The 71,278-nt window shown below is 40.5% G+C and overlaps 4 protein-coding genes across 7 annotated transcripts in view; 2 read left to right on the forward strand and 2 right to left on the reverse strand.

Moving 5' to 3' along the window:
• The window catches only part of LOC128624209 (radial spoke head protein 4 homolog A-like), a 6,530-nt gene extending 2,770 nt beyond the window's left edge, over positions 1-3,760 (forward strand). Inside the window, exons 2-6 of one of the 2 annotated variants that reach the window (XM_053651671.1) lie at positions 500-722; positions 1,408-2,127; positions 2,340-2,484; positions 2,555-2,672; positions 2,852-3,760. In XM_053651671.1, the coding sequence (XP_053507646.1) occupies positions 500-722; positions 1,408-2,127; positions 2,340-2,484; positions 2,555-2,672; positions 2,852-3,089 (1,444 nt within the window). In that variant the 3' untranslated portion in view covers positions 3,090-3,760. The remainder of the gene's footprint in view (positions 1-499; positions 723-1,407; positions 2,128-2,339; positions 2,485-2,554; positions 2,673-2,851) is intronic. The other variant, XM_053651672.1, reaches the window with a different exon arrangement.
• Positions 3,761-11,330: 7,570 nt separating this feature from the next.
• Positions 11,331-14,605, reverse strand: LOC128624471 (radial spoke head protein 4 homolog A-like). Of its 2 annotated transcripts, none has more exons than XM_053652153.1 (6): positions 14,246-14,605; positions 13,904-13,991; positions 12,366-13,085; positions 12,009-12,153; positions 11,812-11,929; positions 11,331-11,636 (listed from the first exon to the last, which is right to left on the reverse strand). In XM_053652153.1, the coding sequence occupies exons 1-6, from the start codon at positions 14,344-14,346 to the stop codon at positions 11,420-11,422; spliced, it is 1,389 nt and encodes a 462-aa protein (XP_053508128.1). In that variant the 5' UTR covers positions 14,347-14,605; the 3' UTR covers positions 11,331-11,419. The 2 variants fall into 2 exon arrangements, with proteins under 2 accessions (XP_053508128.1, XP_053508127.1); XM_053652152.1 differs by having other exon boundaries at positions 13,775-13,991.
• A 4,103-nt stretch (positions 14,606-18,708) lies between these two features.
• Positions 18,709-47,637, forward strand: eps15l1b (epidermal growth factor receptor pathway substrate 15-like 1b). 2 transcript variants are annotated; one of them, XM_053651518.1, is made up of 24 exons: positions 18,709-19,278; positions 21,206-21,247; positions 21,848-21,937; positions 22,638-22,685; positions 22,909-23,010; positions 23,173-23,235; positions 23,629-23,754; positions 24,292-24,351; positions 24,634-24,906; positions 26,110-26,270; positions 26,901-27,057; positions 27,489-27,554; positions 27,765-27,850; positions 28,004-28,076; positions 28,417-28,578; positions 28,827-29,024; positions 29,124-29,276; positions 29,971-30,085; positions 31,360-31,460; positions 33,171-33,234; positions 36,971-37,047; positions 37,366-37,459; positions 40,694-40,848; positions 44,835-47,637. In XM_053651518.1, the coding sequence occupies exons 1-24, from the start codon at positions 19,171-19,173 to the stop codon at positions 44,976-44,978; spliced, it is 2,718 nt and encodes a 905-aa protein (XP_053507493.1). In that variant the 5' UTR covers positions 18,709-19,170; the 3' UTR covers positions 44,979-47,637. The 2 variants fall into 2 exon arrangements, with proteins under 2 accessions (XP_053507493.1, XP_053507495.1); XM_053651520.1 differs by lacking the exon at positions 40,694-40,848 and having other exon boundaries at positions 44,835-44,921.
• Positions 47,638-52,460: 4,823 nt separating this feature from the next.
• On the reverse strand, positions 52,461-55,413 carry klf2b (Kruppel-like factor 2b). The gene is made up of 3 exons (XM_053652119.1): positions 54,965-55,413; positions 53,884-54,823; positions 52,461-53,646 (listed from the first exon to the last, which is right to left on the reverse strand). The coding sequence occupies exons 1-3, from the start codon at positions 55,034-55,036 to the stop codon at positions 53,471-53,473; spliced, it is 1,188 nt and encodes a 395-aa protein (XP_053508094.1). The 5' UTR covers positions 55,037-55,413; the 3' UTR covers positions 52,461-53,470.
• Positions 55,414-71,278: the final 15,865 nt, after the last annotated feature.

Consider the following 71,278-nt stretch of genomic DNA (forward strand, 5'->3'; position numbering starts at 1 on the left):
CGGTGCTGGGCCTAGATTTGGTTGACTCGATGAATTTATATTTACGCAAATTTGCCGCCGTCTTCATGCAAATATACGCACATACTTAAGAAAATATGTTCAAAACAGGGTTTGCTAGCATTTAACTAAGAAAAACACTTATTGACTCCATTGCCCGCTCGACAGCGCCCCTTATTTATGAAATTCTGAAGTAACTTACAGCTGCATTACATTCTGAAACTTTAAGTTCAGTAACCATCATGATTAATTACCCTAACTAACCATAACCATCTAGCACAACAACCTAACCATCATGATTACCTACCCTAACTAACCATCTAGCACAACAACCTAACAATCATGATTACTTACCCTAATTAACTATCTAGCCTACCAACCTAACCATCACGAATACCTACCCTAACTAAGCATAACCATGTAGCCTAACAACCTAACCATCATGATTACCTACCCTAACTAACAGGATGTTGCTAAGCGATGCATTTACTGTCATTTTCAGCTATGACCATCTGGTTCGCGTGCTCACCAAAGTGATGGACAAGCGTCCCGAGAACGCCATGGATGTGATTGAAGATCTGAGCCACGAGGTAAAGCTCAGCATGGTGCTGGATAAGCAGAGCATGCTGAGGGATGCTCCGTCCACAACCTCCTCTGAGCTGCTGGCTGAGAAACAGAGTGCGCTGTTTAAACAAGAGGACGAGGGAGAACCCAACGAGGCGCAAGTCAGAACAGTTTCCTTTCTTGCATGATTGCAGTGGCATTTAGCTCTTGTAACGCTTTATAAATGTGCATTTAACCATCAATAGATGTGTCAGCCCATCTCAGGCAACAATCTCATTTTCTCATAGGCTTCTTTGCTTAAAAAATGGCTGCATTTTGCTTTTAAATAGGCAACTGGGTTGAGTTTTTAAACATAGAATGAAACATACAAATGTGGTTGAGTAGAACCCATGAGACACATAAAGCTAGCATCTTTTCGAACTGCTGCTCAGACGAAAACGCTTTCCTAGCCTTCCTAACACAGGAAAATCCTGAGGATGGAGGGCTTTGAGGTTTCACAGTAACATGACAAGCCTTTATTAACCTCAAAAGACATTTTATAGATTGGTGAGGGAATGAATGTTTATAGCTGCTATAACGTGAGCGACGACAGGAACTAACAGGAACTTAACTGGATAAAATGTACAACGTGTCATTCTTTAATTAATGAAAAATGTTAACCATTGGCAAATTGCTGTGGTGTAATAGGAATAAAACATTCAGTCATGCTGTTACTGGAAAATAATCATATAAATAATAGTTTTCTACAATTGGTAGGCATCCGTGATCAAATTACAGCTAAGAAGCCATTGCAATGGAATATTAAGAGTGGAGATTTCACATACAACTTATTTGTCTTCCTTCTAGATGGAGGGACCCCTGCCCAATATCACTGAGCTGGCATACTTCTTGCAGCAGATTGGGGTTGGTCTGGGTTGGGTGGAGATGCAGAGGATTCTTCTGGCCCTGAAGCAGCTGGTGGATGTGCAGCCCCTGTATAGGTGTCGATTCTGGGGCAAAATCCTTGGTATCGAAGGGAACTACCTGGTGGCTGAAACATACTACATGGGCGATGAGGAAGAAGAGGAAGTGGAGGAAACGCATGAGGATAAGGGAGAGGCTGGAGAAGAGGATGAGGTAATCAAAGTCCCCAAGTCAAGCTACAAGCCACCCACCCCAGTCCCTAAGGAGCCTCGTCACTCCGGCACCAACAAGTTCACCTACTTTGTGTGCCGAGAGCCGGGCCTGCCCTGGGTCCGTCTTCCTGACGTCACCCCTGCTCAGATCATAGTCGCGCGACAAATTCGCAAGCTCTTCACCGGGCGCCTGGACGCTCCCATCGTGTGCTACCCACCCTTCCCTGGCAACGAGGCCAACTACCTGCGTGCCCAGATCGCCCGCATCTCGGCGAACACCCAGGTCAGTCCACTGGGGTTCTATTTGTTCCGGGAAGAGGAGGCTGAAGACGAGGAGAATGCAGCGCGAGACAGCATCGAGGAGAACCCTGACTTTGAAGGTGTCAGCATGCAGGAGATGGTAGAGTCGCTGTCGACATGGGTCCACCACATTCCACACATTCTCAATCAGGTGAGAAGGAAAAAAGAATGAGAATTTTTCCCACATTTCTCTCCAATGTTAGTCAATTTTCACCCATGAACTCCCATAGCAAACAATTCCTGCCAACCTGTGAGGGTGGAGGCTAACATTAGAGTGGGTCACAAATAAGATTTCTGATTTGGAAAACATATGGCCACGCCACCGAAACCAAGGATTTCTGATTATCTTTGTGTGTGCACCAGGGTCGTTGTGTGTGGGCCAATCTGGCTGAAAAAACAGAGAATCTTCTTGAAGAAGATGCAGAGGAAGAGGAGAAGGAGGAAGATCCCGATGAGCCTGAGCCTGAGGTTGGACCACCGCTTCTCACACCACTGTCTGCGGACACAGGTGAGTCTTTGACTTTATGTGGGTGTCACTTTTTTTCTTTCTTTCTTATGAATATGTTCTTATATTTCAGAGGTTAATAACACCCCTGCTTGGAGTACCAGGATCTCCTCAGACCTAATCTCCCAGTATGCCATTGCTTTTGTGCGCTCCAACCTGTGGCCTGGTGCCTATGCATATGCGTCTGGCAAGTAAGATCTCTTTTACTCTCAGCTCCTAATAGCCAGAATTATAATGATAGCAAATAACATACATCCTCATGTGCTGCAAACTGCTTTTCTAGTCAACTTTGTTATGATACAGCTGATTACATGACCTCTCCTTGGAGTACAAGGATCTCCTCAGCTGATTACATGACTCAATTTTTCAGCAAGAAGTTTGAGAACATATACATCGGCTGGGGTCTGCAGTTCTTGGGCGAGGACTTTACCCCGGCCCTCCCCCCTCCCCCAGAGTCCGAGTACCCCAGTGGGCCTGAGCTCACAGAGGTACTGGACCCCAGTGTCCAGGAGGAGGAGGCTCTGAAAGAAGCACAAGAGGCGAGACAGGCCGCGCTGGAACAGAATGATGCATTGGACGCCGAGGAAGAGGAGGAAGAGGAATACTAAACGACAGTACTACACAGTAGACTGAAATATTTTAACATATGTGACAATAATAAATTAGCTTTCTCATTTCTTTGTTATTATACAGCTCTGTTGAATGCTCGATTCTGATTGGCCAGAAGGTTGATCACATTTCTGTGTGTATATTAATGCGCTCATTCTAATACATTATTATTCCTACAATAACAGATAATTTACAGGGATGTGTATAAACAAATTGATTTAAAAAGCATGTAATTATTAATAAATAAATGTTGAAATAAATTTTAACAATCCAGCAAAATGTTAGATTAAATGTTAGTTTAAAAGCAACAAGTCTGATCGATTTGTCCTTTCCAGTTCTTGGCCATCTTGAACTTATTCACAGCTCTCCTGTACATGTCACAGGCTTCCTCTGCCTTGGAAGAGCTCCTAAAGAATGGAATTCAAATACTAGTTATAAAGCACTGCGGTACTGCGGTGCCTTGTGAAAGTGTTGAGTCATGATCATACTTTATTAACTTTGGTCGTAACACGTTTATAACTCTATTTTGGAGTCACAATCCAACTCCTGAAGAACTTGCTGGATATTTCCACCACCTATAGCAAATCCATGACTATAAGTAGTGGGCGAGTCCATAATCACGCTACTTTTTGGCAATTGTGTCTAAGAAATTAAACTTTTCAACATTGAATATTAGTTTTTTTCTGCAATTTTGCTCTTAAGACTAATGGTTTTGGCCTAGAATTAGCAACTTGATAAGCTAGTATCCATTCTAATTGTATGAGGATGTTAAAGACATTCTCCCAGCTAGAACATTTTCGCTCTAGTAATGTTTAAAATGTTCTAGTAATGTTTTCAGCGGGAAGTTTTCTTTTTGTTCCCAGAATGTTCTCCTAAATCGTAGGGATAACATTCTCTAAAATCCATTCTAAAAATGTTTAGTGATAACATTGTTCGAACATTATGCCCAGTCATCCTTAAAAAGTTTTTTGCCAGATTTTTATGTTCCCAGACATTTATTATTTTGGACTCATGAGAAGTCTGAGTGACCTTCACAGCTGCCTAGAAAGACTAGCAACCACCTTGTACTCTTACTAGTGCTCATTCAAATCAAGCAAGCCATGGTATGGCTAGACTCCACTGGAACCATCAAGACTCAGGCATTACCACTGGACTCATGAAAATGGTACTGTGTTGGTACGATGTTCACACTCTTTAACATGATTTAAAAACATACAAATGTTTTGTGGTAACATTCCTAAACTGTTTTTAACTTTATTAGAACGTACACCACTTTCTTTCTTCCACTGTTGAAGCTCTTTACATATTCAATGCAAAACGTGTGACAGGTGTTATAATTATTTGGAATGAAATAAAAAAATTTTTTTTTAAAAACACATTCGCCGAAAAGCGAACAAATGATTAACACCAAGTCCCTCTGTGAGGAGCATATCTCAGTGTATCTGCAATACAAAAAGGGGGGAAAGAATGAGAAAAGTATTTTAAGCAGTACTTTAAGTAGCTGAATCAGTCATTGAAGAAGTAATTGTAGCCTTGTAGTTTTAATATTTCAAGATCAACCCTTTTTATTTCTTAATGTCATATCATAAGCAATGAATTTCAGAAAAAGTACAAATGTAGTAGTAGTATTAGTAAGATAGTACTAGAATGTACTAGTAAGAGTACAAGATGGTTGCTAGTCTTTCTAGGCAGCTGTAAAGGTCACTCAGACTTCTCTTAAAATAAAGTCTGTCTTTGCTCCGGGAAATGCTTCAGCATTTGTTTACAAGATGCACCATAGTCAATATAAATCCAGTGGGGCTTTGGTATGGCTAGACTCCACTGGAGCCATCAAGTCTCAGACATTACCATTGGACTCATGAAAATGGTACTGCATTGGTACGATGCTCACACTCTAATGCGAAGGATAAGAGGATAACTAATTGGTTAATTCAATCCCAACTCCTAACACACCCACTGATAATATTTTCACCTCAATCTCACCTCGTTTCCAGATGCACCAGGTGCATCTCATTACTAAAACACAAACAGCTTGCCGTCATGTCCCAATGTGTCAAAGCACATGAAAATTGGGCCTTGTGTGTTTTGGCCTGTGCACATGAAAATGTTTTGTCTATTTAGGTGAGGGATCTGAGACGGTGTCAAGCAGTTTGGATAATTATTTACAAATAGTCAATTTCTATACTGATGGTTTTGTTCGTTTGTGTCAGTCCGTCATATGTAGAGCCATCCAAATTACAAAGACTGGAGGGATCAATTATATTAATAGGATTAACAGTGAAAAGGTCTTTGTTGGGTCACAAAAGATTGCTGTGAACATTCAAAAACAAACTTACTGATTATGACTGGATATATAGCCAGGTCCTGGAAATGATTTTTGCCCTTGTGACCCTTTAAACTGTAGCCAGTCTAAACGGCATTAATTACAATTTAGTGCATCAGTCCTCCCAGGAGAGACAGATAATCGACCTGTAAAGAAAATTAAAGATCTAATAGAATAAAGCTCGTATTATGTAGTGATTTTCTGTTCCCTCAGTGTTCCTTTCATTAGCTCTGACTATTCAACTAATGAAAGGTCAGATTCATCTGTAATTTTTTCTAAAAAAAAATTAACAGCGAACGTAATGAGCTTGTTAACCAAAAAAAAAACACAACACTCCCATTATAATCAATGAGGTTGTCTGAACAGGTTGCAAGTAACGCAACATCTTTCCCCATCTTACCCATATTTTCGATGTGTCGTGGCGCCTGTTCCCTATTTTGCCATTGCCAAGGTTATATAAATCACGGTTTGTTTTGACTTGACATCTGCAGTGAGAGCAGCTGAATTCCATGCTGCCAGGACACATGGACAAGGTGTAACTGAAGAATTAGGCCAATAGTTGTACATGCAGTCCAGTAACACACAACGCAAAGTTTAGTACACTGACACTTATGGATAAGATCATACAGTAACTTGAAAATGAGGTCAGTAGAGCACAGCCCTCCACCAAGGAGGCATATTACATTCATAGTAGGGATGTCACGATACCAAAAATCTAGTAGCCTGTACCGATACCACCAAAAGTACAAGATACTCGATACCAAGGTGTGGTTTTTCCCGTGTGCTTGCAGGCGTTCTTCTTCTTCTTCTTTACCACTTGTGGACCGACTATAACACTTACGCGTATTTGCTTCCCCCTTCAGTTCCAGAAGAATAGCAACATCTGTAACTTCATTACCAACGGTACCTACGCTACTGCAGAAAAACAAGTACATTTACATTTACATTTATTCACTTAGCAGACACTTTTATCCAAAGCGACTTACAAATGAGAAAAATACAAGTAAAGTGATATATCAAGCAGAGAACAATACAAGTAGTGCTACCATACAAGATCCATTAATTGAGTTCCAGAAGAAGCAAAGTGCACAGAGTAGAGGTGTAAGTGCAATTTTCTTTTCTTTTTTTTTTTTTTTCATGAGTTGGTTAGGTGTTCACGGAAGAGGTGGGTCTTTAGCTGTTTTTTGAAGATGGTGAGAGATTCTGCGGTCCGGATTGAGATTGGAAGTTCATTCCACCACTGAGGAACAGTTAGCATGAAGGTTCTGGAAAGGGACCTTGCGCCACGCTGAGTGGGAACTACTAAACGTCGGTCGCTAATCGATCACAGATTGCGAGAGGGAACGTAGGCCTTCAAGAGAGAGTTGAGGTAGGAGGGTGCTGTTCCTGACAAGATTTTGTAGGTGAGCATCAAGGCCTTGAATTTGATGCGGCAGCTACAGGAAGCCAGTGAAACTCAATCCGTCACATTTTAAGAATGTTTGTACCGACTTGGTACCGAAGTATCGGTTCTCATGACATCCCTAATTCATAATTGTGTTTCTATTTGTTCTTGTTGGATATTTTGGGTCACTGACATGAAAAGTTACTCTTTCTTGGCAGATGTTTCTACAAAGGTTCATGTGAATTTGTTCAGAACTTTTTGAGATATCTTTGTGACACACAGCAAAGACATACCCACTACATCACACCCCTTTTTGGCAGACTGGCGTGTAAAGTTAATCAGGCCTTTTTGGTGCATGACCAATTGTCCAGCAAACGTTTGTGTAAATCTTTCACAGCATCTAACACATTGCTTGGTGCAGATGAAGGCAGGAAACTTCATCACTAACACTGGAGTTTTCACTTTAATAAAGAAGTGATCAGCCTTCTTGTGTAATCAACAAGTGCCAAAAATGTTTACACTGCATTCACACACACACACACACACACACACACACACACACACACACACAATAATAATACAGCAACATCCTCTTTTCACAAACCACTTTCCTTCTGTCAGCTGTGACCTTTAGCTTTTCAGAGGCTTATTCAGTTTGTGCTGGAGTCATTCGTGGCCTGGTGAGCTCTTCAATCTCAGGGTCATCAGACCTCTTGTCTTTGCTTAAAATGGACTGAATGGTCTCCAGAGAATGTTCGATCTTGTCCAGCCTCATAAAGATAACCCTCGAGGGTTATACGCGAGTATGCTGGTGTGGAGGAATCATCTAAAATATAACAGTACATTTGAGCAATTGTCCTATTTTAAAGGTGTCACAAGAAGAACATGCAGTATACTGTTGTATACTGATGCAGTACACAGTAGGCTGTGTCCGAAATCACATAATCAGTACATTTGATGCAATAACTACTGAATGGCCGTTGAAACAGTACGTAATCAGAATGTGTGTGTATTATGACTGCAATCCCAGACATACAACATCCGCCATGTTGGCATTGTCAGGTGACCTTTGATGTCATCATACCCGCACATCAGGAAAGTGAACGGAATTAATAATGTAATGTGGGCGGGGTTAACGTTCTGAGGTAAACTAGTTACCGTTAGCATTACCGGCTAAGGCATGATGGAGATAACAAAAAAGGTCTTGATTTAACCTTCAGCAAGTTAACAATTTATTCGAGTATTGTTAAACAAGTCCTGTTTAACCAAGGTTTAAAGCTGTCTTCCAGCATTTTTCTTTTCCTGAGCTCGCCTGCACCAGTCCCGTTGCATTATGGGACATCTGACTCACGACGTATGCATCGCTGCAAAATCTCTCCGTAAGCAGCACAACATCCGGGTATTTCTCGCCTGCAGCACTGCTTTTCCCCTACGGTGTAGAAGTGTAGTACACCATTTCGGACGCAACCTTTATTCTGGCGCTCTGTCTGCCTTGTCCGCCATTTTCAATATGCAACCTTAATATTCTTTCTGCTGCACTGCATTCGTCTGTATTCACAATAAATCACTATTAAACATTTTTTTAAAATCAGATAGCTGTCTGATTCATACGTTTCATCAACTTTTCATCTTCAAATTTTCAACTTTTTTAAGACTCGCATAACCGGTGGATGGTAACTTTTTCCTTTTTTTTTGCGCCCTGTCAGCGTCCACTTCGTCCGCCATTTTGAATTCGCAGCTGCTGTACTTGCTATTGGTTGTTATGGAAACCTAATAGCCTCTCAAGTGTATGATCACAAGCGTGTGTAGTGCATTTGAGGTATCTTTTATAATTCATTAGGCCTATAGAAAATAAAAGTGTTCATGGAGATTGTTTTATTTTAATTAAATATGTGTTTATTTGTTTGTTTGTTTGTTTGTTTGGTGTGGAGGAAGACTAGACAGGAAGAATTTTAACTTAGCTCTAGGCTCGTGTTTATTCAAACTCAACAACAACAAAACACAAGGACGGGAAACGGATCTGTCCCGGACTGGCACCTTGCGTGCGTGCGCGTGTATGTGTGGTACTGTAAAAATTTGTAGTACATTTTAATGAACACTAGAACACAATGTAGTATCCCATAGTATTCTATAGTCACTCTAATATTTAAAACACTGTTTATCAATTCAATATAGTCATTTCTACAGTATGCTTTAGTATACATTAACAAAGTGTAGTAAATACTATAATATCCTACAGTGTACCACAATTTACTACAGTTTACCATAGTACATACTAAAGTAGGCCTATACTACAGTTATTTTCATGTGGGCATGCTCAAACCTCAAACTGTAGCAGGCAAAATATTCTGCCTTTGTTAACACAAATACTTTGTTAAACGTATTACAGCAAAGTTTTGTAATAAAAAAAAAAGTTCTGTCATCTCAGGCCTCAATAACATCCTCAAAACATTTGACGAATGTTTCTGTGAGAATGCTCTACCTTTGTTGTCATGTAACATAATCTGTGGCCTTGACAAAATCCTCAAAACATACTCTGAATGTTGGCGTTAAAACGTTATATCTTAGTTATCATTTAACCTTATTGGAACATTATTTGAAATGAGACAACATCCTTAAAACATTCTTTAACATGAGATTAAAATGTTTTGTTTGAAACATTAATAGAACTTGTAGGTAATGTTTTTGATAAATAATTGGCATTTTATAGTTTGGATAACAGGGATGTACTTTTAAAGTGATCTCATCAGTCAGTGTCACAATATAAATGGAAATGAAGAAACGTGATCTTTGGATAATACAACTTCCTTTTTAACACGTGACTTGTGTGTGAATGTGTTTAAGTAACATCGCTCAGTGAATGTTGTGGGACACTGAAATATATATTTTTTAAAAATCCAGTCATTTATCTTCAGTAAGCACTTTATCCCGGTCAGGGTTGTGGTGGATCCGGAGCTTATCCAGGGTGATTAGTATGGTTAATTGCTTCTTCAGGGCAGCACTGTGTTACTTCTGTGTCGATACATTGAACGCCAAGGTGATTAGTATCGTCATTAGCAGGTTCTAGCATTTTCAGAGTCTTATCTAGATTTTTTTCTATGATCTACCTCGATTTGTCTTTATTGCATGGGGTTTGTTTTTTTTAAACAGAAACTTCTTGATACACACGAGGCGTAAGACGTCAACACATATACAAACGCTGTAAGTTTCAGAATGGACAATTCAGCAGCGCGCTGGTGTAAATATTAAGCTAGAATATAATCTTAAAAACTGAGACAGATTTTGCTCTATGAGTAATCCTTGTATGGAAATGATTTGTGACTGTGTATAATTCAAATAGTCAGATCGGATTCATGGACACACAAATGTATGGAAGAGACGATCAGTAATGCAGAAGTGCACCATCGTCTGTTCTCACTCTTAGGTGAAGGAGTTTGACTCGATCACAAGGCTGGATCAGTGGTACACCTCCATGTTACTGAGAATCAAGAAGACCATTCAGGAGGATGAGGGCGATCTCCACAAATACTGTGAAAATAATGTTCTGGCTCATGATGTCTTATGCACATCAACTTGTATACTCTTCCTGACTCATTCATCAGCTGAAAGTCACAATGGATCACTTCCTCACTTCCTCGTTACCTTCACGCAGAACAGCACTGAGCGATATTTATTGAACTGCTGACCTTTTGCTGAATTCTGTGCTTAACATTCACAAATCGCTTTTCAATTCCTCGTGATTGTCTTCACAAACGATTGCATAAATATTTACCATAAATGAATGGTAAAATATGTCAATGAAATTTGTAAAATAATTTATTTTCTTCCCAGAAGACAAATGGGCACAGTTTTCCAGTTTATCGCTGTAATTTCTATAATCACTGTAATCGCCAGTTAATTCTAGTTAGTGGTTATCTGTTACTTCAGTAACAGTATTATGATCAGTAACTATTAATGGCTAAGTATTTATTGACATACATTTTCACAATTTAATATCTTATTCAGCACCTTGTTTAGCTGGAGTTAATGAATTACTCCACAGCAATTTGCCAATGGTTAAAATTTTCATTAATTAAAGAATGACACGTTGTACATTTTATCCAGTTAAGTTCCTGTTAGTTCCTGTAATCGCTCACGTTATAGCAGCTATAAACATTCATGCCCTCACCAATCTATATTTTTTTCTCTCTTTTGAGGTTAATAAAAGCTTGTTGTGTTACTAAGAAACCTCAAAGGCCTCCATCCTGATGATTTTCCCGTGTTAGGAAAGCTACAAAGTGCTGACACTGGAGACTCCTTCAGAAACTGTTAAATAAACATCTCCTGACAGAATATTTCACATGATATTAACAATTACATGCTTTTTTTAATCAATTTGTTTATACACATCCCTGTAAATTATCTGTTATTGTAGGAATAATAATGTATTAGAATGAGCGCATTAATATACACACAGAAATGTGATCAACCTTCTGGCCAATCAGAATTGAGCGTTCAACAGAGCTGTATAATAACAAAGAAATGAGAAAGCAATGTCTGTCCATAACACTTTATTATAGTCACATATGTTAAAATTCAAGATGCTTTCAACGGTGTACTGGCCCTTTAACTGTTAAAATACTTCAGTCCTCTTCCTCCTCTTCCTCGGCGTCGTTGTTTTCCAGTTTCGCCTCTTGTGCTTCCTTCAGAGCCTCCTCCTCCTGGACACTGGGGTCCAGTTCCTCTGTGATCTCAGGCCCATTGGGGTACTCGGACTCTGGGGGAGGGGGGAGGGCCGGGGTAAAGTCCTCGCCCAAGAACTGCAGACCCCAGCCGATGTATATGTTCTCAAACTTCTTGCTGAAAAATTGAGTCATGTAATCAGCTGAGGAGATCCTTGTACTCCAAGGAGGGGTCATGTAATCATCTGTATCATAACAAAGTTGACTAGAAAAGCAGTTTCCAGCACATGAGGATGTATGTTATTTGCTATCATAATAATTCTATTAGGAGCTGAGTGTAAAAGAGATCTTACTTGCCACACGCGTACGCATAGGCACCAGGCCACACGTTGGAGCGCACAAAAGCAATGGCATACTGGGAGATTAGGTCTGAGGAGATCCCGGTACTCCAAGCAGGGGTGTTATTAACCTCTGAAATATAAGAACATATTCGTAAGATATGTTTGCTCAGAAAGAAAAAAGTGACACCCACATAAAGTCAAAGACTCACCTGTGTCCGCAGACAGTGGTGTGAGAAGCGGTGGTCCAACCTCACGCTCAGGCTCGTCGGGATCTTCCTCCTTCTCCTCTTCCTCTGCATCTTCTTCAAGAAGATTCTCTGTTTTTTCAGCCAGATTGGCCCACACACAACGACCCTGGTGCACACACAAAGATAATCAGAAATCCTTGGTTTCGGTGGCGTGGCCATATGTTTTCCAAATCAGAAATCTTATTTGTGACCCACTCTAATGTTAGCCTCCACCCTCACAGTTTAGCAGGAATTGTTTGCTATGGGAGTTCATGGGTGAAAATTGACTAACACTAGAGAGAAATGTGGGGAAAATTCTCATTCTATTTTCTTTCTCACCTGATTGAGAATGTGCGGAATGTGGTGGACCCATACCGACAGCGACTCTGCCATCTCCTGCACGTTGACACCTTCAAAGTCAGGGTTCTCCTCGATGCTGTCTCGCGCTGCATTCTCCTCGTCTTCAGCCTCCTCTTCCCGTAACAAATAGAACCCCAGTGGACTGACCTGGGTCTCCGCCGAGATGCGGGCGATCTGGGCACGCAGGTAGTTGGCCTCGTTGCCAGGGAAGGGTGGGTAGCACACGATGGGAGCGTCCAGGCGCCCGGTGAAGAACTTGCGAATTTGTCGCGCGACTGTGATCTGAGCAGGGGTGATGTCAGGAAGACGGACCCAGGGCAGGCCCGGCTCTTGGCACACAAAGTAGGTGAACTTGTTGGTGCCGGAGTGACGAGGCTCCTTAGGGACTGGGGTGGGTGGCTTGTAGCTTGACTTGGGGACTTTGATTACCTCATCCTCTTTTCCAGCCTCTCCCTTATCCTCATGTGTTTCCTCCACTTCCTCTTCTTCCTCATCGCCCATGTAGTATGTTTCAGCCACCAGGTAGTTCCCTTCGATACCAAGGATTTTGCCCCAGAATCGGCAGCTATGCAGGGGCTGCACATCCACCAGCTGCTTCAGGGCCAGAAGAATCCTCTGCATCTCCACCCAACCCAGACCAACCCCAATCTGCTCCATGAAGAATGCCATCTCAGTGACATCAGGCAGGGGTCCCTCCATCTAGAAGGAAGACAAATAAGTTGTATGTGAAATCTCCACTCTTAATGTTCCATTGCAATGGCTTCTTAGCAGTAATTTGATCACGGATGCCTACCAATTGTAGAAAACTATTATTTATATGATTATTTTCCAGTAACAGCATGACTGAATGTTTTATTCCTATTACACCACAGCAATTTGCCAATGGTTAACATTTTTCATTAATTAAAGAATGACACGTTGTACATTTTATCCAGTTAAGTTCCTGTTAGTTCCTGTCATCGCTCACGTTATAGCAGCTATAAACATTCATTCCCTCACCAATCTATAAAATGTCTTTTGAGGTTAATAAAGGCTTGTCATTTTACTGTGAAACCTCAAAGCCCTCCATCCTCAGGATTTTCCTGTGTTAGGAAGGCTAGGAAAGCGTTTTCGTCTGAGCAGCAGTTCGAAAAGATGCTAGCTTTATGTGTCTCATGGGTTCTACTCAACCACATTTGTATGTTTCATTCTGTTTAAAAACTCAACCCAGTTGCCTATTTAAAAGCAAAATGCAGCCATTTTTTAAGCAAAGAAGCCTATGAGAAAATGAGATTGTTGCCTGAGATGGGCTGACACATCTATTGATGGTTAAATGCACATTTATAAAGCGTTACAAGAGCTAAATGCCACTGCAATCATGCAAGAAAGGAAACTGTTCTGACTTGCACCTCGTTGGGTTCTCCCTCGTCCTCTTGTTTAAACAGCGCACCCTGTTTCTCAGCCAGCAGCTCAGAGGAGGTTGTGGACGGAGCATCCCTCATCATGCTCTGCTTATCCAGCACCGTGCTGCACTTTACCTTGTGGCTCAGATCTTCAATCACATCCACGGCGTTCTCTGGACGCTCGTCCATCACTTTGGTGAGCAGGCGAAACAGATGGTCATAGCTGAAAATGACAGTAAATGCATCACTTAGCAACATCCTATTAGTTAGGGTAGGTAATCATGATGGTTAGGTTGTTGTGCTAGATGGTTATGGTTAGCTAGGGTAGGTAATCATGATGGTTACTGAACTTAAAGTTTCAGAATGTAATGCAGCTGTAAATTACTTCATATTTCGTAAATAATATATTTTTAAAAAACGATGAAAAGTAAAAGAAAACAGTCCTACTGGTTGTTGTGTTAAATAAAAGTTACTCACAGGTTGAAGGTTGTTTCTGGTCTGTTTTTCAGCAGGAAAGCTTTAAATCTCTCCACAGCCTGCTGCCTTTGGTCAGCACGCGCTTCAGCAGAAGTCTCCATGTGTCTGTCGTTCAGTTTAAATAAAAGGAAAATTGTTAAGTTGATCTCTGGGTCTCAGTTCTGAACGTCTCTAGTCTGTGTCACGATGTTTCTGTATCAGATCAGATACATTTGTTTTTGTTCTTGTAATGTGTTGTTTTGTGAGCGTCTAATCAATTCTCGTCCTTATTCTCTCTCGAATATCGTTTTATTATCTGCTCGAACAGACAGACGGCTCTTACAGTCTCCCTCCAGCCTACAGCACGTAATAGAGTAGAATTTTGGTGATTACGTCATAGTTATAGATGTACTAGATGCATGTTCTGTTTCTATTCGTGACGTGTTCCTAGGGTCGTCGCCTGGGCGTTTGGGGGTTGGGTGGTGACGGTTTGGTTAAGCAGCCGCTCTTCCTGAAAGCGCAGTTAATCCAGCCGCACAGAAATAATTTAGGAGCGCAGTTTATTACATACTTAGCGGTAACAGCACCGAAAACGGAAAACGAGCGTCCGCGAGTTCATACACAACAACAACAAATGAACAATAATCATTTTAAATAAATAAGTAACAAAAACAAACATTGATAGTATTTTTGAGTTTACAGGCTGAATTTTTTTTTTAAATTATTATTATTATAATTCTTTACATTATAAAATGGCAAAGTCGATCAAGTTTAAATATTAAAACATGAAGCTGTATAAAAATACATTTACTAACACATCTTTAAGGAAACTATATGGTTGTTGTTGTTGTTGTTATAAATCTAACCGTAAATACATTTTTAAAACGTGTAGATGGTTCATTTCACAGAGGAAGTCTGACATCAAAATATTCATAATTTACTTCATCTTAAAGCTGAAGTAAAATGGACATTTCAAACTGGTAGACAATCAAACCCTGTCAAATCACTCCATAGAGACCTGCTCTGTGCTCAGAATCAAGATCGATGAATTTTAAACTCATTGGATCTGTCAATATAATTGTCCTAGGAGGCACTTTTTAATCCATTATAAAATGGATATTGCAAATTGGTAGACAATCAAACCAGCTCAGATCAGTTCACAGGAACGTCCTCTATGCTCACAGTAACGGTCAATCAAGGCGGTGGCAGCTGGTTCATTTTGGGTTGTGGGCAATGTAGAGAGAGGCTCGTATTTCATATTACTTTTGCCAACAACAACAACAACAACAACAACAACAACAATAATAATAATAATAATAATAATAATAATAATAATAATGCCACTTCAGTACACCTATTTTTAAACTAAGATTAAGCGTGGCACACTATAAAAACCATCATGACATAAAGCACTAATGTAAATAATAGCGACCAGCAAAAAGATAAAGAGAGGCTCACATTTCATATTACTTTTGCCAATAATAATAATAATAATAATAATAATAATAATAATAATAATAATAATAATAATAATACCACGTAACTAAGACTATTTTTAAGCTAAGATTAAGCGTGGCACTTTTAAAAACCATCATGTCACCGCTAAAGAGCAAGGCTACGCATAAAGCACTCACATAATATATAATTAATATATATCAATCTTAATGTTAATTAATGTTCATATTTCTATTATGGTGTACTGTTCTATTATGGTGTAAAAAAATGTATTTTGATGCTTTGGGTACACTGTTTCTTGAAACTTTCGTGTCAATAAAGCCCCTGCTGTCGGAAAGTAAAGAGACTACACAAATGTAACAAATATTCTTCTCGAATACAGTCAGATTAAGTCAATGCTGTGATGTCAGCCCGGAGGTACGCGCCCAAAACAAGAAGAGCGCTCCTCGTGTAACTGCCGCTGGGGTGCTGAAAGGACAGTTCCCTTTCAGCACCTCTGGTGTTTTCTACAGGATCAGCGGGTGGCTGGAAGGCGGGGCGCCCCGGTCCAGACTACACACGCTGGGTCGTTTGTGAACTACCCCGCTCCCCCCGGATACAATAAATGGCTTGACGATATTTCTAACAAAAGCCCTGGTTGAATATTTACTGTGAGTTTGTCTGTTATGATGAAAAATGTGAATATTGTCATAGTACCACCAAATGAAGGAAGTTGTTGAATGGTGCTGGTTATGGCAGGGTGCTTACCCCTGCACAAAGACGGATGCTTCATAAAGTCCAGTTTACATAGCAGCATTGACTGACAGTGGATACAGTGGTAATGCCACTGTGGTCGGCAATCTAATCCACATCTGTGAATGGTATACCCTAAAACAGTGGTTTTCAAAGTGGGGGCCGCCAGGGGGCGCCCGGGGAGCCTCAACAATTTGGTGTGAAAACTAAATAAATGCATGATTTTTTCAAGTATATCAACAATATACTCAATTTTTTCAAGTATAGTTTTTCAAGACATCTTGCAAAAGGGGGGCTTTGGTCAAATGATAATGCCATTTTGGGGGCCTTGCCCGGGAAAGGTTTGGGAACCCCTGCCCTAAAACATAAGAACATTGGACTGTAGTATTATTAAGATGATCATCAGTGTAAATTATGAATACCCAAAATCTGAATAAAGAATCTGGTTACCACAAACAAAACATAAAGTCAGTGGTTTGGATTCATTGCTCAAATTGAATTAATCATAACATTCAGTCTGCTTTTCATGCATAGACATATCATAACTCAGTTTACCTTTCCCAAGAGAATGTTTGCAAACTTTACCTTCGTGGAGAACTGCACGGTTGAAATGGTTCTCTAAATGGGTTTTGATTTTGCTAAACTTTGTTGAGTGAAACAAAGCTGAACTGCAGAACAGGCAGCGGAAGTCCTTGCAGCATGTGGTGCATTTCTTCAGTTCGGGCAAGGATCTCCATCAGGGGCGGAGCAAAGGTTTTGTCTTTGGGGGGCCCCTTATTATTAATATCTTGTTGTAGCCTATAATATAAAAAAAATATTGGTTCAGGGCCCTTTATTATTAATATCTTGTTGTAGCCTAGAATTTAAAAAATGTTGGTTCAGGGCCCTTTATTATTAATATCTTGTTGTAGCCTAGAATTTAAAAAATGTTGGTTCAGGGCCCTTTATTATTAATATCTTGGTGGAAAAGGGAATTGCATGTCCAACATTATCTTTCTTTTTGTAATAGCTCTTTCCACCAGGGAAACATGTCTCCAACAGAGACATGAGACCAGTGTCATTCAATATAGGAAGACAGTGGATATATTTCACAACCTCTCTTTTTACCCATACTGGTGGAAAAGGGAATTGCATGTCCAAAATTAACTTTCTTTTTTTAAATAGCTTTGTTCATCTGGAGATAGAGACATGAAACCAGTGTCATTCAGTAGAGAGGGACAGTACAATTCTCTTAGTGACTGGGTGCCACCATGATAACTCTCACCCTGTCTGTGTGAAGTCTCAGAGACCATCCCCCACGCTGGTGCAAGAACTTGAACTCTTTGTCATGTTCCTCAAACCATTCCTGAACAATTATTGATGTGTGGCAGGGCGCATTATCCTGCTGAAAGAGACCACTGCTATTAGGGAATACTGTTGCCATGAAGGGGTGTACTTGGTCTGCAACAATGCGGTACGGGTAGGTGGTACGTGTCAAATTAAACATCCACTTTCACTTGCCCATTTTTCCTACTTCCAACAAATCAACTTCTAGAACTGGCTGTTCATTTGCTGCCTAATACAGCCTATTCCACTCCTTCACAGGTGCCATTGAAATGAGATGACCAATGTTATTCACGTCACCTATCAATGGTTTTAATGTTATGGCTAAGCAGCTGTATTGCATTCTGGAGCGTTGAGTCCAGTGTCTGCAATAACACTTACATCTCATAAATAGGACATGCCCACTGTCCCTGGAAAAGCTCTTGCGCGTTTGTTTTTCGGAGCTAAACCCGACAGTTACGCTTTATTTTTGAGATTGTTGAAATTTTTCTTCTATTAAACGCTATTGTAACTGCTCTGGAAAGTTACAAGTGACATCAGCGGGGCACACAACCATTAACTTCTCACAAGAATAATGAAAATACAGCATTAACCATGAAATTAACACCAGAATCACTGAACACATCACAAACATTTCAATATAAACATATTTAATTTGTTTCACGGTGCATTTTTCCTTTAAAGCTCCAGGCTACCCTTAAGGATGTGAGAAGTCAGGGGTTGATCTAAGCTGCTGGCTTTTCTCTCACCGGGATTTCAGGAAAGCTGCTTCACTAGGGACTGTGCTTAAAAGATGGCTAAAGGAAGTGAAAGAGAAACAGCAGAATGCAAATGTTTATAGTAAAGAATTTGCAATCATGACAAAAAAACTAATAAATGGGGATGTCTCGTGTGGAGGATTCTTTTCTAAAAGAGACAAAGGTTTTCCTTTGTTACTAAGTTAAGGTAGGTAGATGGGTCTAGCATTGGGTGCATTAATAATAATGTCAATGGAAGGTACAATCCAGATGGAAGAAAATTAGATGATTCTCTTACTGTGTAATAGCTTTCAATACCAACCCTGGACACAAGATGGAGACATTTTAAATGAAATGACAAAAAAACGGACCAAAAAAACAAAAAAAACAAACAAAAAACAGTTCAAAATATCAGTATGTTTGACCATATGGGTGTCATGTGACAAGTGCAGATAATACAACTTTAAAAAAAAATCATTTAAATGTACTCTTTAAAAATGTATGGTGAGACAAAATGGGGCTTTCTTGTCAGAATTCCTCTGCATCATTTCTAATAAACAAAATAGATGGACAAAAAAAAAAATATTTTAATGACTTATAATACTTCAATAAAAATGATCCTCCAATCATTAATGATGCAATGTTGATAAGATTTGAAAAGATCTCAGATACTGACTTCTACCCAAAAAGGCCGTCGATATGCAAATTATCTTTTTTTGGTGCGCGTTCACGAGACGGAGGAACAGAGCCGTGCACGCGCGGAGGACAGAAGCCGGAAACATGGCGGCGCTCATGTCACTGACTCAGGTAACTCAGCCTTTTAAAGTTTTCTTTTTATTTTATTTTCAGCTTCGCGACAAACATCGAATGACTTTAAACTAGCTAGCTACGATACACACCTCAAAAAGGGTTTGCTCCAGTTTTATGAGAGCAAAATGAGGCTAATGAGAGCTAACACAAACCGAGTGTGTTCAAGCACACACTACAGCTCTGACAGGAAGACGCTTTCAAATGCAAGGCGGAATGCCGTGGCCTTTCGTGTATGATATCAACGATATATGTGATAATATCACTTAGAAATGCGTTTTTGTTTGTTTCGAAACTTGTAATGTATCCATGTCTCGGTGTGTAGGTGCGGGAAGATGACGACGACAACAACAGCAACCACCGTGTCTCCTAGACGCCCACTTTAATACTGTTACATAACCAACTATATATTAATCTGTATATAAACCGCTATTAGTGTGCTATCCTGGGGATTAAATCATGAAATACGTCTTGTATTAATATCTTAAAATACTTTTGACACACTTGAAAAGATTTAATTCAATTCAACAATACACACGCAGTGGTGCTTGAAAGTTTGTGAACCCTTCTGTTGTCACCTCTGGCTTTAACAATACAGTGGTGCATGATGGTCAACAAACAGACTTCATATAAAAACCATAATGAACTTTCCTTTGCTTTTACGCTATCCGTCGTTACCCAGATGAGGACGGGTTCCTCTCAAGGTTTCTTCCCCTTAGCATCTTAACACCGGCTCGCTCAGTTGGGATAAATTCACACACTTAAAATCTGTACCCTGTGTTTATATGTTTCTGCAAAGCTGCTTTGAGACACTGTCCGTTGTAAAAAGCGCTATACAAATAAAATTGAATTGAATGGTCCATCAATGATCCAGTGGTTTGCCACTCCTGAGGAGTGTAACGATGGTCTTGAATTTCCTCCAGACTTTTATAGATCCCGGTTCTTAAAAAAAAAAAAAAAACGGACGCTCAGTCACACCAGACCGTCGTCCGATTGATTGAAAACACCCGACTCTAATTTCACCTTCAAATTAACTGCTAATCCTAGAGGTTCACATACTTTTGCCACTCACAGATATGTAAAATTGGATCATTTTCTTCAATACATAAATAAATGACCAATAATATCTTGGTCTCATTTGGTTAATGGGGTTCTCTTTAGGACTTCTTTTAGGATAAATCTGATGATGTTTTAGGTCATTTATCCAGAGATCTAGAAAATTCTAAAGGGTCCACAAACTTTCCAGCGCCACCGTATTGTTAAAGCCAGCGGTGACAGTAGCGAGGAAAAACTCGCTGAGACAACACGAGAAAGAAAGAAACATTAAGATGCAAAAAGAAGTCCATCCGCTCCTTGGTGACACCAGAGAGTGAGATTATACGTTGGTACCCTTCCACAGTTATACAGTATGAGCGCCATCGTCTTTATGATTACAGCAGCAGTTGTTCGCTTCAAATCGACAGCACGCAGATAAGATTATCCACTGAAGCAAGATCGAGACTTTGACTGTTTTTGAGAAACGCACATCTTTAGGGTATCCATGTGAAACCATCTACAGCAGCAGGAGATGAGACACAAATTCAGAAAGCTTAAATTTCTTCCAATGTCCCACCCTGGGTCTGTGTGTCAGCTGTGATTCGACTCGTGCCAAAGCGTAAAGGGTTAAGGTTCTTGATCAAACTTGGTGGTGCCGTGGCTTGAACTTAGAACCTTCCGATCAGTACCCCAAAGCCTTAATGACCGATTTATTTACTTTTTTTAATGTTTGTTCTTTATTATCATGTTAAACGTCGTTGTCCTTTCATTTTTATATGTTGATTTTTGTCTTTCACTGTATCTTGTTCTTTATTTTAACCACCAGATGGATGTTCTTCTCCATCTAATTATATAATAATATTAATAATCTTTCATTTCTGTACTTCTGTAGATATCAAATGGAAACCCAGCATATGAAACCTTCTACAAACAGGTAAAACGGTATTGCTCACATACCTTTATGAACGGTTTATAGATAGATAGATAGATAGATAGATAGATGTAGATATATTTGTGGTGGCCTGGGAAAACATGTCATGTCAGTAAAACACTTAAAGTCCCCATAAAATCAAAAGTTTTCTGGCTTTTTAGTATGAATATGTCATTCTTAAGGTTCTCTATGTGAGGTAAGGTAAATGCTGTTGGCTATTTAAAAAGGGGGAGGAGCCACTAGATATGTCCTGTTCTGACTTCCTGTTTCAGTGGAAATGATGTCAACACCTCAAAATACTGCTGCGCAGTTCAAGGCAATTCACATGGACTTTAATAACGTGCCATGAATCGATGCCATTTATTTTGTCTCTAAAGTGCACTTTTCTCCATTTTCACTTTACCAGAGTTTAAAATGCAAAAGAGAGATACTTCAGTTTAAGAAAACCTGTAGTTTTCACAACTATATGTCGTAGAAAATGTCACCATGGGAAGGTGTTTTTCCCCAGGCCACCAAACGTGTTGATGTTCCTGCGCAAGCTGAGCGTTAATGTAAATGCTATTGTTGCATGTACGCGTTGTTGAATGCATCTGGTTGGTGCAGGTGGATCCAGGAAACATGGGCAAAGTTGGTGCAGCTGAAGCAGCGCAGTTTTTGAAGAGGTCAGGGCTTTCAGACAGTACTCTGGGCAAGGTAAGCCATTTTAGCTCTGCATCATCAAAACTACCAACCGGTTCAGTTAACGGAGATTACGCGTACTGTTAAATATGTATACAACAATGCTGTCGAGTTCTTGTTTCTGATTTTATATATATATATATATATATATATATATATATATATATATATATATATATATATATATATATATATATATATATAATGCATGTGTGTGTGTGTATAAAGATATATATATATATATATATATATATATATATATATATATATATATATATATATAGATAGATATTATATAACAGCAGCTCTGATGGTAGCGGGTTTCAATTAATGCACATGTTCTAATGCGTTATCATTTCCTTTCTGTAAGGAGATGTTTATTTAACATTTATGGAAGGAGTCTCCGGTGTCAGCACTTTGTAACTGAGTCGCTTTAAGTTTTCAGGACAGAACACGCTAACAAAGTAACAAGCTGCAAATTTTGTCGATTTACCTTTGAGAGAAAAGAAAAGAGAGGCTGGTGAGGAAGCAGACTGTTTATAGCTGCTATAATGTGATTCGTTTCCTATAACAGCACCGCCTGTTGTGTTTTCCTGTACTCTTTACATGTCATTTTTTTTCTGCTTAGTTCTGATAATTGGTAACATAGTGGGATGAACCTTTTTTCATATTATTATTATTATTATTATTATTATTATTATTATTATTATTTCAGATCTGGGATTTGTCAGACCCAGAAGGAAAGGGCTACTTGGACAAGCGGGTACGTGTGTCTGTTGTTTCATATGAAAGTAGATATATTTTGTGGAGGTGGTGGTGAGCCTTTTTTGTTTACATTTTCATGCACTACAGAATTATTATTATTATTACTGTTATGCCACAGTACGTTACCTATTCAACCAACCCATATGACACAATTATGTGTATTTTATTTACGTCTGATGATGTCTCTCTTCTTGTTTTGTTTTTTTTCCCTTGCTTTGTAGGGTTTCTTTATTGCACTAAGGCTCGTGGCTTCAGCACAGAATGGCAGTGATGTCAGTCAGGCCTCCCTGAACCAGACCATGTCAATACCTGCTCCTAAATTTGTACGCATTTCTTCCTTCTTTATGGAGAAAAATGTCACTGTATAATTTGGTATTTAGTGCCCAACTGAAAAAGTGTTGCTGAAGTTTCATTAAACGTACAGATGCAAGTAAACCTTCGTCATTCGTAAGTAAAACGAACGAAATGTCCTTTTCTGTTTGTAGAGAGACACAGGCAGCCCTTCCTTAATATCTTCATCTTCCAGTGACTCCACGTGGACCGTGAAGGTGAGAACGTGTGCGTTAAAGATTGGTTAAATGTAAAAATCTTGGTTTCATTGCTGTAATCTGCTACATTAAAGAGTAGAGTGCAAAAGTTTGTACCCCCCATGTTTCTCAGTGCTGTTTTACAAACTGCTCAGAGGACATGAAACAGGTGATAAAAGCAAAGTTATAATAAGAATTTTCACTATTAAGATCTTACACAGTATTTGGCTATTTGTATTACTAGTGCTAATAAATATCTTGTTGCTATTCATTACCTTGTCTTCTTCATTTTGTACTAAGGGTGTGCACTGTAATTGTACTTAATTATAATTATTTTATGTGCTCTGTGTCTCTCTCTCTCACTCTCTCTCTCTCTCTCTCTCTCTCTCTCTCTCTCTCTCTCTACAACTGTAGTTTGATGAAAAAGCTAAGTATGACAGCATATTCGAGAGTCTCTTGCCCATCAATGGGCTTCTGTCAGGAGATAAAGTGAAACCAGTCCTCATCAATTCAAACCTGCCCCTTGATGTGCTTGGGAAGGTATGTTATGTAAGGAATAACTTACAACAAGGCCTGCTGCTCTAGCAAAATGAACAGCAGCAAAGTTGATTTATTTTCCAATAGTTTCTGTTATTACTTATGACAAAAAAACAACACAACGTGTCAAAATTCTGACCCTGGAGAGAAAGTCAGCAAAAGTCTCACAAACGTCACAATATCAAGGATTATAAGCTTTTTTTTTTTCTTTGTTAAACAAATTTTCTTTTTGTTATTGGTCTCCGATAATGTAAATCGTCTGTCGTACAAGTCCCTGTGAACGAGCTGTTACTATAGAAACGATAAACTGTTATATCCTGCGCTTTAATGTAAACTTTGCAGCCAGGATTAGTCAGAGAAAATTAATCACCACCCTCTGACCAATCAGATTAGAGAATTCAACAGGTATAAATACAGTTTATTACTGTTTACTACTACGTTATAGATGTTATGTATTAACATTAAATAGTATGTCTTCTTTTTTTTATTATTTTATTTTTATGCAGGTTATGACATTTATGTTTTATGTTCTTTTGTCAGATTTGGGATCTCAGTGACATTGATAAGGATGGACATTTGGATAAAGAAGAGTTTGCAGTGGTGAGTTGAAAATCTGATCCAAGTATACAGTATTTCTCATTATAATGTGTGATATGTAGGAAAATGTCAATACAAAGGACCTAGCAGCAAAAAAAAAAATCTCTGGTGCATTTATAATCTGTTTTGTAAATCAGTTCCTAAGTCACAAAGTTTATGGTATAAACATACACTGGGTACTGTAACTTATGCTTTTTCTTTTTCCTCAACTGATATTTATGGGGACAAAAGGACATATCTGGTGCTCGAGGTGATTCATTGAGTGTTGTTTATGTCGCCGCTCAGGTTATGCATTTGGTATACCGAGCCCGAGAGAAAGAACCTCTTCCTTCCATCCTACCGACGTCCATGATCCCTCCATCCAAGCGGAAGAGGAGTGCAGTTACTCTGGCTGGTTCTGTACCCGTTCTACCTTCCAGTCCTTTCCTCTTGAAGGAGAACCTTCGGCCCACAGCACCTCTCTCCAAAAGCCCTCTGACCATCACCTCCAATCTTTCACCCTCAAACTCCTTTAGGAGCTCCAGCCCAAGTCCTAATCCCAGCCCAGCACCACAACTGGTATACACACACATACACATTGTTTCTTATTACAATATTTAAAAAAAACCAAAAAAACCCCAACCTAACATTGGTAAAAATAACAGAATAGACAATTTCTTTTAGGAGCTCTAGTTAGTTGCTCCAAGTACTTACTAGTCAGAACATCTTTTGTAATATTTGTTGACTTTCCCATCACATTATACCAGATGCCAAATTCTGTTGCACTACAGGCCACATAAAACAATCATACACATGGTCTCATGATGTGGACCACCACCTCTCAAACAGTCAGGACGATGGGACATCTCATTTCAATTCAGGAAGCTCCCTCTGTTGCACTAGCACTCAAGCGTTCTTGAACAGGCACAGTAAAGGGCAGGACGGTATTTGTTTGAATTTTGGGTTTCAAAAACGACCAACTCTAGCCAACGTTCTCCAAAATTGCTGAATAATAGCTTTTAAACGTGAAAGGAAGGATCTTCCATGTGGAGATGTGGAGTGAAAATGATTCCTAGGTTGTAAAATAAACAGGGAGCTTTACAACAGGTAACGAATGGTAGTTTGATGGTTATACAAATGTTACCACCCGGAGAAGACAAACATTCCCACCCAGTCCGAACGCTGTATCAAATGTCAGCCCAGACCTGCAGAAACATTAACAGTCTCAGTGGATAAAGTTTAAGGATATGTTTTATGGCAAGTCAAACGTTGCCTTCGGTATTTGTGTTTTAAGAAAAAAAAAAAAAGAAAGAAAGACGTAAACCTAAACTTAAGTGAAGTAGCAGCACGCTTTCATCCGGGACTTGCAGGATAGTTTCACTGTCTAACCGAAGTGGCACTTACTTTAGGATCTTTTTAAACAGCCCAGAGTTTATGTTTCAAACCTGTATGTGCTGTCTTAGCATTGAATCTGTGCTAGCGAAACTGGTTTATCAGCCTTCTGAGCATGGCCTCATTCCCCATTCCTTTTGTATTCATGTCATCATGACATACATTGTGCTGTTTGCATTGCAACACCTTTTTAGTGTGTTTTCCTTTTCTGGACTTTTCTGTTGTACCTGTCCATAATGCTGTGTTGAAAAAGATGATTCAATTTTATTCATGGCTTTATTTATGATGGAGCTTTGAGTTGTAATTATGTATATGATCGTGTGTGTGTGAGTGTTTGGACTGAATTTGGAAATTGATGTGTTTTTTTGTTTGTTTGGGGGGGTGTTGTAGCATGCTTTGGCGAACTGGGTGGTGCCCCAGGAGGACAGGGAGCAGTATGAGGAAATCTTCGAGCTGGCTGACTCTGATTTCGACAGCATGGTTGGAGGAGGTGAAGTGAAGGACATCTTTATAAACTCAGGGCTGCCCCAGAGTGTCCTGGCCCATATCTGGTAAAGATGCTGACACACGGTGTATTTGTTTCATTCATTTCATCACAACTACTGGGCTGTGTAAGGAATAAAACTTGATGGGGTGGGATGGGGTGGGGTTTAGTACGGCACACCCCACCCTGGGGTTGATTTTATTCCTCTTATGTCAAAGCAGTTTGCCGGGACGAACAATGTTTTTGATGCTTTTCATCCATTTACAGTTCCTATAATTACATTTAATATTGTGGAACATCCAAGAGATATGTCACTTACACATAGAGTAGCTTGAAAAATCCGTTCCCTCACCAGCCTCTCCTTTTTTATGACAAAGTGCAAAGTCCTCTGTCCTGAAGACTTTCTTATGCTACTGTTATTACGTTGTGTATTTAACAGCACTGTGGTATAAGAAACATTTTAAATAGCCGCACTGTCCAGTCAATCACGTGGTGTATAGCCATAGCATGACATTTCAAATTAAAAATCAATAAAATGATCATGAACTTCCAGAAAGTTTTGTTTTTGATGCATAGTTCAATCCAAACCTGTGTTGTATTAAACTAAACTATCTCTTGGAAAAAAACAAAAAAACCAAACAAACACTCTGACTTTATCTCTCGTTTACTCTCTTTCTCTCTCTCTCTTTTTTTTTAGGTCACTGGCAGACACCGAAAATGTAGGCAAATTGACCAAAGAGCAGTTCAGTCTGGCCATGCACCTTATACAGCAGGCAGTCAAAGGTGTTGACCCCCCTCAGAGCCTGAACCCCGATATGATTCCTCCTTCAGAGAGGGGCTCTGCTACCTCTGCCGTGAGTCCATGCTGAACTGAGTACACAACGTTATCTAGAGGTGTCCAGTCTTATCTGCAAAGGACCACGTGGCTGTAGGTGTTCATGCTTGAGTGAAATGAAGACCTGCAGCTACATCAGCTCTTTGAGGATAAGACTGAGACACCAATGTGCATGTACTGTATGGTGGACAACGACACTGTACTTTGATGCCCCCTAGTGGCTGACAGTCGAATTTTTTTTTGTGTGTGTGTGTGTGCGTGTATTGGTCCATTTTGCACAACAGGAATCAATGGCATTGTGTTTTCCAATATGTATAAGTACACACAATTTATAAATTAAAATATAGTATTTTATTACGTAATTGTACAGATTGGAGGCATTTTTAGAATCAATATTTCCTTTTTTTCGTTCTGCTCTCTCTTTCTTCTTCACTGTTTCTTTATCCTTAGGCAATCTCATCAGAAATCTCCTCATCAGCCGGTTTCGAATTCGCTGGACTCTCCGGCATGTCCAGAGTAAGTCCTTTTAAATTTTTGCCTTTCAGTTCATTCAGTACTGACATCTAGTGTTTACTTCCATGCACTGCAACGGATAATCCTTTTATTTTATACACTCTGTAATGGGTTATCATCAGGCATAAACATGGAAAGCTACTGTGTTTTTTCTTTTTCTTTTTTTCCCTCTCAGTTGTTCTTTTTTTTTTCAAATTTATTTATTTATTTTAGGAGATTAGTAGTCCAGTGATGCCAGTGGAGTTGACAGGAAACAAAGAGTTTGACGACATTAGCCAGGAAATTGCACAGCTTCAGAGGTGATTTGTAACAATAAAGGAACATCTGTGGAAACCTTACAGATTTATTGGCTCGTGGATGACAATACATTTCTGTGTCTTTTTTTCAGTTTGTCTGGCAAGTGTGCAGAATATTGCACTTAACTGTCTATTTATTTATTTCTATTTGAATAGTGAGAGGCGGACCATAGAGCAGGAGATCAGGCAGAAGGAGGAGACCCTTCGTCAGAAGAACAGTGAAGTTCATGTATGGCTCAGTCTACAAGACATTCTTTAATACTTAACAGCACACAGCATTATCTGCTCCACTATAGGAGCATTTTCCATTGCACTTTTTAATAAGAACTGGCCCAAACTGGAACCCAAACAGACTTTGGGACTACATTTTAGGCTGGTCTGTCTGTGTGTGTGTATTTGTGCCCTCAAGTACTTATAGTACCATTTTCTGCTGTGAAAAGTTTCTGTATTTTTGCTCAGAAGAAAAAAGTCTCCTGAGCCTACTTTTTTACAGAGAGAGTAGCCGAGTGAGTAAAGTAAGTGTGTGTGTGTGTGTGTGTGTGTGTGTGTGTGTGTACATGTACGTACAGGGCATGCAAGTGGACCTGGAGCAAGAGAACGTCAGCGTGAAAGAACTGGAGCGACAGACGCTGGGCGCTCAGAACAGACTGCAGGAAATGGAGCAGCAGAGGAGCAAACTGGAGAGCAAAGTGACCGAGGCCAAGAGCAAGGTCCAGGAGGAGAGCAGCAGGGTGAGAGAGACGGAGAGGCATAGACCAAGAAAAGAGACACAAAAGAGAGATGGCAGTAGAGAGGCAGAGCGATAACCAGAGAAAGACAAGAGAGAGATTTATAGTGATTGAGCGAGAGACAAACAGAGTGAGTTATAGTGATTGGGAGAAAGAGAGCGAGAGCGGGCGGGAGTATTAGGATCTAACGCATTATCACCGATCTGGTTGTGTGTGTGTGTGTGTGTGTGTGTGTGTGTGTGTGTGTGTAGATCTCCTCTTTGCAGACGCAGCTCATATCTCAGGAGGCGTCTCATCAGACGCAGGAGAAGGAAGTGAACAGGACCAAGACGGACTTGTACTGCCTGGAACAGGAGGAGAAGCAGCTGGAGGAGAGCCTGCATGCAGGAAGAGCCAAGCTAGAGAGCATCCTAAAACTGCTCAAAACCTCTCAGAATGAGATGGATGAGGTTAGAGGCAACACTAGAGGCAGTTTCACTTCAGCAGTTTGTTTGAATGTATCTGAAGGTGCTTGTTTATCTTTTGTCGACATCTCATTCTTCACGTAGGTACGGGAAGAGATCTCACAGATCCAGGAGCGGCAGAAGGAACTGAATAAGACCATCGAGCGCTACGACAAAGTTCTCGACGGCAACACGAGCAACCTGGCTGAAATCGACCAGCTCCTTGCTGAGGAGGGTTCAGGACTCAGCAGCACTGTGGTGAGACTACTACTTGTTAAACGCCGTATATTACAAATATTTTCTGTTTCCTCCACCACTTTCAGAGTCTCACTGCTTTCAGTCCCAAAGCAGTCCCTTCTACTTCCTTCACTGAACTCCCACTGAAGATGTAAAGAAATGTCATTTCCAATCATTCAATTGCTTTCAGTGTGCACATCCTCTAAAACATCCACTGGTTAAAATATTCTGCATGTTATACACAATTACTGGTTGTAGCGCGATAATAATGACTGCTGACCAGATATGATGTCGGTGATGGAGAACTGTCAGTACAGAATTGCTTTAAACCACGTCTCGCATAAGTGACGTGTAAACAGCACAGAAATAAGTCCAAAACAACATTAGTATTACTCACAAAGACACCAAAAACATACAGCATGCCGATTGTATGCCCTTTCTTCACGCATGAGGTACGATCACAAAAATAGAGCTCCAGAAACGTTTCTCATCCTGTCATAACGCATTCTTTGTACATGCAGCCGTGCCACTCACTGTTAAACCTACTTCCCTGGAAGCACGCGTCACTTTCACAAGCTCTCTCCTTTCCCGAGCAGGAAATGACTAGACGTTTGTGACGCAGTAGAAATGATTACAATGATAACATCGCCCCCACCCCCCCAAAAAGGCTGAGCAGGAGAGCAAACAACGTCTCTGAATGGTGCGTCTGTTTCAGGAGGACTCCTCCTTCAAGTCAAGGCTGGCCATGTTTAATAACAACGCCGCTCAGAACTTCAGCGTGGATCCCTTTCAGACTGAGGACCCCTTCAAAAGTGACCCCTTCAATAAAGGTGCTGTGATGTACTGAACCTATAGCTTACAGTGTGAGTAGTGTGCTTAAGTCCGATGTATCCCAAATTACACCCCCCCCGGTGCAAACTGCAGGTTTGACTTAATGGAAAGCAGTATTTTAAAGTTTTAAATGTATAATAGAACGTGTGTAGTTTGGGTTTGTGTGAATTAAAAGGCATTTATTCCCTACAGGTTTATATTAATGCACCCGTTCTGATACATTATCATTTACATAATAACAGCTAACTCACAGGATTGTATTATAGATATACTGTCAAATTTAAGCCTAATAATAACGTCTCTTTAAGGAGACATTTATCTGATATTTATGTCAGGAGTGTTTGTGCTTTCCAAGCTGCGTGTCTTTATAACTTTGAGAGAGAAAGAAATCAGGCTGGCGAAGGGACTCGCTCGTTTTCTAGACGATCCGCAACCCACGGTACTGTGCAAAAGTCTTCGGCACATGCCAAAGTGCCTACAAAATAATGGAATGAAACGTTTCTACATTTAAAAGAAATACTGCAAAGAATATTTGGTCTGATGACCTTTTGCAGAACCAGCCACAGTTCTTCTGGAGACTTGCTTCTTATTTTTGCAGCAAAACCCAGCAGCCTTCACAATGTTTATTGTCTGAAAAGTGGTTTCTTTACTGACATACAAACATTTTACTCTAAAAATCTAAAAGGTTTTTGTACTGACTCGATAATGTAGATAAAAATCTAAAATAAATCAATAAAGTGCCTTAGACTTTTGTACAGTACCATATAATATGTTAAACTATTCAGTTACAAGCAGGTAAAAGAATGACCTGTTCATTAACAAAAAAAAAAGGTAAATTATTGGCAAATTGCTGTAGTATCAGAGAAAATAAAACATTTCAGAAAATAATCAGGTAAGTAAGAGTAAGTCCAAGGTGCGTCACATCGTATCGCATCACATCACACCAATCTGTTGATTATTTTCCTATAACAGCACACCCCCTAGTGTTTAATTCCTTATCCATCTTCTCGTGAAGATGTGGCCCATTAGCTACACAACATTCTGCTTCACTAACATCTGCATTTCTGTATTTATATGAAAATTTCTGTGTTTGGACGAGCCGATCATACAAATGCGGTTTCAGGCAGAACCGAAACGATCAGAATCCATGTTAATCCCTGGTATCAGGGGAAAATAATCGATAAAATAGATCAAGAAATTATTTTCCTGATCTACCACACTTAGGTGACAGTTGTCCAGTTGTTATATCTAAAGGATTGCCTTTCTGTTGTAGCTGACCCATTCGGAGGAGATCCCTTCAAGCAGAGTGACCTGTTCAGAGACCCCTTCAGCAGCTCGGATCGCTTCACTAAAAGTCCCGCCAGCCCATTAAACGTGAGTGTCCTCTCAAGGGTTTTTCCTGGTTTGTTTTAGGATGCCGCTATGATATGATGTATGTCAGTTTACTGATGGGTAAATTAAAATTCAATAGCATGTGTGTGTGTGTGTGTGTGTGTGTGTGTGTATATATATATATATATATATATATATATATATATATATATATATATATATATATATATATATATATATATATTTTACAAATGAGGACACGTATTACAGTCGAAAGGAATAGTCCAGTGATTGATTATTTTTTTCTCCCTCTAATTCATCTTCCGCATAGGTATCACACATATGTACGATGACTATAGGCAAGGATCTCGACAGTTTTCCTTGTTCTGAACATCCATTTACACAAAAGTCGCTTATAATGGATGTCTAAGTGTAGTCAATAAATGAAGCAGTCAATAAATGTACAGTTATTATTAAAGTCATTACAGAACTAATAATAAAATGTCTTAGCAAGGTAGGTTTTTCCTCAATTCTCGAGCGATACTGTATAAGTGATCATTGAATGCCCCGACAACTGCCCTTATATTCGATTAATCATAGCCTAAATTAAATGCCCCATGTGGTAAATAGAGATTAGGCTGAAAATAGTTTGAGTATTGCTTTCCGACTGTGAATTATAACAGCTTTGCAATCTTTATTGCGTCTTCTGTTTATAAATATCTGATACAATTTGGTCAAAATGAATGCAGAATAATTCAAGAGTTCAGTTTATTAAGTATAAAGGCTGTTTATGCGTACGTGTTGCCGTGGGCCTAGTCTGGAAAACTAGCCCAATATGATGAAGAAATATCCACAAAAGACCTAAGAGGCCATGCATTATTGTTACGATGGCGAAGACGCCAACATACGTGCAGCACCAGTGACATTCACAAGGCGCTCGATTTTTTCTCATGATCACATGATGTGAGAAAACAGCTTTATGTTATGACAAGATCACAAGAAAATAACTTTTTATGTGGAGATCACGAGAAAATTACGTCGTGATCACGCGACAAGAAAAAATGAAACAGTAATAACCGAAATAGTTAACATGTTCTATGAAAACACAAATCTCTTTCCCAAAATATATTATTTTCTGATCTCGCCTAGACTTTCTGTAAAGATCACATTTAATTAAATGAACAGCCAGATTAACAAGTGCTGTTGCAAAAAATGGCTGTAGGCGAATATAAAAAAAGACAATCTTCAAGGTCATATTTAAAAAATAATATTAATCATTTTTTTTGTTATGCTAAATGCCAATGATATCAGTATGTAGCAGCTGCTTTTACACAGTGTGTTGCTGTCATTCAGTGAGAATGGGATGCAAATTTCTTTCGTATATTAGTTATAGATGTTATAAATGCCGTTGCTTAAGATGTCAACATTTGACCATGTGAAAGGTTTTCCCAGACCACCACACACACACACACATATGGAAGACATTTGATTTTGTTGTTTTTCTGACAGTCGCATGATAGAAACATAAGCATGGTTGTCAGAAACACAGTGTGCTTGTATTCACAGTGAAGGATTATAACAGAATACTGTTTTGCATCTGAGGTTACTTAGGGAATGAGGAACTCCTCTGGGGAAGCACCATCCACTCACTGTACTCTCTAAACCATGTAAAGATTGTCTTATTTTCTCTCCTGCTGTGTCTTACACTCTCTCTCTCTCTCTGTGTCTTTCTCTCTCCTTGTCATGCTGCAGGTCAGCCCTTTTGGAAGGCAGGGGAATCTTACATCCGTCGGTTCTCCTAAGTTGAAAGACTCAGGTACTATATGCTTCCTGCTCGTTCGGAGTTACGTTTAAGTCGGTGAATTTTTCCACTGCGCATTAAAAATGGAAACCAACAGAACATGGGGTTCTAGTTAATTTTCCACGAGCTGGAGAGAAGGCTGGAACGGTTACAGCGATGACCGTAAAACAGACGACGTCATCGTTACAGTGCACAAGGATGCCTTTGTGCAACACGATCCGCTGCAGAGCTGAAATCACTAAAGCGATGCTCGATTAATGCAGTGCTCGTTTTTCATTTTTATTAACTGTAAAGACAAAAGAAAGAACTGGCAGCATGTAAAAAAAAACAAAAAAACAAACAAACATTATTATTGTTATTATTATTATTTATTTTTAAATGGTGCCTGTTCTTTCTTTTCAAGTTTAAAAACGCTTTAAAAAAAAAAAAAAACAGCACTGTGTTGCAAAAGAACTAGATAATGCTGCTTTTTATGCTGTTTATTTGTTTGTTTGTTTGTTTGTTTGTTTTGTGATGGGTTTGGTTGAGGGAACCTAAACGGTCCTGTTTTCCTTTTAAGCGCTTCAGTTCTTTTTTTGGTCATCTTCACTATCTGCGGTTAGCCTTCTCAAGTGTCCATAAGGGGAAGCTTCAGGGCTTTCTGGGTATTGGGGTGACTATATTTTGGTGACAAGATGCTAGATAAAGGTCTCAGTGTTTCATAATGCAGCGTAAGCTCCTCACAAACACACACACACACACACACATACACAAACACAAGCCACGCTGTTCCTCTTAGGCTAACCCATGCACACGCGTTACATGACAAAGCTGTTAACCATGTCATGTTGGTTCATAATTGTGTAAGGACACACACCATGAAGTGTGCAAAAAATTATAGCAAATTTGTGTTACTTTATAGTGGATGTAAGCAAGCAGTCATTCCCTCACCAGCTTCAGCTTCTCTCTCTCTCTCTCTCTCTCTCTCTCTCTCTCTCTCTCTCTCTAAAAGATAAGAAACGCATCTTGTCATGTTGCTGAGAACCCAGAAAGCACAAAGTCATGAAGACTTTTCCATGATAGAAAACTTCCTGTCTGTTACAAAGTGCTGAAACTGGAGACTCCTTGCATAAATATTAAATATCTCCTTACAGAGTAGAAATACAGAGCCCAGGGAATTAGCTCTTACTATAGAAACAATAATGTACAGTGCAGTGAAAAAGTATTTGCCCCACTCCTGATTTCTTCTGTTTTTGTGTAGATCTCATACTAAATTGTTTCAGAAATTAAAACAAAATCTAAGATAAAGCAAAGGCAACCGGAGTGAAGACAAAATACAGTTTTTCAATGATGTCGTTATTTATTGAAGCAAAAAAGTTATCCAATATCAACTGGGCCTGTGTGAAAATGTATTTGCTCCCCGGAGTTACTAATTCCACAAATCTATGATAATGCATTCATAACGGGCTTCAGCTGGATTAGACACAACCAGGTCTGAATACTGCAAACCCTGTTCAATCAAATCAACATTTAAATAGAACTTTTTCAACAGCATAACGTTGGTTAAAAGGTCTTACCCAGTAACACACTATGCCAAAGTTGAAAGAAATTCCAGAAATTATGAGGCAATTGAAATACATCACTCTGGGAAGGGTTGCAAAGCTATTTCAAAGGCTCTGGGACTCCAAAGAAACACAGCGAGAGCCATTATCTCCAAATTGAAAAAAACTCGGCACAGTAACGAACCTTCCCAGAAGTGGCCGTCCTTCTAAATTCCTCCAAGAGCACAGAAACTACTCATCCAGCAAGTCACAAAAGAGCCAAGGACAACATTAAAGGAACTCCAGGCCTCTTTTGCATCAATAAAGGTCACTTCATGACTCCACTATCAGAAAGACTCTGGGCAAAAATGGCATCCATGGAAGAGTGGCGAGGAGAAAACCACTGCTAACCCAGAAGAACATTAAATCTGAGTTTTGCCAAAACACACCTTGATGATCCTCAAACCTTTTGAGAGAATGTTTTGTGGATTGATGAGTCGAAAGTGGAACTGTTTGGAAGACAGCAGTGCCGTTACATCTGCCGTAAACCAAACACCGAATTCCACAAAAAAGAACATCGTACCTACGATCAAGCATGGTGGTGGCAGTGTGATGGTGTGGGGATGCTTTGCTGCTTCGGGGCCTGGGCAACTTGCAGTAATTGAGGGAAATAATTGAGGAATTCTGATCTCTACCAGAAAATCCTAATGGAGAATGTCCGGTCTTCAATCCGTAATTGAAACTCAAGTGCAAATGAATTATGCAGCAAGACAATGATCCAAAGCATAGGAGTAAGTCCTAGTCCTAGAAATAAGTGAAATAATGATCTCCATTTATCGGAAGTGTTTGGTTGCAGTTATTGCTGCTAACGGTGGCACAAACAAATTTTAAGTTTAGGGGGCAATTAGTTTTTCACATGGTTGATAGGAGTTTGATAACGTTTTTTTCTTCAATAAAAATAATAATAAAACTGTAAGGTTGCCGTTGTTTTATGCCGGATTTCGTTTGAAGATCTAAAACTATTACGAGATGCACAAAAACAGAAGAAATCAGGATGGGGGCAAATACATTTTCACAGCACTGTATAAGAACAAGAGCATTAATATAAACATGTGCATTGAATTTCAGCCAGCACTACTGTCAGAGCTGCTGCTGTAGAAAATGAATCAGCACCTTCTGGCCTGTCTGTTGATTTGAGAATTCACCATCAATGATGGTTATTTATGGAATTTTACAACATGTGATTCAGGCCCAGCTAATACAGTCAGGGAGAACTTTCCAGAAGAAGGAGTCATCAAGTTCACACAAGCGCATTTTAGAATTTGTTTTAATTTCTGCTTTATCCACAGCGCTTCAGATTTTCCTGTGGCGTAAAAGCCTATTTATAGAGCTTTTACCTGCATGAAAAAAAACCAAAAAACTCCAGCCATCCTTAAAATAGTCCTGCCTTAACAAGCTTGACTTTGTGGCCAAACAGAACGGCCCGCTAACATGCTACAGCAGGAAAACTCTCGAGGAACACTGACACTTTTCAGCTGCCCCGATTGCTTACGCGCTCTCTCGCACGCCATAGATGTCGAACAGCTATTTTCTCACTGAGGAAGTCGGGTTCATTTATGAAAAACACAGTCTCCTACATCTTGTTTTGTATGAATACTGGCTTGTGTGTGCTGCATTATTACTGGTCCTGTGTAGCATGCATGGAATAAACACAGAGGGGTTTCCACTTCTAATATCGGTTTGCTGAATGCCAATCCTGTGGTCACAAACACAAGCAGTGCATTGTAGAGAAGTCTTTTTTTGTTTGTTTTTGTTTTTGTTTCCTTTCTGTCTGTTTACTGGTTTATTCATGAAGTCATAAACTGCGTTCCGTAGCGCTAGATGATAAGGGCTGTTTGTCACAGTCCATCGAACACTGCCTCCACTTAACTCTGTAATCACTTAATTAAAGACCTACGTCATAAGCATCGCACGGGGGGGGGGGTTCTGAAAGCAGACTTTTCAGGAGTAGTCATGGAAAACGAAACAGTGCAGCCACAGTATAGCCACGTGCCTAAAATAAACATGCAGCTCCCGGGCTGTTCGTGACGCCGCTGCTGACCTGATGTGAGTGTGTGTTTCCGTAATGGAGAGAAAATAGCAAAAACATGCCTCTGTACCTGTGTGAGAATTAATAAAATACATCATGTCTGTGTTTCTAATTTTTTTTGTTTTTCCCCTCCCAAACATAGATCCTTTTGCTCCATCGGACCCTTTCGACTCTTTTGGCGGGAACAGTGGCTTTGCAGACTTTGGAAATATGTCAAAGGTAGGACGGAGGTCACCGGTGTGAAACGGCCTATTCAGTAATCAGACCGCAGGAAAGCACAAGTACTTTTTGCACCACCAGTAGTCTACGTGGCGCTTGTTATCTATCATCTGCCCATAACTGCCATAACGTTTATGCCTTTACCTGGAATCACGAGTGAAGAGGTTAATGAATTAAGAGTATAATTCAGGGAATTTTTAACCAAGCGTAGCCTTAAAATAGCTGTGTGGCATGTTCTCGGTCATACTCACACTGTGCATATTGTCCTGTCTTCTGATGAGGTTCAGAACTGTTTATAAATCTGTGTTCTCTTTGAAGGGCTCCAGTAGCCAACCTATAGGCCGAAAACCCACCTACCCTTTGCCTCCACCCAAAAAGCCTGTGCCAGCCAGACCAGCACCACCTCCTTATGGTGAGTATTGTTAGTGTGTGTATATCTATATAGATATATCTATTTGTATATATGTATTATATCTATACACGTACATTATACACACGTAAACTGTATGCATTTGCATCAAAGCCGTTAGTCATGCACCATATAATTAGATATAGTTGAACGTCATAACCGCAGCTGTCTGTAGTAAGAGACATTGTGCCTGTCTGTTGCTGTCCCAGAAATGTCCCACTAAGACACAGCGTTTATTATTAGACTCGCAAAGACGTGCTTCGTTAAAGTTGTAGGCAGCGATTTTAGTCGTGATTAGCTGAAGCTAGCTGTTCAGTAACAGGGAGCACTTAGAGGCTAATTCACACTAATAGCACTGCTGAAGAATTATTTTCCTTTAGTCTCGCAGTCCCATTTTAACCGATTTCGTCCTGCTCCGATTTCTTTACTCTCCGTATCGAGTTTTGCAGCTCAAGCCACGCTCCCATTCATATCCCTCTAACCATGACAATATAGAACTAAATTCTAGATCTATAATCATAATCTCCAAACATTTACCGGTTGGTGTTCGTCCACTTTCCTTGATCTGCATCTGCTGCTAGAGATTGCGCAATAGTCAGTGAAGCACATCATCGGCTCTGGTGCTTCCCTTCGTACTTCCGCTTTGAAATGCATATAGATGCGTTTAGCATGCACACCTTAGTGCTGGGTGTAGTGTGTACTGTAGGTACAGCCTGTACTGTACCTGTACTGCAGTGTAGGAGTTAACACTGGACAAGGTGTAACAGTCTCGTAATGTACACACAGGCCATGAAATGGACTCCAACTCCTTTCCATTTTTTTTTTTAAATTAGATATTATTTAATAGTCCAGTCTTTGAAGAAATATGACATGTTTCAGTTCCCTAACAATAATTTGGGGGCGAAGTGAACAGGGTAAAGACACTAAAAACAACCTAGCTTTCATTCTGAGTCAGCAGGTCTTTGGTGCCACACCCGAGGTTTGAATTGGCAACCCCTCGATTGCTAGTGCAGAACCCACTGAACCACAAGAACCATGTGTTCTACACCGTTGCTTGTTTTTTTCAGGGTTTTTTTTTTTTTTCTTTCCAGTTTGATCTTGTGACCTTCATCTTTGTTTGATGTGGGCACTGTAAAAAAACAGGGGTGTCACACTTGTCAGGGGGGTCAGGTAGGGGCTTTCTGGAGGGGCACAAAAGGACAGATATTTGTTTATCTTCTTTTAACACACCAAATTAATTGATGAGTGGAATCAGGTGTCGAGTGAAAAGAAATTGAGAAACTGCACAGTTGGGACACCTGGGGAAAACTGTCCCTGTCTCAAGATCTCAAGATTAGACGAGTCATCCTCATCAAACCATTCCGTGAGATCTTTCTCCAAGAGGACAAGTGAAGATAAACCCTGCTATCGATATGGCTAATATGCATACCCAGGTTTCCCTAAATCATTTCTGTACTTAACTCATCTACATTTGTGTTAGATGTCGTGTCCAGTTCTCGGTATTCATATTCATCTCTCTGTCTCTCTTTCGTTCGTTACTGTATATAGTAGAACAGTCGATTTGACCTTTCATCGTGTGGTGTTTACACAGCTCGGAGCCCTGTGATGTGCTGTTCTGCGTGGTGCTGTGCTGTTTATGTGCGTTGGGTACCAGGCCGAGTTGTTTTTCTGTTGTCACTGTAGACATGGGTGCGGTGCTGCTGTGTTGCTCATATCACTGAGCAGAGGAAATGTGGAGATGGAGCAGGAGAGACAGAGAGCAAGAAAGTGAGAGAGTGAGTGTGAGAATTTGACCGGCATACACACTTCACACCCTACAGAGAAGCAGAAAGTGTGTGGTTCCCACGACCGGCTAAAAGCGTTCTTGCCAGCGTATTCTTACTGCTTTCAGTTTGCTCTGCAACTTTAAGTAAATAGCATGTGCTTCTCTCTCATGTGGTCTGCATCATCTGTTAATGCTGCTACTACTATTAATAATAATAATAATAATAATAGTAATAATAATAATAATAATATTACTCTTACTGCAACTACTAATACTGCTACTAATATTAGTACTACTGCTTTTTTTTATTAGTAGTAGTAGTAGTAGTAGTAGTAGTTGCGGTACTGTTACTACAACTGCTGTTAATACTTCTCCTTAATTTACTACCCTGGTATAACACTTCCCTATGTACAGTTGAGTGCAAAAATTTGCATCCCCCATGGAAAATAAAGGATAATTTACATCTATTTTTTATTTAATTATTTTTACAATTTATTTACATAGAAAATGAAATTTACACTAATAAAAAAAAATCCAAAAGATTACAACTGAGGATCAAAAGCAGCTCTAATGGTATAAATGAGATTGGATGCAGTTATAAAGGCAAAGGGCAAGTCATTACATAATAGTTTAAATATTGTTTTGACCCCCCCACTCCCATATCTATGGGATAAATTAAATTTTTCCGTTTGTCTTAAACTGTCTCAGCTGTATAGTGTAAAAGAAAAGAATAATTAAATATGCATCTGTGAAGAGTGTTAAGACATCATGAGGTTGAGGCATAAATGAGGCAGCACAGTTGAAGGCTTCAGAGATTGTGTAGTGGTTCTCATGGGTGGCTAAAATAATCCATGCCAGTTTCTACTCACTTCTCTCTCTTGCTGTTTTCTGTTTCCTCTGCAGCTTTCGGTAAATAACTCTCTTCACTTACGTGTTGTGCCTCGCCCCTGAGAAAAACAGAGGAAGCCCAAAACCAGTCTCTCACTTGCTCCGAGCAGCTGCTCTGTGACCTTTTGCACTCGGAGAATGGCACACGGGTGATCGTTGATAGTGAGGCTTTATTTTTATTTATTTTTTTTACACAAACCACATCAGCAGCCTAGTTCTTTTTTTTTTTTTCTCTCCGCAATGTTTTTTGAAGCATCAGCATCTACAGACTGAAGTGACTCTCCAGAGCTGCAGAGGCCGGCGTACTACAAAGCCTATGGCTCAACAATCTTGTGTTGTGTTTGTCAACAGTTGTTGTAACGGCTTACGGGCGTTGTAATTGGTTTTGAAAGGTGGCTTGAATTTGCAGAAATGAAACCGCTGCTCTGGTTTTGGTACACCGCAAGTCAGCCCTTTTTAAAAAACTCCACGGCCTGATCTCATCGCTGCTCTTTGCTCAGGGGTCAAGTAGTCATACAGAACGTGCGAACAGTGATTTCAATGCAATTTGCTTTCTAACTGATCCCCTTTCTGAACTGTTTTAGGCACAAGTTCAGCAGGAACTCATACAGGAGTTGCCGCTCGTAGACAAACGCTCGGTGTTCCTCGCTTTCCGAAGCCGTGCGAGGACTCTCTCTCCTCGTCGCAGTCCAGTAGATCCGCCTTAACAGAGTCTCTCGGTCTTGCAGACCTTAGAGCCGTAAGTCGAGTCTAGTTAACCCTTGCAGGTGTGTCCAGCTTAGCCAGCACTGAGTGTCCCCGCAGGCATGCCAGCTCATCCTGGATCTGTGTCTGTTGTGTTGCTTTGTGTTGCATTATGTTCTGTTGTATTGTTCATCCTTGGCTGCAGCCGTGTTGTCATTTTTGTCTTAGTCCCAGCATGCTCTTTCTCCCCCTCATCAACCATTCATTTCTAGATGGCCAGCTGGATAGCCAGCAATAGCCGAGACCCGTAGACCCTGCTGGTCCTAACCGTCCTGTTTTACTTGTTGTGTTCCTCACCCCCACATCCAGCCCACTGTTGCGTCTGCCTGACTTTGCTTGCCTCCTGCGCAATGTCATTCATACGAATCCATTCATTTTTCAGTTGTCAGTACACTCTGAACTTCCGATTAAAGGAAAAGTCCACCCTGAAGTCTGCATATTTACTATTAGAGTTCAAGATTTCATTTGTAATCCAAGTTCTGTTTTTGTTTATACTTTGTGGGTTATGTTACATCACCCATAATTCTCTTCGACAACCCACGGACATTGTAGTCAGTAGGATTCATCTCTGCCTAAACAGGGGAATAGATTTTTAGTCTGTCCGGCTCTCTCACCCCCTCAAACGTGCACGAGAAACGCATCGGCATCCAAACCGTCAACTTTCATGTCAACACCAACACCATTGCCATCAACACCAACACCATCACACTTGTCATCTTCGTAAACTGCTATCTAGCTGAGCAGAGTCTCTTCTGTAACCCAGCAAGACTTCGTCGTACAGCTGCATTGCATTCTGTACCATAGTCTTCACAACATCTACACTGGATTTCTCATTCAAATGGAAAAAAGAAGCTCTTGCTCTTTTGTTTATAGGAGCTAGCAGCAAAACCTCACTGTTATCACTTAAGCACTTAAGTTTGTGTGCATCACACACAGGAACAAACCCACAAATTAGCACCATGGTCACTACACACATCACACACATTTCAATATAAACACATTTAATGTTTATGTAAATGTGGAGTTTTCCTTTTAAAGCCCGGTTACAATAGGAAACTAAGAAGATCTTACTCGGAGTACACATAGCTGCCTTTTAACACTACTTTATACATCTTAAACGTCTACCGTTTTAATACATAGATCATATACAGTACTGTGCAAAGAAATGCTGTAGAGTAAAGATACCTTCACAACTAATTAAATGAAATGTTTCTGCATTAAAAAAATACTATAAAGAGCAGTAAACAGTAATAAATGAAAATTAAATCAAAGTCAATATTTGGTGTGATGTGCTTTAAAAAAACAAACAAACAAAACCCCTTAGTAGTCTCAGTTAAAATTTGTGCATTTTATTTATAAGGAAATGAGCTGGTGAGTTGTTTTGAGCATCTTGCATAACCAGTTCTTCTGGAGACTTTGACTGTCGCACTCACTTCTTATTTTTGCAGCAAAACCATTGTTTTGTCATTTTTTTGTCTGAAAAGTGTTCTCTTACCACTTAATATGCTGCTTTCTTTACTGACATACAAACATTTTTTCTGTAACATTTAATGTTGTGCTGGAAAATGAATGTTTGGAAATCTAAAATGTTTTTGTACTGACTCGATAATGTAGAAGTCATAAAAGAAAAAATCTATAACAAAGTTTGGGGGGGGTGGCCTAAGACTTTTGCACAGTACTGTATATACGTGGAATACAGGCTTTATGCCATCTTTAATGTGAACTTTGTGATCTCTGACTGAAAACAGGAAGTGCAATAGTTAAACCTCCCACTCATCCTTACCCAAGTGACAAACAACAAATAGCAAGTCCTTGTGTTTGACAGTGCAACTTCTGTCTCCTTACATGTTCTGGTGTTAAAATTAACCCTTGCTGTTTATAAATAAAATCAGTCGTTAAACCTGCTTTAAGGTTAAAGATTTCATTTCTATCGAGAGTAATGGTGTGATTTTATTCTGTAGTAAATCTTACTTCCACTGATGAGGTAAGTCTAAAATACGCTGACGCGATTTAGTCCTACAGTGTAAAAGTACCGTATTGGTGCATTTGTTGCTTAGCTACAGCTTTTGCATGCTATTATTTTACTGTATAAAGTGCTTGCATGTGTTTGCTGTGCAAGTGGGGTTTGTTCATGGTGTCCTTCTGTGCAGCATGAGCTGATTTGTTTTGAGGGGGTGTTTTCCCCACCCCCCACCCCCCCACCCAACTTTGAATTTAGCCCTGATTGCTTTAGATTTGTTATAATAATGTGTCTCTCTCCCAGGCCCTGAACATTTGAAGGTAAGTCAGTACATGGGTTTGGTGACCACAACTCAGCTTTCTGTAGGCTTGAGTGTTAACCACAACGAGCACCTACTCCACCCAACAAACACACAAAATCCGCATTGCCTCGTATGTGAAAACAGATTTATTTAGCATGGGAAAAAATTTTTACAAAAAAAGAAACTGTATGAACTTTAACATCATACACCGTATGTAAACTGCATTTTGAATAAATATACGTGTAACAATACATTCAAATAGAGTATACTGTGTAAACTCTTGATACTGTTGTAGTATAGTTGAGTGGATTGGGATAAAAAGCTAAAGCCCATGCGATTGTAATGAATCTCACACGGACTGTAAGGGGTTAATGCTGTGAGTTGGGGTTTATGTGCGTCACATTTGTCATCGGTCACGTCACCAGTCATTCATTTGTGCAGTGAGAAATTGTAGATGCATGGGTTTTTTTTTTTTTAAACATGTATATATATTTATATAGAATCATGCCTCTATATTCTTTATATTGAGTACTACAGGTAATGTAACTATTCATTCATAATTCTATGTGATTATAGGGCTGTCAGATTAAACTAAAATGGAAAAAATAATCCATGCTTCTCAAGTCAGAAATGAGCTCCAGTGATCTCATGACTCGACTCCTCGACTGCTTTTGAGTAAAAGCTTCTAGTCAATTGAGACGCAGTATAGATGTCTTGATCGCTGTGCCATCAATGTACAGTATAGCAACCACCTGAGTATTATCACTGAGTATTATCAGTCCGTACAGGGTTTCACAGGTTTTTTTTTGTGATTGTTGAGGCCAGAAATGCTTGATTTTGCTGCGGCTTTTTTCAAAATTTGCGATGTAACTTGTTTTTTTGCGAAATTGCAATCGCGTGAAATTGTTTTGCACGGCCTTTCACAGTGATATTTGTTGACAAATGAGCCCTTTTAGCTATACTCCTGTGAATCGAAGAGGACTTTGCGTCGTGATGACATCACACGATGCCCAATACGGCGGGAAATCTGCGATCATTTTTGAAACATCGCAAGCTCCTCCACATATTGCGGAGTTTGCTTGATTTTGTGTTCATTTCTGTGTTCACCACATCGTGAAATCCTGGAAGGACTGACTATTATTGTTTATCCATCACAAAATGAAAAACACTGAGATACAGCAGTGAGAGTGTAGTTACAATTTGGAAACCGATAAATCCGTGACAGCCCTCTCCAAAGACCAAGAAAGACCAAAGAGTCAACCTGGGTGACGTTATGAGATTTAAACGATTGTTTTGCACTGGGTTTGGGATTGGGTGGTAGCACAACTGAGCATGTCTGATTGTCAAGTTGTGTAAAGGAATCGCACCTCCATCGTAAATGAAACCCCTCTGTCAGACACTTCCCATTGATTAAAACCTAACCGGGCATGCTGTTATAGGAAAATAATTAATGCTGAGGTGGTGTGATGCGTCAACACTGTTACCACCCTGGAGTTGATCATTTTCCAATAACAGCGTGTCCTTAAGTGTTTTATTCCTCTCATACCGTAATTATTTTTTTTTCTTAATCGTCTCAAAATCTGATTCATTGAAATTCACCAATCGATCCATGCATTGCTGTGTATGCATGAGTGTTTGATTTGTGTGTGTGTGTGTGTGCGCATTGTGTTTCTCTGTCATGTCCGATGCAAGTCTCTCTCTGTCTCTCGCTCTCTGTTAGTTCGGAAATGAAGTCGAACAGCTGGAGTGGGCCAAGCGAGAGAGTAAGAGGGAGGAGGAGCGCGTGAGGAGGCTCCGCCTCCAGGAGCAGCAGGATCTGGAGCTGGCTCTCGCTCTCAGCCGGGTCGACACATCCAGAACGTGAGGCCAGTCCACAGTGCCTTGTCCAGAGCCCAACGCTGCATCGTAGCCATCCTAAATACCGCTTCCTCCGAGGGTAAAAAACAACAGAACACAGGGTCCATTGAAATTCTCACTGTCGAGCGTTCCCCTGAGCTTTGAGGCACACATAACTCAGTTGTTTTCTCTGCTGCTAAAATTGCACTCTATCCTACACTGCCTTACAGACGGGCAAACCAAATCTCTCAAGGGTGCTTCCCAGGTTCTAATTAAAACGCATCGCGATACGCCTTAAGACGAAAATATACCGAACAAATGACCAAAGGTTATACGAGCTAAACATAGACAACTATTTAATATCATTTAAACATTTTTTTTTTGTATTGGCTCTGGGCAAATACAACATTGGTAGAAGAGAAAGTGTCACCATTAGTGGACTTGATTACAAAGACTCTTCTTCTGTTCTGCTCGCTTTGGCGCTGAAATGGCTTCGTTAGTAGGAAATGTACAAAATGCACCTAAACGCACTGTATTTGTTGTTTTCTAATGTAAGAGCCTTTTTATAAACACATGGATCGGTACCTTCACTAGTAGGTGCCTGTTTTATTACATGTTTTATTAAGGAACTTGTAAAAACACTGCAAATAATTTCGACCAAATACTGTCCAAAGAATGTTACAAACCCACTCCATAACCATATGAACAACAAATATTGACGTGTTTATTTCAGTACGCAATTAGTACTTTTTTGTTAAATATATCCAATACTCTTCACTCGGATGTCACTGGCTGTCTAAAAATGCTGAATGGATGATTAAAGTTTTAGTCAAAAATGCAGCCTTTCTCATATAAATGCAATAAACACGGAGTCCCGTGCAGTGATTCTAACCTTACGTTCACGCAAATCGATCACGTCGCTCGTAATTTGTCTCGTCTTGGCGTTTCGTGACCGCTAAGTCACTCGTGGGCGTGCACCGCCAGCATTTAAAAAAAACATTTAAATCGTTGAGAAATGGGAGTAGCCAAAAAATGTATATCTGGCAGCCCACTATACAATTTATACAGACACCTTTAAGTTTGACATGTTACGTGCTAGGCTTTGTTTAGCAAAGCATGCTAACCGCATTAACTACATAAGCTCATCAGACGCACTGACAATCTCTGTCGCTTCCTTCCGAGCTTCATTTTTCTTCACAATCTCTCTATACACATTTAATGAGAGAAGCAATTATGCATATGCATAAACACTGATTGCATATAGGAATTCAAGTTGTGAATAGGGAACTAAAGAAACCTCAGACCGCATGCACCATTGGATTGTTGAGAAATTATTCGAGCCAGTTGTTTGGATTCGTCACGTTTCCACGTCTCCTAATTTTGCATAGAATTGAGAAAAAATGTCACTGAAATCACATACACGCGGAAGACGAACGCTCGCTTGCGTTCATCGCTCGCAACCGCCGCTTGCGTGTGTGAACGTAGGGTTAATCTGGAATCACGGAGACGTCCTGCACTGCACGTTTGTGTTTTCCCCTGCTCAAACGCACCTCCGATTAGATCTAAATGTGGTGGATGAGTGAACAGTGCATTAACGATCATGTCCCTAGCGCGGTTTGGAAGCAGCTAGCAAACCTCATTCATGGTTAAAGCTTATCCTTTAACTGAATGACTTTTTATTGCACATATACAAACTTCACACCAAGTATCAGCACACAAACTTAGGATCCATTGACTCAAAGTGTGACGGTTTCGTTTCCAGAGAGTGAGATTTGATTTTTGGCCTCGGTAGTGCAATTTTTTCCGTTCATTTTTGGAAAGGTCACGTTGTTGTATGATTGATGATTATAACATTACTTTGAAAATTAGCAGTGATGCTGAAGTCCTGATGATTGTTTTATAACCGTTTTTAGTTCAGTTTTCTTCTGGCCTTATTCTGTATATGATGTTATTTCTTGGTGCTCTAATATATTTATTGTGTTTGTCAAGCACTACCTTTATAATATTTCCACTTTCTATACGTCAACAGTAAATGTGATACAAATATTTATATTTTGTTGAGTAGCCCTGATCATGTGTTCAAAAATGATTGAAATGATGGAAATGTATTTTTATTTGCTTTTAACTTTGACATTAAACTCCAATAGATTGTGAAATCGGTGAGATTTATTTCTAACTGAGTCCAATTCCTTACAGATTGCAGATTCCTCCCGGATTACCGAGTGTTGGTTTAGGTGTCCCACACACCTGAACTGCTCCTTTCTCTTGCTCAGGATATTTCACAAATGAAAATATATATATATCTAGATTTTTAAAGCAGCATGAGAGTCTGCTATTCAGATTTAAATTTTTTTTTTTTTTTTACTTCTGAAGTGAAATTCTATGCAGGCTGCGTCATTGGTGTAGACCTCAGAATTAATTACACCTGTGTATCAGCTTTCTTAGCAAAAGACAGACGTTTACATGAAGTTTTGTTCTGAGTTTAAGTCACCATGATACAGCACGAAACGTGAGTTTCTTCATGTCTCAGACTAATCTCCAGTAATTTCCGCCGTTTCAGTCATTCTTTGAGCTGTACGGTGCGTGTGCCTGATTAATCATATTGTTACAGGTATTGTTTTCAGTTTCATCAGATTTCCCCAGAGATTTGTCCCTGACTCATGTAGGTCATGGACCACACTATAACTGTTTCATCGTGTATAAGCGTGAAAAAATAAGAAAGTGATATAAATAAATAAATATAAATAAATAAATATATATATATATATATATATATATATATATATATATACTGGTTCTAGATGTAGCTTATGTAAAGACTGTGCATGCTTTAGAAGCATTGTTACTAACTGTACTCTGGATGCAATAAAAAAATGCATGTGTATTCCCAGTTCCATGTTATGTTTGCCCAATTACCTAATTAGTTTATGCAGTCTTTATGTAGTCTTTATAATCTCGGAGAAAAAAAAAATCTCATCTGCATTTTCAGGCTGTGGCGTTCTTCCATGTAAACATGTTTTTGAGTCTGGCTCGCACCTATATTTTATCACAAGTGTCTGCAAGGGTTGCGCAAACTTGCAAACTCTCCGCAGTGTTTAGTATTGGTTGTCGTATATGAGTGCGCCAGTGCTGCAGGTGGCGCTATTACATTTTTATAACTTTTTTTTTTTGCTGCTCCTCAAAGACATCCATCTTGGAACGGATCGGCTTGGGCGTCCCTCATTGGTAACGATCGCGTGGTCAGCTGCCATGCGTATGACCCGGTCAGCGAAAACATAACACGATGTCTGTTTGCTCTGCAGTTACGCAATTTTGTTCGTGCACGCCAGCTGAACTCCGTCTCCGTATAAAGATGATTCTGGAAGTATTAGCCGTATAATTCACCCTTTGACCTCATTATAACACAGCTAGTAAAAGTAGTTCCTAACTACAGCCAGATCACGCCATCAGGTCACGTGTATAATGCAGCAGGTGGAAAATTTGGAAAAGATGAAGATTTTATGAGGCATTTGGAGCGTGTAACATTTACATATGAAAACGGCCATGCTCTTGAGAGGAGGCGGGACAGCATAGTGTCTCTCCCATGTCAATCACAGCAGCACTAGCCATATGAGCTTGTGTATGCAGAAGAACCCGGACAACACGTTGCTCAGAGCGTTACACTGCCATGTGATGCAGCAGGAGCAGCAGAAATTGTGGATGGCTGGATTCTCGTGTCTAGGAGGAAGCACGTGTTAGACAGCTCATGGTAGCTTGTTGTAGGATAACCTGCTTGTAGGATAATCTGCTTGTCTCAGCACTATGGCTACTGATGTATCCACTCCTGTGAGTTTGTAGTATAGGTTGCAAGCAGAGATGTGCAGCACGTGTGCCTATGAGTTTTACACTATGTTCCTGTTCGTATTTGTTTTTATGTGTATAATGCAATTTCCCTATTAAGAAACTTCCTTTATCTCACATGGCATTTCCTTTCCGTTTCCTCAAAGGTTGTGTATTCGAAACGCCACACAAAGCCGTCGTAAATGCTCTCGAGCGCTTTTTAAAGCCGGCTTTAGACCGAATAGGTTGAAAATGAATGCAAGATTTCGATCCAAGTGTTCAGCAGCTGGATGAATTTGTGGGTTTTGGTATGTCAATTACAGCCATTTGAAATAACAGGACATTCCTCAGCGCGCTTTTCTATTCACTAAAAGCTTCACAAGGGGCTCGAATCGAAGGTTCGGAGCGAGAAAGGCGACGCGAGAGAGAAGTAAGAGGCCGGGTAAGGCTCAGGTGACATTGAAGTACAGGGCTAGGAATTCGTTTCTCGTTCGTGTTATTCTTTGTCGTTGAATGACGCCTCTCTCTTCTAAGCGTCCACATGTGTGGTTCATTTGAAGACTTCTCGTCAGGCATGCTCAGCCACATTCTTGTCTCGTTTTTAGATTTAGCTGCAGTGTGTCCAGTGTCAAGTGGGTTAATAAGAGGCTGCCTTCGGGGATTCCTTTTCTGAATGCGTTCGTGATGGCTGTGTCAGGGGTCAATCTGCTGTACTTACAGCTCCATTTTGACATTTTTTTCAACAGTTGTTGTTTTCCCAACCCTACACTAATCCTGGAACTCACATTAGCAGCAATTTTGGGTTTTTTTTTAAATGTGTGTGTAGATTTATAAACCCTTAAACATGAGAAGCTTATATTTGCTGTTCATGCGTATACTGATAGTAGAAGTTACTATCCTCAGAACAAAAAAGTGAAATGAGACTTCTACTTTTACACCTCACCAGTTTGCTATTAATAACCTGGCTTCTTGTTCTTCTTTTTTTGTCCCTCCGTATGATAAGTGTTTCTTTTCTGAATCCGTTCGCAATATCTGTGGCAGGGGCCAAGCTGCTGGACTTGCAGCTCCATTTTGATAAACAAGAGTTGTTTATTAACTGTGGGACTTGGTCAGTTTGTTTCTTCAGTTTTTATTTGGTAACCAAAAACCTCCTTATTACGTTAATATCTTTATTATAATTATAAAACAAGGTGATTGTGTGTGTATATATGTGTATCATTGTGTATATGTATGTGTATCATTGTGTATATATGTGTATCATTGTGTGTGTGTGTGTGTGTATCATTGTTTGTGTGTGTATCATTGTGTGTGTGTGTGTGTGTGTATCATTGTGTGTGTGTGTGTGTGTATCATTGTGTGTGTGTGTGTATCATTGTGTGTGTGTGTATCATTGTGTGTGTGTATCATTGTGTGTGTGTGTATCATTGTGTGTGTGTGTGTATCATTGTGTGTGTGTGTGTATCATTGTGTGTGTGTGTGTATCATTGTGTGTGTGTGTGTGTATCATTGTGTGTGTGTGTGTGTATCATTGTGTGTGTGTGTGTGTATCATTGTGTGTGTGTGTGTATCATTGTGTGTGTCATTGTGTGTGTGTGTCATTGTGTGTGTGTGTGTATCATTGTGTGTGTGTGTGTGTGTGTATCATTGTGTGTGTGTGTGTGTGTGTATCATTGTGTGTGTGTGTATCATTGTGTGTGTGTGTGTGTATCATTGTGTGTGTGTGTGTGTATCATTGTGTGTGTGTGTGTATCATTGTGTGCGTGTATCATTGTGTGTGTGTGTGTGTGTGTATCATTGTGTGCGTGTATCATTGTGTGTGTGTGTGTGTGTGTGTGTGTGTGTGTGTATCTGTGTGTGTGTATCATTGTGTGTGTGTGTGTGTGTGTGTGTATCATTGTGTGTGTGTGTGTGTGTGTATCATTGTGTGTGTGTGTGTGTGTGTGTATCATTGTGTGTGTGTGTGTGTGTGTGTGTATCATTGTGTGTGTGTGTGTATCATTGTGTGTGTGTGTGTATCATTGTGTGTGTGTGTGTATCATTGTGTGTGTGTGTGTATCATTGTGTGTGTGTGTGTGTGTGTGTGTGTGTGTATCATTGTGTGTGTGTGTGTGTGTGTGTATCATTGTGTGTGTGTGTGTGTGTATCATTGTGTGTGTGTGTGTATCATTGTGTGTGTGTGTGTGTGTGTATCATTGTGTGTGTGTGTGTGTATCATTGTGTGTGTGTATCATTGTGTGTGTGTGTATCATTGTGTGTGTGTGTATCATTGTGTGTGTGTGTATCATTGTGTGTGTGTGTATCATTGTGTGTGTGTATCATTGTGTGTGTGTGTGTGTGTGTATCATTGTGTGTGTGTGTGTATCATTGTGTGTGTGTGTGTATCATTGTGTGCGTGTATCATTGTGTGTGTGTGTGTGTGTATCATTGTGTGCGTGTATCATTGTGTGTGTGTGTGTGTGTGTGTGTGTATCTGTGTGTGTGTATCATTGTGTGTGTGTGTGTGTGTGTGTATCATTGTGTGTGTGTGTGTGTATCATTGTGTGTGTGTGTGTGTGTGTGTGTGTCATTGTGTGTGTGTGTGTCATTGTGTGTGTGTGTGTATCATTGTGTGTGTGTGTGTATCATTGTGTGTGTGTGTGTATCATTGTGTGTGTGTGTGTATCATTGTGTGTGTGTGTATCATTGTGTGTGTGTGTGTGTGTGTATCATTGTGTGTGTGTGTGTGTGTGTATCATTGTGTGTGTGTGTGTGTGTATCATTGTGTGTGTGTATCATTGTGTGTGTGTATCATTGTGTGTGTGTATCATTGTGTGTGTATCATTGTGTGTGTGTGTATCATTGTGTGTGTGTGTATCATTGTGTGTGTGTGTATCATTGTGTGTGTGTGTGTGTGTGTGTATCATTGTGTGCGTGTATCATTGTGTGCGTGTGCGTGTATCATTGTGTGCGTGTGCGTGTATCATTGTGTGTGTGTGTGTGTGTGTGTGGTTCCCACCCAACCCTACATTAATCCTGAAACTCACATTAGCAGCATTTTTGGGCTTTTTAAACACGTGTGTAGATTTAGAAACCCTTAAAAATGAGAAGTTTATATTTGCTGCTCATGCGTATAAGTTACTCTCCTCAGAACAAAAAAAAGTGTCCTGAGACTTTTACCTTTACACCTCACCAGTTTGCTATATTAATAACCTGGCAACTTGTTCTTCTTTTTTTGTCCCTCCGTATGAGAAATTTTACTCAACTGAACAGAACACGAGCGTACCATGTTTCACACAAGCAGAGAGGTGGAAATCTTCAATAAACTCTACTTCATTTTCACTCAAATGAAACTTCTGCTATTCACTCTGCTTTCTGTATACATGCTTATTTTTTGTGTCATTCCTTTTTAAAGTTTCTCTCCTCACTAATGTTTTGGTTCTTCAGCTATCATTAAGGTCATGAAGGCTTAGAAGTGGATGTCCACCACCTTGTGGACTAGTTTTGACTGAATGTTGAATCCCATCAGCAGTTACACGCTCGGACGTCTCGTTTCGGCAAGCCGCCCATTAAAACCTCGTGTAAATGTGCCATCTTTAAGCTTTATCCCTGCGCTTCTGGATCTTCAGCACTTAGCCCAGCGCCCCTCCGTCCAGACATATCTAAATTCTCTCTCTGTAATTATGGAAATGTAATGTTTGTATTTATAGGCGAAAGCCACAGGCTGCGGGCCTCGTCTCGAAGCAGCTGGAAAGCATCTTGGCCTAAACTATAATACTCGATTCCATAAGCCTGAGTGGGGGTTCAGGAATAGCAGCTTCGTACCCTTGCCTTAACCAAATGCCGTGTTAAGGGCGCATGGTAACCAGTAATGAGCTTGTGTGCCGTAGAGTTTCTTCTGAGGACTCCAAAGCAACATCAAAGCAGCCCATAATAAGAGGTTGAGCTTAAATATGCGAGTTGACTTTTTCGAAGAGGAGGGACAAGTAAGATGAAGAAGAGGACAATCACAAAGATGCACATGGCGACAGGATTATATTCCAATTTAGTTTAATATATACAATAAATACAATACTTACAATATAAAACTTATGTACACATTCTTTTAATGATAAAAAAAAAGAAAAGAAAAACAGAGCATCTAGCCCTGGCGAATGTGCTAGTGTACAATGGGGCTTAAACAGATTATTATTGTACCTTCATGATACAATAGCTAGAAAATATCTTACGTCCATGAAAACCAAATGGCTGAGAATGTATCAAACATGAGGGAATACACAATTCTGGTCCTTAGAACAATTTGGAGGCAGTTTCAAGAGGAAAACGTTGTCGTCACGCATGACTTCAGGACGTTTCGCACAATCCTGGCAGCACAGCATGCATGTTAGATTCATGACTAGAAAGGCACCTTGTCAAACTTACACACTGTTTCCAGTTTCAACATAGCTAGATAGAGAGATATAGAGATTTTTTTAATATATATATTATAGGACCAGCCCTGCATGATGCTGTGTCCCCAAAACACATGCAGCATTTTACTGTCTGCTCTAGAAATCCCACGTAGTACCAGCTACACTGTTACAAAAGTATAAAGAACAATAGAAATCTTTATCGAGCCAAGAGAACAACAACAGCAACAACAGTCTTTTGGTCTTGTACAAAGGACTTAAATAAGGCAGTAATAAGGCTTTGGCTTTCGTTTTTGGCGGCTGTTTTCTGTGTCTCTCACATGTGCCTCTTCATGTGCAGTGCCAGATGGTCGGAGCGGGAGAAGGCGCGCTCGCACAGGTGGCACTGGAAGGGTCGGTGGCCGGTGTGCTTGCGGAAGTGACGTGTGAGCTCGTCGGAGCGGGCAAACTTCCAGCCGCAGCCTTCCCAGTTGCAGTGGTACGGCTTCTCACCTGGAAAAAAAAGATGATGTTAATTCAGTATGAATCGCTTCGTAACACGTAAAAGGAACAACAACAACAAAAAAACCCTCAATGCTGAGTTTTTATTCTAGTAGTTAGCGCATGCGCAAATATTTAACGTTAAATCGTTAGACAAAATAAACCTAGTGTCAGTTCAGCTTTACATCCTTGCTGTGCATGATTTCTCGAATAAACAGAGTTATTATTATTATTTTTAAATCCTCTTACCGGTGTGAGTTCGGTGATGCGCCTTTAGGTGCGAGCTCTTGGTGTACGTCTTGCCGCAACCGGCGAACGTGCATGTGTGCGTGGCCGCGCGCTTCCTCGGCCAGGTGCGTCGCCCGCGCTTCGGTTTGGACTCGAGCAGCTCGAGCGGCGAGGACGGAGGAGTGAGGAGCGCGCGCGGCGCACCGGGCTGCACCATCCCGAGACCGTCATCGAACATGCCCGCGTATGCGCGCGCTCCCGCGTAAGCCAGAGGCACCTGTTGATGCTGGTGTTGCTGCTGCGGTAGAGGCGCGTGGCTCGGGTAGTAGCCGTTCTGCGGAAAAGTGGTGCGGCAGATCTGCGTGTGACAACGCGCCTGGTCGTCCGGGCTGAGCGGCGGCGTCATGTTCCCTGCTGCTTGCGGAGAGACGGCGAGCCTCGGCTGGTCAAAGGGCATCGCGCACGATACGTTGCCCTCCTGTTTGATCCGGTGGCAGCTCTGTGGCACCATGCCCATCACGGGACCGTAGCCGTCCGAGCACGGCTCAACTTTGATTCCCTCGACGAAGTCCTGCCTCGGGAAAGGCGCGGAGTTCACCACGAACCGGCCCTGAATCCCGATGCTGTTGCTGTTGCTGCTGGTGGTGCTTGTGGTGGTGCTTGTGCTCATGCTCATGCAGTACGTGTTATCCGCGTCGGAGTGCAACAGTTCCGCCACATAGCTGTGGGAGTACGGTGGTGGAGGAGGCACGTACGCGCTCCCAGTCTGGAACATGCTGCAGTGCTCCACTGCTGAATTATAGTCCGCCGGTCCCATCACACTCTCCGGACCGGTCGTGTTGGCCAGAATAAACTCCAGATCCAAGAAATCGCTCAGATCCTCGTCGTCCTTTCTGGCACGGCACACATCCACACTCGGTACCGCACACGCCAGCGGCTTCTCCACTTCTCCAATCCACCTCTGCAGAAAAGAAAACGCATTTAGTGTTAAGATCATCTTTAACTGAATCGCTAACAATGCGTATAACTTTGCTGGTATCTTTAATGCGTAAAAGTTTTGCGTAAAATGCGCGTAAAAATGCGTAAAACAACTATTACTTACATTTTCCCAAAGTTTCTCCTTCTGTCCGGCGAATGTAGAAATGGATGGCAAAATGGTCCCAGGTAAAGCCATTTTCCCAAAACGTCAAAGTTATATATATATTTTTTTAAACAAGTCTTTTTTAAGTGAGCGTAAAATACAACGCTCTCCTCGTAAAAAACCAAACAACCCGACAATATTAATACACGTCTGATCCAGAGTTGCTTTTCTGTCCCATAAAGCTGCGCTGCTCCAGAGTCCTTAGCGTGCAGCGAGTGTGTGGCAGGTAAAACCCTCCTCCCTTATAAACCCCGCTGCTGGACCAATTGTGCGAGCGGAGGAAACGGCGTTCAGGATGGAGGTCGAGCGCCCAAAAATAGCCAGTATAAAAGAGCTCTCTCTCTCTCTCTTTCTCTTACTCCACTTACTCTGAGTAAAACACACGCGCTCTCTCCCTCTGCCTGCGCTCATACTCCCATTTAGCTACTCGCGAGGCGTGACGTCAGAGAAGGGGCAGGACTCGCCGGTCCGCTTGATTGGCACCGCGCATGCGCGGCAGTCCTGTCACTCAAAGTTGCCAGATTTGAATGCCTTTAATCATACTGGGCGGTAAAATAAAACAACCGTGGATCCATTTGATAGGATTTGTGATATTTTGGTGGATATTTCGTGACTTTTAAGTCATTTGGAAAGACTAACATTTCAGGACTGTTCATCTGGCAGCTCTGATGGGCTACAGTTATCTAAGGATGGCACGAATAAAAGCCAGAAATGTAACTGCAACATAATATCAACCCGAAATAGCTTACTCATAGAAGCAGTCTGGGGTGTAATTTAGAGAAACAAAGCGACACATTCTGATGGAAAAAGAAACAGCCCAACCACAAGATGTTATTTGGTTTGTTTGTTTGCTTTTTTCACTATTTAAATAAAACAAAACTTTATTTAGTTTGTTGATACCTGCCTACAAAAGACTCACACTTTTACTTTAACCCAAACTACTTCAACTTTGCACCTTCTTAAAGAAAACAAATTAAACAATAAGATTTTTACTCCAATTTTATGGATTTTTTTAATGGATTTTTTTAGCTAGAGGACCCATGTAGTGATCATGTAGTGAACATGTCAAATGAATCCAATTTAAAACAGATGTGTATAGTCATTAATATACAGTAACAATGACTGTTACTCATGCACTACCTCTACTACTACTACTACTACTACTACTACTACTACTAATAATAATAATAATGTGTCCCATTTATATAACACCTCCCGGTATTGGTCACATGCGCAATTTAAAATAAATAAATAATCAAATACACGTGATGACAAGTTAATAACACTCCAGATTGGACTTTTGAAGAATGCCATGTGTTTATTTAAAACGAAAACTCCGATTATTTGTTTGTTTGTTTGTTTGTTTGTGTGTGTTTATTTATTTATTTTTAATTGCTTCAGTGAGTCTGGGTCATGGTGCAGCAGCCGAAACTGGTGCAAAGTGCACGTGGCGTGAGAGGAGCGGTCCTCGCCCGCGCGCAGCCCCGCACTAATAGCGCGCGCTCGCGGCGTTTTTGTGTCCGCGCAGCAGGTTTGTCTAAACGCGGGCGCCGCTCGTGTCTCGCTCTCGGCCGCGCGCTCGACGCTCACGTCGCGCGCCATTCACGTGCAAATGAGGCGGCGCATTCAGGTCGGACGACGCGCCGATCGGCGCTGGGATTTATATTCGCATTGTTTATGGAGTCGTTAAGTTTCGCTAATGACGAGTCCTAGGGGTTGGGGGGAGTTTGGAGAGTGTGTGTGTGTGTGTGTGTGTGTGTGTAAATATCCCTCACTACAGACTTTTATCATGTCACGTGCTTTAACAGTAGTGACATGCAAACGACAGGTTAATGGACAGGTCTGCTGGGAATCATTTGCATAAATAAACATCTCGGGACATTTTATGCAGCTCATTTACATACATCATTAAGTGATAGAAACCAAAACCAGGACTGGTGGCACATCTTCACACCTGCTCTGAGTAGGTCTTTTCCTGTCTCTATGGTACATCTTTTGTACATTTAGTACAAGGGGGTCGGGGGTTGGGAAAGGTGCACATGCTGTACCTTTAATGAGCTTTCCCCCCCCCCCCCAAGCTTTAAAGGTACTTCAGTGGTCCTTAATGGTACCACTCCACTCCAAGGAAAAGTTCAGTGTACTTATTAAAAGTACCCTTATTTCCAAGAGTGTAAGCCATGTCGCATATTACAGCACCATGATTCATATTATCTTACGATTCTATTTATAATCTTTAGAAATGACTTTGTATAGCCAGGTAGGTCATATCTCGTGTGCTTTTGATTTATATGATGCTCAGATCAAAAATAGTGCCACGCTGTACATTTTGTTTGTTGTCTCTCAGGTGGCACCCTTCAAAGGTACATCTTTTGTAGTGTATTTGTCACATGGGATCATGGAAGTAGCGTACATACAGGTACAAAAGGTGTAGCTTTGAAAAGGCGAACCATCCCAGAGACAAGAAAAGGCACCATTTAACAGATTAGTAACCTTTCTCTTCTTTCATCTGGAAATGCAGCGATACTGTCGTGCACCCAGTATGAAATGATTTACTGTGCATAATTAGAGCATAATTAATGCTTAAATGTACACTATATGCACCTTTCTAGGAAAGGAACAGTTACAGGTACGCCCTTTATGCCTGAGCAAGTACAATGTGTGGAATGAGAAGTAGGTGTGTATGTCTTTCTGTTTTGTAAGCACTTAAGTTTGAACCTGGCTCGACGCTAGCCCTTGCTCCACAGACCAGCCTTAATATCGTTAATTCCTCGGACGAGTTATGAATCCTTCCAGTTGCTTTGTATCGCTGCTACTCTGCGTATGAGTGTGTCCCGTAATGACTCATTGTAAAAGTAAGCGAGGACCAACATCGTTGTTTTTGCCTCATATGTGTTTTCAAATCAGAGTGATCCATATAGTCCGGTATAATCTTTTAAGACAAATAACTTATGACGGAACCCAAAGAAGCATAAAGAAAGCCTTTAATTCAAATCATTTTCCATTGCACAAAATGACACCAATTATAAACACACGTCATGCAAGCCGGCAAATTCTCTCGCGCTGCCTGACGTGTGTGTTTAAGCTCAATATGACCAACCCCATATACACTCCCAGCCACTTAACAGACACCATTTCTAATTGATGTGTCAACCTACCATATGTGTATGTGTGTGTGTGTGTGTTTCTAGGGGACCTCGGTGTAAAGCATGCACATTGTAATTTCCATGCCCCAGCTTGTGTTTGTGTGTTCAGACCTCTGACGGACAGAGTGTCCTGTTTGCAAAACCCGCCTCTGTTTTCACGGCAGCCGTCGAAAAACATTAGCTCACCGTGGCCCACCTCACTTTTACTGATGCGGTTTCATTTGGAGAAATACCTACTTTGTCCCTTCTTTCACTCTCTCTCTCTCTCTCTCTCTCTCACTCTCTCTCTCTCTCTTTTGCTTGTGACTGATCTGGCGCTTTCCTGGTTTTTGAGTCTGTGATGATTCAGATGAATTAACACACAGCGCTTACTCACATGTCAGCACATCTTTGGGTTTGTATTGAGTCTGGACCAAAGCCTGATGAGCAAATGCTTCCAAAACCCAGTGTTTCTTTGCACAATAGCCTAGGTGGTGTAACAAAATGTACAGTAACTACTGCCAAAAAAAAGCTAGGAGGTAACACTGGAGGCCTAATAACTGAGGAGAGACAATACGCCAAGAAATAACACGATGGTGTGTGCTGTTATAGGAAAATACTGAGTCGGTACGTTTACATGGACAACAATAATCCGATATTAACCCGATTAAGACGATACTCTGATTAAGAAACTTCCACGTAAACAGCGATTATTGATGACCTTAATCCGACTAACGTAATACTCGAAGTAATGACGTGTACCGTTAATCGATCTATGTTCTATAACATGTAAAACGGGAACATGAAAGGAGTATTCTAAAAGCGACTCATGTAAACACCTTAATCCGAATATTGTCTTATTCAGAATAAGGTCAATAATTAGATCACTGCTGTCCATGTAAACGTAGTCAGTGATGCAGTGGTGTAATGCGGCCTGACGTGGATCAAAGTTTGATTCCTTTCCAGTAACAGCATGTCTCAGGGTGTTTAATTCCTCTTACACCACAGGTCAATAATCACAATTTTTCATTAATGAAAGAATTATCGAACTTTACATTATAAACAGTTGTTCCCTCCCTAGCCTCTATTCTCGACGAGAATCCAACGGTGCTGTGGAACAAACACCTATATTTCACATTTTGCTTTTTAAAACATTCTAACAGTTCACTTTCTATTTCGTTTCCAGTCTCCAGGAACCCCTCGACATCTGCTTACAAGGATGGGAACGGTGATGTTTTAGCAAGTCGTACAAACGCCAGCATTGTTGCACGTGGAATGTACGAAACAGAAGGCATTTCCCTGGTGGGTTCATTTTAATGGTAAGCTTCTATCATCACTACTCTTTTCATGTCACTGTGCAGATGTGTTATGTCTGTGTGTATGTGTATGTGTGTGTGTGTGTGCCATGCCCCAGGTCTCTAAGCTTCACTTTCCCCATGCCTGAACTAATTACCCAAATGTGCTGTACCAGCCTTACAGGATAATTCATATCCCGAACAAAAGCGTCAAAAACTGGCAAAAGTTGTGTTTTTGTGTGTGTGTGTGTGTGTGTTTGTTTTGTTTTTAAGGAGAGTTCAAACATGCTCAAACTTGTGGCTCTCATCAAAGAGTCTCATTACATATGACTTTTTGTCTTCTTGCTTTTGTCTCACAGCAAATAAAAGGCTTAGGGATAAAAAATAAAAATAAAAAGTTTAGGAGCCTTCAAACAAACCAAAAAACCTTCAAAGTCCCCCTCTTCCACAAGTTTTGTAGGCCGTACTTGTGAACGCACTTCTGGAGCGCATTCCCGTTTGTGTGTTTTCACTCTTTTTCCGTTTTCAGCATGTTAGTTGTTCTTGTTTTACAAGGCATACCTGCTGGGTACAGACGTTCACGCAGGCCGAGAGAATGGAAGAGCAGGAGCGAGTGAGCAACGTGCTTGTGGAAAGTGTGCGAGGGAGAGTTTGACGGCGAGTGGGCTCCTGCCCGGGCCTTTTATACCGGGTTATTTTTAAACGCACACCCCTTGCTTATTGCGGCGTTTCCTCTCTGGGCCACTCAGGAAGCCAGTTTGGTCCCATTTCCTGCACACACGCGGCCAGATTCGCGCAGAATCACAGAATGATAGCATTCAGACTCACGGGCTGTGCGAAGAAAAATAGAGAAAGTGGGGGTGGGATAGTTGAGAAATGAAAAACAGAGATTGGCTGGCACATGCAGCCATCTTTGGTTGGAATTCAAAGAACTGGCTTGTGTCCAGTTCTAATTTCAGTACACCTCAAATATTTGTGGAAAATTTCTGGAACAAGAACGGCGTTCACGTTGGGGTTTTTTTTCTTTCTTTTTTCCTCCACTACGTGCACCTGAAAGCTGAGGGCCGCACTGTTCTTGCTCTGTTTTGCTACGGGACTCAGTCAGAACGAAACAGATCTGCGAGCACACGACCGAAACAAAAAGAAACCAACAAAGCAACGGCACCTAATAGTCGAGCCAGGGAGTGTTTCTCTCGCGGTCTTACATAAGACTGGGATTAGATCCCATTACATCATGTTGCCATTTGCCGAACATACAGCTCAGTGATTTATACACACTTGGGGCTGCGTCTTTGGACCGACCTGACATGCCTGTACAAATATAATATACAGGATAAAGCGTTTTTAGATAGACTTCAGCTGAAAAGTCGACCATTGTAGATAGTAAATTGTCTGTTGTGTGTATGCCTTGTGCTTTGTACACGATTCCAGGGCTTTCAGGACCATGGGGTTTTAATGATGTGCTGCATCACTGAATTCCCAAACGACTCGAGGCCTCACAAGGTGTGTTATGAATCAAAAGGTCACACAACACCAACACCTTGTATAAATCTGAGCTTGAATCGCTGTGCCGCAGTACGGGTCAGACACTGGCACACTGAGTCCTTAAGGACGTAACTGGGTGTCAGTGTACAGTGCTCAGGAGAGGGAGATGGTTTTCATGTATTAGCTGTTAACATTTAACCATGGCTGTGTTCCGGACTGAGCGCAAACACATACCTGCCTCTTAAAATGTTTTATTTGGGTGGGAGGAGATCCTGAAAGGTGGCTTTTGTTTGATTATAGGAAATGATCTCGTCGCATAAGAGGTTCTAGAACGACGTTAAGGGGAGTCACGCCGTAGTTGTAGTTGTAGCCTGTAAAGTACTACGCATTCCCTGAGGAAAGCAGGATTCAATCAAACACCGTTACATTACAACGTCATTCTTATGGAAAAGTCACATGAACTTTTTTTTTACACATTTTTGTTTCATGTGCATTTTTTCCCCATACATCCATTTTCCATAAGGCTTATCATGGGGGAGCCTGAAGCCTATTCCAGGGAGCTCGGGGCACAAGGCAGGGGACACCGTGGATGGGGTACCAACCGGTCACAGGGTACAATCACACACACTATAGACAAAGTGGAAATGCCAATCAGCCTACAATGCATGTCTTTGTACCGGGAGAGGAAGCCGGAGTACCCTGAGGAAACCCCTGAAGCACCCCTAACCCTGAAGGTGCGAGGCAGACGTGCCCATGTGATTCCTCTCCCTACACGATTCATTTATTATCAAGTGCGACTTTTCATGATTCATTGCTTTTTACATGTGAATTTTTTTTCTTCAGATTTTCACATCAATGTTTTGTTTTGTTTTTTTTCAATTGATTCATTCATTTCTACATGTGATCCCCCCCCCCCACATGACCCATTTAACTCATTCCCCCCACATGACTCATTTAACGTGATTTTTCACCTGAATGATTGATTTCCACGTAATTTTTTTCACATTATTCATTAAACACATGATTTTTCACTGATTTCCGTGTTATTCTTTTCACTTTTCATTTTGTCCAAATGTCCAGCTATCACTCTGACGCCAATTTGTCCAAATGAATCAAATCTCATGAACCATGTGACCGCTTCAGTGTGAACGCAGCACGGACTTCAGGCCTGAGTAAAGTGGGTCTGTTTCATTTCTGCTGCCACAGACATGCACGCAAGTGTGCTTGAATCTGCCGCCTCTAAATTCGGCCAGCTGAATAAACAACACACGCACACACACACACACACACACACACACACACGCACACACACACCTCGTTGATGATGCATACCTGTACAGCCTCACAATTGCTACTATTTAGGTATTGGACTGCTCGGTTGAGCTGGCATCCATCTTTCTGCCACATACTCCTGCATTTTTTGTGCTTTAAAGGAAATGGCTTGAATTTTTCTCTCTCTGGTTCTCAGGAGGAACGAGCAGATTTCTTTAAGTTGTATTCTTGAAGAAATAAGCTAGAACATTAATGCAAAGCAGATGTAAAGACACAAGTAACTGGAGAATGTATTAGTGAACAGGTTAATCAATCATTTTCGTTCTTTTTTTTTTTTCCTGTGTTAATATACATGAAATAATATTTGCACTGACTTTAACGGCAACTTCCTCACATTGCTTGAAAGTCACTGGATGTTGTAATGAAATTGAAATGGCAACACTGTGCTGTTCCGGTCAATGTGTTTCCACTGAAACATGACTCATGCCTCGATTTATTATTATTTATTTATATTTTTTTTTACTAAGAAATGTTATTATCTTGTGATCCACTATGTAATATGTTAGCAATTATTGTTCTGATTGTCATTATGTAATCCTGTAAGCAACTTAACATTCAAATGGTTTCTTTCCAAGCGTGTATGGAACATCCAAACAATAATAGCTCAGTCAAAGAGCATTTGTGGGCCCTTCGGTACACGTGCACTGAATCAACACGCTCGTGTTCTGTAAATCGCAGTCAGAGATGAACCGCTGGTGCTGGTGGAGGTCTGAACCTGAGCTTTGTTCCACCTGACAGCTTTTGGATTACACCCATATTTTTTATGACCTGAAACCAGGCCAGCGCTTCAGAAAGAGGAACGTCAGGAAAGGGCTCAGTTTCTGCGGCACGCTTTCGCTGTGATCAGCAGAGGAAACAGGACACTGGTGGGTCAGTCTGACTCCTGCCCTCTGCTCCGACACGCACCGTGTTAATACAACGGCTGCTCGGGTCACTTCTTGTACACACTGCCAATGCCGTCATCACAGGCGGACGGGTCAATTATACGGCTACTGGCGGGAAGAGGCAGCACAACCTTGTCGGAAATGCTGCCACTGAGATTGACCGCATACCGTAATTCTAGCGATTAAGATCAAGTAATCTACAACGCTGTTGAATTCTTACATAGGATTGATCACATGGTGTTGATTTGTTTTCAAGCTTTAGATTAAATGCACGAGTTTTAATATGCCTTTTAAATATTTCTATAGTTCTATAGTCATGTAACGGATATAAACGGATCAAACAAATAAGGGGAATAAAACACTATAGGAAAATAATCAACTTCAGGGTGGTTTATAAATTAGGGCTAGAGAAAATATACAGGACATACTTCTGTCATTAATGTCGTTAATATGAATAATGACATTAAAAAAAGCAGAAACAAGGAACACGCTTTACTTAAAGGCTCATCATGATGTCCATGATAGTGCCATAAGTATTCATAAACATCTTATAAGCAGAAATATAAACTTACCTTTAAAGGCCAGAGAAAATATCCATACATGTCATTATGGTGTCAGGAAATTGTTAAGCATTGATAAAAAAAAATCTTATAAGGAGAAATAAGAAACACACTTTATTAAGAGACAGAAAAGATATTCCTAACGTCTGTCGTTATGGTTCTCACGACATAGTCATATGTATACATAAAACCCTTATAAGCAGAAATACGAAACACACTTTACTTAAGCGCCAGAGAAAACAGTCATAACGTCTGTCATTACGGTGTCACGACCTTGCCATAAGTAATCATAAAACTCTTAGAACTTCTCTTGACGTAATCATTAGTACATATAAAAACCTTATAAGCAGAAATATTCAAAGCACATATTGAATAAATAAATCTTAAAGCAGCCTGTGAGGTAACTGCTGTTGGAATAAGTCTTCATAAAGCTTTATGTAGGTTTATGTCAGCTGTCATGAAAAGCTCGTGTAGGCCATATATAACCATATATGCAGCAGTAAAGAAAAGTGTTACCAAATACAGTCATAGACTGCTCATTCGTGTGCGACTGCACAGTGATAAAGCTAAAGAGGATGTAGAAATAACGTACAAATCTTCAATTTAGAATATTTCAGTCATTGTGGAAACTGAATGACTACCCAGCCCAAATCAGTTAACCCACTCCACACGCTAATCTGTAAAAGTGGAACAGCGAGGTGAAAGCTCAGCTGTAACAGTTCTTGACTAATGAGTAAATTAGTGAATGTGCTAAAGGGAGTATCCCCAACACTGAGTAATTATGGATTGTGGGCTTGGCTGAAACAGTGGGCCACAGAGCAGTTGAAAAAGTAGTTAGCTTAGTCAAGACGAGTAGCGATGCCGAACGCAGTCACGCGTGGGCGAGTGTCACCGTAAAAAAGCACGTCTTTTCATTGGCAGGGCCGAATGCGTAACGTGGTTGCGACGCATGGCCACGTTCCTCGCTCTGAAGTTTGGCACTTTGCTGCCGAGCGTGGTGCAGGTAGGGAGGAAGTGGTTGCGATCGCTGCGGCTACACACACCCGCTCTGAATGAATGAGTGAGTTTCACAGCGAGACAGAAAAAACGACGCCTGGAATGGTGTTAAAACCGTTCAGTCCGAATGCTTTGCTTTAAATCAGAGTTTGTACTGTCGGTTAATCGGGCGTCGGAAGAGGAGAAAGTCCCTTTTGACTGTTATACAAATCTAACCAGAGGATACTTACTTTTCTCTTTTCTCGTTTCTAATTTGCAGCGTTACTTTAATGTTCAGTCACGCACGTCCAAGAATCTCTATTCCCAAATCAAGTTCTAGGTTTAACTCACAGCTTCTTAGTATTTGGTAGATTTGCGATGTAGCTGTGGAACGGTGGAGGTTTGCAAAATGCACATAATAAATAGCACTGTTCATGTCTTAAGTGTTAAGTTGATTGAATATGATCTTATATAACACTTCCTGAAGTATCTTATTCCTCTTATACCACAGCAATTTGCCCAAGCTTACTTTTATATTTATTAAAGAATGACGTGTACTTTTTATCCATTTGTAGTTACATCTGCAGTTGAGGAACTAACTTGAAACAAGTTAGTTCCTTATTCTCCCTTACATTACAACAACGATAAACAGTCATTCCCTCACCTGCCTTTATTTCTCTCTTTCTTGAAGTTAATGATGCAAAATACACAGCTTGACGTGTTACTTGTTAGGAAAACGCAAAGCGCAAACTCCTCGATCCTGAAGACTTTCCCATGGTGGAAAACTTCAAGTTATATGGCTCTGACTGTTACAATGGGTTGATACTGGAGACTCCTTCAAGAAATAGTCACCATGACACTTGCACAGATTTTTACAACATATATATAGACATAGATTATAGATATAGACATAGATATAGATATAGACATAGATATAGATATAGATATAGATATAGATATAGACATAGACATAGACATAGATATAGAGATAGATATAGACATAGATATAGATATATACATAGATTATATATATAGACACAGACATAGATTATAGATATAGAAATAGATATAGACATAGATATAGAAATAGATATATACATAGACTATAGACATAGATATAGACATAGATATAGAAATAGATATAGACATAGATATAGATATATACATAGATTATAGATATAGACACAGACATAGATTATAGATAAAGACATAGATATAGATATATACATAGATTATAGATATAGACACAGACATAGATTATAGATATAGACATAGACATAGATTATAGATATAGACATAGATATAGACATCGATATAGATATATACATAGATTATAGATATAGACGCAGACATAGATTATAGATATAGATATTGATATAGATATAGATATACTGTACAGTCTCTCTGTTTGTCTATTCCAGAGATATAATGTGCTACATTCTGAAATATTTAGAAAATAAAATGAAGAGTTACGTGGTTCTAAATTATTTTGTTGTGCATCTCTTATAGTTAGAAACCATGAATCACTGGGTTATGTTCGGCCGTTTGACGGTGCTCTGTGTTGAGGCGGTTGCTTTCTGCATCTGACAAAAAAAAAAAAAAGAAAAAGCCAAAGAAAAGCAAATAAAAGCACAAAGGAGAGGCGGGTTGTTCTTGGAAAAAATTCCAATTTGAGAATAGATCACAGCACTGTAGGTGCAGCCATAACCTATTTTGAGTGGAAAGAAGAGTGAAAAAAAGAAAGAAAATACAGCTTCAAAGCATGATAAGGCATAATCTTCTGAAATGCTTTGGATATTCTAGGAATAATTATACACATCTTTGTGCACACGTCGTAGTATTTACAGAGCTTATATACACATATGTGTATGTATAATAAAGTGAATATCACTCCCAGCTGAGAGTAAACAGCTCTAAGGGTTTCAGAGAAGTTACACAAATCCAAAGATTCCGATCAAGACTTCAATCAAGAAGCAGATTTGTATGTATGTAAGGAATAAAAAAATAAATAAAAGAACAAGGGAAGGTTAGGGACGGGATGTGCGTTTTAGGAAAATAATCAACGACGGGCTGGCGTGTTGGTGCCGATCACCAAGCGGAGTTAATGTCACCACCTAAAAGTTGATTCTTTTCCAATCACAGTACACCCTGTGTGTTTTATTACAGATATCACAGCAATTTGCCAGTAATTACTTTTTTTTTTATCCATTTGTAGTTACGATTCATGTTGAGGAATGTCCATGCAACAGTTTAGCTCCTAACTTAGTCATTTCGTTCCTAGCTCCTCTTTATCCTAGCTCCTTTAAGTTGATCAAACTTTTAGGAGAACCCGGAAATCTTGTGAAGATTTTCCCATGGCGGAAAACGTACTGACGGTTACATGGCGTTGACCCTGGACAGTCCATGCAGGATGGTGCGATTTTGCGATTGTAGAAATGAACACAAAATCAAGGAGACTTTGCAATATTCGCAGGAGCTTGCAATTTTTTTCAAAATTAGCTCAGATTTTCAGTAGATTTGGGCCAAGGCGCGTCATGTGACACACGTATCACAGCACGCATCAAGACAACGATTCACGTGCGTCGGACATGAGTACAGCTGAAAGGTCTCATTCACGGACAAACATCACTGTAAAAGACCGTGCAGAACAATTCCGTGCGATTTCGCAAATTCAAGTGGTTTTCCGCACAAAAAACCCTGCGAATAGCGTCGCAAATTTTGAACGCTTTGGCCGCAACAATCGCAAAAAAAAAAAAACCCTGCGAATTCCTGTATGGACTGACTGGAGACTCCTTCCGTAAATGTTAAGTAAAAACGTCCTTATAGAACACTTTTTCACTGGTTTTTCTCTAGTCCTGTGAATGTGCTGTTACTATAGAAACGATAACGTATTAGAACGAGCGCATTAATATAAACCTTGCAGCTCCACTGCAGTGGCTGGTATAGCAAATGAATGAGCACCTTCTAACCGATCGGAGGTGAGAATTCAACAGCATCGTTGTATAAACAGAGTTAAACTAGCTTTTCGTAATTCTTCATCACTCAAGATGTCTGAAAACAAGTTGAAGGAAATCATCTGGAAAAAATTCACAGCCATATGATTACGATACAACGCTGGGAAACGGTCCATGCATGTTCGCTCGCCAGAATCCATTTAAACGTGCGTGTGTCTGGCTCACGTGTTGATGGCTGGTTTTATCTTCGCGCTGTACATTACACTTATGCGAGGCTTTTGGGTATGGCTGATTTAACCTGATTAAGTGACTTGGCACGGCTTCGCTATGTGCTCAAGTGGGCTCGAGTTTCCTCCACCTGGAGTGGGGAGTGCACCTCTGACATAAGCCCAGACCCGGGCCAACTGCATGGTTCTCGTTCGTCACCCCTCTCCTCTCTCCTTCCCACGAGGTGATGTAGTCATTAAAGGTTCTCTCTCGCTCTGCAGGGCCTGGCTGTGTTTAGAAAACACTCGTATGCTGGTCACTCGGCAACGGCATATCTTGCGCAAGAACGTATGAGGCGCTCCGAGAGAATGCAGTCAATTTGCCATCAGTCTGATAAAGGAGTGTTTTTCTGGAGGAGACGTCGTGCGAGCTTTGGGTGAGAGGTCGAATGGCTGCGTGTGGAAAAAGCCAAGGATGACGTGAAGTCACGCTGTGAATCTCAACCTCTTCTGATTCACGAACTTTGACCTTCTGACACTCTTGAGTCTCACCTCATCCTCTTCTCATGGAGCTGTCATTCTGGTGCTTACAGACCTCCTGCACATGTTTGACCTCGACCCAGGGCTAATGTGTGTCTTAAGGCCCCCCTGTGTACTGCATTAAGCACGTGTGATGTTATTGTTTAAGTGGAGAGCGTGTGTTTGTGAGTGAGAGAGAGAGAGAGAGAGAGAGAGAGAGAGAGAGAGAGAGCAAGCATGCGTGTCTGGACACATCAGCCTGATTCAGGTAGAGGATTTGTTTCTCTTGCTGTGCCATAAGGGGATAATTGCTCTTAAGTCCTAGTGCTATTAAGAGGAGGAATGTGTCCCTTTATAACATCGTTGCAGCTGTGTAGGTTCACTGCAGATAGAGAAGATATGATAAGACAGATGTTCTGTAGATCTTTAACTCAAGATCTTACTAGCCGTAACTTTGACCCAGGCTCAACTTCAGATGCTCTCTCTCTTCAGGTTTTTCGTATTCTAGCAAGCACAGAGATCTTTAAAAGACATCTTTGCCCAGATGTTTATAAGATATAAGTTTTGTAGTCATCTTCATGACGTCGGGTTTAACTGGGACCAGAACTGCCAGTCAGGCTCACTCAGCCCGGTCTGACACCATAAAAGAAGGTTGGGATTATAGTTTAGTATCTTAAACTCTATGAATTCAATCATGTAATTGACATCTATATTCTCCATTGAATGATTCAAAAGCATTAAGTCTTGAAATGAAAGAGTTCATTGCAATTCAAATATTATTTACTCTTGCATAGGATGTCACCCAACTGTCTGACTCACCTTGTTATTATCATCATGCCAGCAAGCCTAAATTAAAATTGTGCAATTTTTTTTTTTTTAGAATGATTCAGCAGTGAACCTTTGCCACCACACCAGTCTTTGTAAAAATCCATTTAGTCTTGTATACTGTTGTTGTAAGCTTACATTTCAATCTCTCTCTCTCTCTCTCTCTCTCTCTCTATCTCGTTTCTCTCTTTCTATTTGGAAGGGAAGAAAAGGAAAAGTCCCGTAACGTACTTACTCATATGGTTTTTTTTCAAAATGACTAGTCAGTAGTTTCTTGTTTGCAGCTTTGTGAGCAAATCTTAGTTTGCTTATCTTTTTTTTTTCTTTTTTTTTGCCAATATGATGCCTTTATGAACATTTCATAAAGTGCATTGGCTGCTTATTTGCGATTGAGATTAATTCAGGTTACTTAAGACCTCGCATGAGCTTCTTTTCCTTCCCTAAATGCTAATAATAATTACATTAAGTTGCTAGGAGCTTTATTCTGAAACAGACCTGCCAACTGCAGGATTCAGGACCCTAAGATCAGACTTGTTTTCGCCTTTAGCTGAGAAGTCCTTCTACTTAGCCTCAAAGACAGGGTTAAAAAATGTATGCTTTTGAACATGTTGAGAATTGTCTTTATGTTACGATATGCTCAGTGACCAATCGGAGGCCTGCTTTCTCTGCATTCCTGTAAACCCTGACCCCTGTGGAGCCTCTCTGTGTTCATAAGCGAACTGCCTGTGGCCACTCAGTGTGCTCTTGCCGCTGAGCTCAGTTCACTCAATCAGGCTTTAGAGAACAGGATATAAATGGCCATCATCCTTGGAAAGTTTGCACCCCCCATAGATTTTGATTCATTATTAATGATTAAATTTTAGAAATGACTCACATATAATGATAATTCCAAGAAGTCATTGGAATTGGAATTGTCAACAAATGTTGGCATATCTTTGTAGAAAGGAAACTTAGAACATAATGGGACACTTGCACCACATTTGCATTAGGATAGATATAGATTTATTTTTCACTATTAATAACTTCATATACGTGTGTCGTATATGTATATGTACATTTTTAAAATCTTTTAATACTGAAAGCGCATCTGTGAAACGTAAGGGAAGAAGCATTACATTTTGTGCAGGGTGCGCAAACTTTTGCAAACAACTGTACGGACCTTCTGTCTATTATTTTCATATATCAATTCCTCAACATCAGGTGCCAAATCACATTGATTGATTGTTTGCATTTGTGTTTATTTGATGTTATTGCCAGGGGCACGGTGGTTTAAAGTTTAGCACGTCTGCCTCACACCTCCAGGGTTAGGTGTTTGATCACTGCCTCCGACATGTCTGCGTGAAGGTTGCATGTTCTCCCCGTGCTTTGGGGCTTTCCTCCGGGTACTCTGGTTTCATCAACAACGGTTGTAGGCTGATTGGCATTTCTAAATTCTCCGTAGTGTGTGAATGGGTGTGTGAGTGTGTGTGCGATTGGGCGCTGTGATGGATTGGCACCATGTCCAGGGTGTCCGTCGCCTCGTGCCCCGAGTCCCCTGGGATAGATGCCAGAATAAGCAGTACAGAAAATGGATGGATGCAGGGATGGATGATGATTTTGCATTGATTAGTTGTAAAGAGAGAGAGAGAGAGAGAGAGAGAGAGAGAGAGAGAGAGAGAGAGACTCCTAATAATCTCCTTCCCTGATTGGGCTACATCACTCTCCTCTCCTCTCCACCAATAACTGGTGTTTGGTGGGTGTTCTGGCGCACTGGCTGCCGTCGCATCATCCAGGTGGATGCTACGCACTGGTGGTGGTTGAGGAGTGCTATATAAATCTAAGGAATTATCATTATTTATTATAGAGAGACATGCATTTTGTATCTGCACGCTCACAAATTAGAGTCATCCTGTGCACGTCTTTTCTGATATTTCTTCCATCACTGTGATGGGAAAAACGGCTGATAGGAGAGGCTGATAAATGAACCGTGCCAAAGATTAAACAGTATTTGAGAGTGGTTTGCTAATGTGCATTGAATGTGCGGTGATTAATAAACAGTTACTACTGCTGTTACTGTGTACTGTGTATAAAGTTCGACAGTGACTAATAGTGTGTTTTCACCTGTTATCTACATTATTG

This window comes from Ictalurus furcatus, chromosome 20, assembly GCF_023375685.1.
Source record: "Ictalurus furcatus strain D&B chromosome 20, Billie_1.0, whole genome shotgun sequence".
Classification (NCBI taxonomy): domain Eukaryota; kingdom Metazoa; phylum Chordata; class Actinopteri; order Siluriformes; family Ictaluridae; genus Ictalurus; species Ictalurus furcatus.

What these genes read in the sequence shown, in the direction of transcription:
- eps15l1b (XM_053651518.1), top strand. Translation starts at nt 19,171, where the DNA reads ATGCAAATTATCTTTTTTTGGTGCGCGTTCACGAGACGGAGGAACAGA. An exon ending in TCCAGGAGGAGAGCAGCAGG is followed by an intron (nt 28,579 to 28,826) that starts GTGAGAGAGACG and finishes GTGTGTGTGTAG; the next exon opens with ATCTCCTCTTTGCAGACGCA. An exon ending in GTCTTGCAGACCTTAGAGCC is followed by an intron (nt 40,849 to 44,834) that starts GTAAGTCGAGTC and finishes GCTCTCTGTTAG; the next exon opens with TTCGGAAATGAAGTCGAACA.
- LOC128624471 (XM_053652152.1), bottom strand. Translation starts at nt 14,346, where the DNA reads ATGGAGACTTCTGCTGAAGCGCGTGCTGACCAAAGGCAGCAGGCTGTG. An exon ending in TTCCGCACATTCTCAATCAG is followed by an intron (nt 12,154 to 12,365) that starts GTGAGAAAGAAA and finishes TGTGTGCACCAG; the next exon opens with GGTCGTTGTGTGTGGGCCAA. An exon ending in ACCACTGTCTGCGGACACAG is followed by an intron (nt 11,930 to 12,008) that starts GTGAGTCTTTGA and finishes CTTATATTTCAG; the next exon opens with AGGTTAATAACACCCCTGCT.
- klf2b (XM_053652119.1), bottom strand. Translation starts at nt 55,036, where the DNA reads ATGGCTTTACCTGGGACCATTTTGCCATCCATTTCTACATTCGCCGGA. An exon ending in AGGAGAAACTTTGGGAAAAT is followed by an intron (nt 54,824 to 54,964) that starts GTAAGTAATAGT and finishes TCTTTTCTGCAG; the next exon opens with AGGTGGATTGGAGAAGTGGA. An exon ending in GCATCACCGAACTCACACCG is followed by an intron (nt 53,647 to 53,883) that starts GTAAGAGGATTT and finishes TTTTTTTTCCAG; the next exon opens with GTGAGAAGCCGTACCACTGC.